At 42.5% G+C, this 72,089-nt stretch overlaps 2 protein-coding genes and 2 pseudogenes across 3 annotated transcripts in view; all 4 read right to left on the reverse strand.

The window, feature by feature from the left end:
* NANOG (Nanog homeobox) overlaps window positions 1-3,547 on the reverse strand; it is a 4,875-nt gene extending 1,328 nt beyond the window's left edge. Inside the window, exons 1-2 of one of the 2 annotated variants that reach the window (XM_027093196.1) lie at window positions 3,285-3,547; window positions 654-922 (exon numbers count right to left, since the gene is read on the reverse strand). In XM_027093196.1, the coding sequence (XP_026948997.1) occupies window positions 654-922; window positions 3,285-3,435 (420 nt within the window). In that variant the 5' untranslated portion in view covers window positions 3,436-3,547. The remainder of the gene's footprint in view (window positions 1-653; window positions 923-3,284) is intronic. The other variant, XM_027093197.1, reaches the window with a different exon arrangement.
* Window positions 3,548-34,098: 30,551 nt separating this feature from the next.
* LOC113612911 (negative elongation factor C/D pseudogene) lies at window positions 34,099-36,809 on the reverse strand (annotated as a pseudogene).
* Window positions 36,810-41,855: 5,046 nt separating this feature from the next.
* Window positions 41,856-42,467, reverse strand: LOC113612908 (serine/arginine-rich splicing factor 10 pseudogene; annotated as a pseudogene).
* A 29,510-nt stretch (window positions 42,468-71,977) lies between these two features.
* The window catches only part of DPPA3 (developmental pluripotency associated 3), a 3,838-nt gene continuing 3,726 nt past the window's right edge, over window positions 71,978-72,089 (reverse strand). Inside the window, exon 4 of the mRNA XM_027093187.1 lies at window positions 71,978-72,089. This exon is cut by the window's right edge and continues 26 nt beyond it. Within this exon, the coding sequence (XP_026948988.1) occupies window positions 71,978-72,089 (112 nt within the window).

Consider the following 72,089-nt stretch of genomic DNA (forward strand, 5'->3'; position numbering starts at 1 on the left):
TCTAACTCGGAAGATAGGGGGGTATATTCTTCCTTTTTTTAAGGAAAATTGGAAACATTTTCACAATTCTGGTTTGTGCAACAAGGGAAGTGGTTAAATAAATTATAACACATTGGGGGAGGGGGTGGGGGAGGGATGCACTGGGAGTTTGGGATTAGCAGATGTAAACTGTTCCATGTAGGATGGATAAGCAAGGTCCTACTGTATAGCACAGGGAACTATACTCAATATCCTGTGATAAACTGTAATGGAAAAGAATATAAAGAAAAGAATGCCAAAAAAAATTGACACATTGCCACAAAACACATTACAAAAAGTTCCATTTTCATATTAAAAGTTAACTTGTGGGGTTCCCTGGTGGCGCAGTGGTTGAGAGTCTGCTTGCCAATGCAGGGGACACGGGTTCGTGCCCGGGTCTGGGAAGATCCCACATGCTGCGGAGCGGCTGGGCCCGTGAGCCATGGCCGCTGAGCCTGCACGTCCGGAGCCTGTGCTCCGCAGTGGGAGAGGCCACAGCAGTGAGAGGCCCGTGTACCGCAAAAAAAAAAAAAAAAAAAAAAAGTTAGCTTGTTTGTAGGGGTGCATAAACAGAGTACATAGAAATTAACCTTGTTTCTTATTTCTTGTTGTATCAAACAAGAAAACAACCATACCTGTTTGTAGCTAAGGTTCAGGATGTTGGAAAGTTCTTGCATTTGCTGGAGGCTGAGGTATTTCTGCCTCTGAAATCTGTCATTGAGCACACACAACTGCGTCTGAGAGAACACGGTTCTGGTCTTCTGCTTCTTGACCAGGACCTTCTCTTCCTTCTTCTCTGTGCTCTTGTCTGCAGCCGTGGCCAGTAGTTTTACTCTGGGGCTTGTGGAAGAATCAGGACTGTCCTGAATAAGCACATCCATGGAGAAGGAAGGAAGAGGAGAGACTGTTGGGAACAAAATGACACTTTTCTCTAAAACTTCAAATATTGAAAGTTTATTGTTTTCAAAGCACTGTTAAAGTCCTCAGAGCTAGATAATAAGTAATAACTTTATTTTTAAGCAATCCTGAACACTTTGCTAACCTTTGCACAAATGCCATTTTGCATGTCAGGGACATGGCTAATATGTATTGCTGGGAAGCGGAGGGGGACTCAAACCTCTTCTTTCTGCCAGTCAAAGCTCAGGAGCCCACACCCTGGCTGTTCTCAAAGGTCAGAATCATCATTTGACTCCCACCTTTGTGTCCTTCCGCAACTTCCTTTATGTACCTTAATCATCACCTCCTTAATTTTTTTGTTTTGGTGGAGCCGAGTGGCTTGGGGGAAATCTCAGTTCCCTGACCAGGGATTGAACATGGGCCACGGCAGTGAAAGCGATGAATCCTAACCACTAGACCACCAGGGAACTCCCACGTACTTAATTTTGAAGCAGATGATCCGGGTTCTGGGGACCCTATAAAATCAAGTTTGCTGCCCGGTCTTAATACCAGGACTATCGGGAAATGTGAATTCTGATAAAGCTCCTGTTTCAACCCAGACTCTGTGATTTCATCTCCAAAATTATTCCTCCCTCATGGTTTTTTTGTTTGTTTTCGCAGTTGGACTAAGCTAATCATAGGTTGTTTTGGTGGTTTTTTGACTGAAGTATAGTTGCTGTACATTATATAAATACAGGTGTACGATATAGTGACTTACAATTTTTTAAGGTTATACTTCATTTATAGTTATTATAAAATACTGGTCATATTCCCCGTGTTGTACAGTATATCTCATGGAGTTTCTTTCACTGATTAAAATGAGGTAACAGAAATAAAAAATTTAAAAACAAAATGAGGTAACATAAAAAATTGTCTAGCACAGGGCCTGGCATATATTATTGACTTTGTAACTAAAAATTTATTTCCTGTATTACTTAGATTTATTTGCACAGACATATACCCAGTGCTTAACTCCAATTCTACCCTAGTCGTGGAATAAATGGACAGGCTTTAAAAGGCAAAAGACTTCACAATTTCACAAGTAGATCTAAGAAGGAAAGTCCTCAGCTAATGACTAGAAATGGAGCATGTCTTAAAAATTATCTATACAGGGCTTCCCTGGTGGCGCAGTGGTTGAGAGTCCTCCTGCCGATGTAGGGGACTCGGGTTCGTGCCCCGGTCCGGGAAGATCCCACATGCCGCGGAGCGGCTGGGCCCGTGAGCCATGGCCGCTGAGCCTGCGCGTCCGGAGCCTGTGCTCCGCAACGGGAGAGGCCACGACAGTGAGAGGCCCGCGTACCGCAAAAAAAAGAAAAAAATTTTCTATACAGACTTGCACTTGGCTTGCTAGGAGGACATGTCCATTGTTCATTCCCGAGCTATTTGTCTCACAATCCAGCGCTGTAGCTGTATTTTCAACATTTGAAATTATAAAAGGACATTAACACAAAATTTGGAAAAACAGGGTAACGTTAAAATCCAGCACTCAAATATAAGTTATTTTGTTTACTTATTCCTTTCTCCACAACTTACTTCTATGGTAGTCATCATAAATGTAAACAGATTTTAAGCTATTTTATGCCATAAATGTTAAAAATAGCATGCCTGGGTAAAGGTTGGTCTAATGAAAACTGTTACAGTTTTCATTTGTAACAACTACTGCCAAACTGATTTCCAAAAAAGTTTGTGCCGGCTTTACAATATCCCGAGCACCTCTCACACCCAAAATTACCAATTAGAAGCCTAAATATTAAGAGTATAGAATTCAAAGCCACACTGGATTTCAAATCTGAGCTCTCGCCACTTTGTCGGTATATTAAACCTTTTGGAATCATCCACCGTAAAATGGGGTGAACACTTCCTCGGGATTTAGCAGACTTGAGCATAGCAGGTGCCTACAAACTCAGCTGCCCAATAACGTCCTCGCATCCAGAGGTTAGGGGAAGAGCCAACCGCTACTGTAGTAGAGGTAAAACATTTCCAAAAGGTGCGTTCCATATACGTTAAGATTTACACATCAGTTTATCACATCACGTTTGCGTTTCCACAGTGCCTACACACGTAAGCTCTCAAATACACCGCGTACAGTTGAATGGCTGAGTCCCGTATCCCGCGTCTCTCCGTCCACAGCTCTTATCGCCCGGAACATTGGGGAAAGGGCATGACCCCATCAAGTTACCGTTGAAAAAGAGGTGTCGAGAGGATGAATAGATAATGACACCTGCTTATATTGATGGGCTCAAGAGGGAAACAGATAACCCTTAGCCTCTTTCCTTCTTTCCCTTTCCCTGAAGGAACTTAGCCTCTCAAGGATTTCAGTATTTTCTTACCAGTCTCCATGTCGTGGGTCTCAGCAGATGACATTTGCAAGGACACATAATTTTCTTCAGGCCCATAAATCTCAGGCACTGGTGAAGATTCCCTAGAATTGGATGCTTCGGGGCCACGCAGGCTTTGGGGGCAAGCTGGGTCCACACTCATGTTGTTGAATTGAAGGAGAGGGAGAAAACCAAAGAGCTAGATAGATGGTAGGAAAAGTCCAGGCTTAAGAATCTAGGTAGAAGAGCTTAGAGAAAGGTGAAGATGTCCAGGTGTAAAAGTATTAAAAACATGGGATGAAGGGAAGTCACCTGTGTGATAACAGAAGCCTACCAGCCCAGTGTAGGAAAATGACAAAAAAATTTGTGGAGGCCCTAGACTTATAAGTAAGGCTCAGCCATACTTCGACCCGCCCCTCCTGGCAGCCCCACGCCCACACACACCCTTGCGAATTCCGAGTTAATCCTGTCTGCCAGCCTCACCAAGGCCATTGTAATGCAAAAGAGAGCTGCTGAGTAGCCTAGACTGGGTGGGGAACTGGAAAACTGGGACCTCGGAACCTGGAAACAAAATAAACCCAGCAGTGAAGTACTTCTCGGTTCACCCAGTTTCCACCTTTTAAAATCAAAGATGCACTTCCAGTTCCTGAGGCCCAGCTAAGGTGGTTGAAACTCCCACTAGGACAATTAATGCCCTTGACTTGAGACCCTTTAGGGTCTCAAAATCAGGCTAGTTATGCAGAAACTTCAACAAGCGCCCTTTTCCTCTTTGGTTCACTCTAAGGTCACAATAAAATACATACTGAATGTTAAGGCATCGGTTGATGTTAAAAAATAGTACTTGTTTTCAACTCCCACCTAAGTTCTTTCTTGTTTTTTTTAGCTTTCAGAAAAGCAAGCCTTTTCAGCAAGACAAAAGCCAGAGGAAAGAACCTGCGGACCTAGGACCCTGGGTGCCAGGTTAGTCATTATACATAAACCATTACTATGGAGGATTTTAAATTTGTTTTTATACACATATTACTGGATAGAATCTTGGCTCAGCCACTTTAATAAGTCTCAGTTTCCTCATCTATAAATAGGGGCAAAAGTACCTTCTCTGTGTTCTAAGAATCAAGGAAAGTAAAGTGCTAAATACTCACTTGACACATCAGGGATCTACAAACGTGGCTGTTAATAGAAATTCTTTCAGGATCCTATATCCATGACCTCTAAATTTGAAATTACCTTTTTGTTGTGATTTTTATTTTAATCTAGAGAACGTGAAATCTAACATTGTGTGATAGAATGAAAGCACCACCTTCTTATTTTACCTGGGACATTACTGGACTCCTAGATATAAAATAATAAAATTTATTGACCTGTAAACGAACCCAATTGAAAAGAGGGAGAAAAAAGAACGTTCTCTAGGCAGGTGATATTCCTGTAACGGACTTGCCAGAGCAAATGAGATAGGTTCATTTTAGAACCAGTGTTCGCCCTCCTGTCTATTCCTCCTTCCCAAGCAGTCATCTTCTTGTCTTTTTTCCCCTCTGGCTCTTTCTTTCTTTCTTTTTTTTTTTTTTACAGCTTTATTGGAGTATAATTGCTTTACAATGGTGTGTTAGTTTCTGCTTTATAACAAAGTGAATCAGTTATACATATACATATGTTCCCACATCTCTTCCCTCTTGCGTCTCCCTCCCACCCTCCCTATCCCACCCCTCCAGGCGGTCACAAAGCACCGAGCTGATCTCCCTGTGCTATGCGGCTGCCTCCCACTAGCTATCTACCTTACATTTGGTAGTGTATATATGTGGGCGCTTTTTTTAATTAGCTTTTCCTTCTCTGGCCTGGCAATCCTGTCAGGCCCTTCAACTCCACTCCATCCTCATTCTCGTCGTCGTCTTCTTTTATTTTTTTTGGTTTGTTTTCCAAAGGAACAGTTTTTAATATTGGGTTCCAGCGCTAACATATTTATGGGCAGAAGTATAACAATCTATGGTTCTCAATTTTCCTCCCCATTCCCAAATTCAACATTCAGGAATTCTAAGATTTTTTTTTCTTCTTTCCCAATCTCCTATCTCCAAAAGTAAACCCTTAGCAAATTCCAATTATATATTTTCCTAAGATACAGTTCTTGGCTAATCCTCCCATGCACTCTGCTGCTCTGGTCTCCACCTGCGGGCTTTGCTCCCACGTAAGCTGATTTTTGCTCATAATTCAAAGATGCCACCTTGCAAGCTCAGGAGTATTGCCAGGTCCACACAAGGGGATGAAATTCTATGTAATCTTTTCTTTGTCTTCTCAGACCATCATTCTGGAGGGGTGGAATACCTTGTGCCTCAGGCGGATAGCCTCTGTCTCATTAGAAATAGAATATGATTTTTTTAAAAAAGGGAATGTGAGGGACTTCCCTGGAGGTCCAGTGGTTAAGACTCCGCGCTTCCACTGCAGGGGGCATGGGCTCCATCCCTGGTTCAGGAACAAAGATCCCTCACGCCGCACTGCGTGGCCAAAAAAGAAAAAAAAAAAAGGAATGTGAGAATGTGAGGTGATGGATGTTAACTAAACTGATTGTGGTGATGATTTTGCTATGTGTATATATATATATATATATATATATATATATATATATATATATAAAATTATTACTTTGTACACCTTGAACTAATACAACATTGTATGTCAATTACATCTCAATAAAATGGGGAAAATAAATTTAAAAGGGGAAAACTAGATTTCCTGGCTCTCAGTCAGCACTGTTTGGTAAATGGGGACAGTCAAGGACACCAAATACTTTGGTTTGCCTGCAGCTCTCTAAACTGCAGGTATGGGAAGTTTTGTTCTTTGCTGATGGGAGTCTTTGCATGAAAGCCTGAGACGAATTTACCCCATCCCCCCACCTGGGCCCCATTGTATCTAAGGTAAGAGCCTCCGGAGAGAAAGACCAAAGGGCAGGGGGCTGTTGGCTGGAAGGCAGGCTTACTACATTCTTTGTCCAGGAAAGCAATTTGCATAAGGCTGAGAATGCCTCGGAAGCTGTCAGAGACCCCGGGTTTGTCGGGGTGCTCTGGGTGGGTGGAGGAGGGGTGTGTTATAGGGGACTCGGGTCCAGAGCCTCAAGTGCAAAAAGTGATTCAGTGAAGTCCGGATTGTAAATTTTATTGTTCTAAGAGCAGCATCTGAGAAGAAGGAAAAAAAAACTGAATATGAGAAAGGAGAAACATTTTACAGATATGATTTACTCTTTATTTATGGATAAGAAATGCACTTTGGGCCACACAGTCTTTTAAGAGAGCGGGCGCTGCTAACTTTGCATTTGTCAAGGATAAGGGGGCGGTAGCAATCATCACAAGTATCAACACAGACTTTCACCGCCCCCCAGTTCTCAGGCATGGGGTATACAGCAAACATGTGGAATTATAAAATTTATTCTTGATTTATTACTGGTGGAATTATTGAATTTATTATTGATGGATCATTGCTTTTACTCTTCACCCCATCAGGTAAACTTGAGTTTCTTGTCGATATACATATACACATGTGTGTATATATTTTAGTGATATAACAAACATTGATGGGCCAGGAAATATTTATTTGTCACTGGGTCAACTAATAGTAAAAGAGTGCCTAGCACGTGCCTGAGAGGAAAAAAACAAATAAATGTCGTCTCTACTTCTGAGGAGCTAACAGTTTCGTAGAGTAGTCAAAATAGACCAAAAAGACAATTACAATGTTGTGCAATAAGTATTGAAAACCAACCAACCAACCAACCAAACAAGTGCCAGGAGGTATTCAAGAGATGCTAAGGGAGAATAAACAAGGAAGATGGGAGTAGGGGAAGGGAGCCAGGGAAGACTTCCTGGAGGATCTTAAGGAAGGGAATTCCAGAAAATGAACAATTTGGGCAAAGGCATTAGAGAAAATGATGGGTTTCAATACTGTCACTTAACATGGCTCGAAGGCAGGGTGCAGTGGAAGGGATTGTGAGAGAAAATGACAGAACTCATCTATAGTGAGCTCTTGCTGTATATAAGGCACTGTTGTGTCAGTGTTGTAGCCACATTAATTAGCATCTAGCCCAGGGTCTGATATGTAGTATGTTTGAGCTTTGTGCTTTTAATAAATAAATAAATACAGATGGAGATGTTTAATAAGTCCTTGGAAATTAGAGTTGAGAGACCTAAGAGGTAAACAGTGACCACAGGAATAGTAAAAAAACAAAAACAAAAAACTAAGCTTTGAATGAAATCTCTTCCTCTCATTAGTTTACACTTTCCTGGTGTTCCTTTTACTAACCTGGTGGTTCTCTGTCTCCTTTCTGGTTCTTCCTCACCCCTATATCTAAAAATTAGAGTGTACCCAAGTTTAGTTCTCAAACCTCTACCTATACTCACTACCTTGGTGATCTCAGCCTATCTTAGGACTTTATTTTATTTGGCCACGAAGCTTGCAGGATCTTAGTTCCCTGACCAGGGATTGAACCCTTGCCCTCGGCAGTGAAAGCGCAGAGTCCTAACCACTGGACCACCAGGGAATTCTATCTTATGCCTTTAAATACCATCTATCAATATAGGCTTTCGTCTTTCACATGTATGTCTTTACCCCAGACCTGTTTCCCAAACTCGAGTCTCTATCTATCCAACTGCCTACTTAACATCTCCACTTGAATTTCTAGTAGGCATCACAAAATTAATATTTCCCAAACCAAACTCTTAGTGTTTCTCTTTACACAGGCTCCTCCTCTAGTCTTTTCCATCTCAGTGTATGACAATTCCATCCTTCTAGTCACTCAGGGCAAAATCCTAAAGGCATCTTTGTTGACTAATGCCATCAAAATATAGAAGAATCTAATTGCTTCTTTCTTTTAATTTTTTTTTCTCCCCATGTTTCCTTTTTCCACTGTTTGAGAGAGGTTTTTTTTTTCTTTTTTTTCCCCCCCGTACGCGGGCCTCTCACTGTTGTGGCCTCTCCCGTTGCGGAGCACAGGCTCCCGACGCGCAGGCTCAGCGGCCATGGCTCACGGGCCCAGCCGCTCCGCAGCATGTGGGATCTTCCTGGACCAGGGCACGGACCCGTGTCCCCTGCATCGGCAGGCGGACTCTCAACCACTGCGCCACCAGGGAAGCCCATTGAGAGAGTTTTTGATCATCACATGCACTAGGGCATAGAAAATCAGCAGAGTAGCGAGAAGTGGTTATTTCTTATAAAGAACATGCATTTATTTTGTTACTGCCTGCGTCACAGGAGAGCTGGGGGCTTGAATTACCTGCGTTCTCTGGCAAAAGAGTAAGCTCACATTGGCATGTGTGCTAGCCCCAGCTGCACTTGACCTTTTCTAAGTATCTCCAAGGCTACAGCCCTCCCCAAACCACCATGTATCGCTTGGATTACTCCAGTAGCCTCCCAACTAGTCTTCCTGTTTGCACCCTAGCCTTCAGGCTATAATCTAGTCACCACGTATTGACCAGAATGATGTTTTTTTTAAAAGACATGTCACACATTGCCCACAGTCCTTCTTCAGTTTTCTCACATTCAGAGTAACAAGTCAATATACTGAATTACAGAAGCCCTCTTCTGACCTTGTACTTGACCTCCGTCTCATGTCCTTGTGTTCTTCCTCATCCCCACAAAACTGGCCTCCCTCTCCTGATACTGGAACAAACCAGGAAACCTCCAGAATCAGGACTTTTGCCCCTGATCAGTTCCTCCCCCAGAATTATAACCAGCTTGATCTCTCCCTTCCTTTAAATCTTTAATTTTCCATTCTCAATTATGTCTCCCCCACCCTATACTCCACTTGACTTATCTTCATAGTACTTATCATCATCTTGCATAATGTATATTCTATCTATCTGTCTATCTTCTATCTATCTGTCATCATCTATTTCCCACCACCACTGAAATATAAATTCTGTGAGGGCAGCTATTTCCAGCCCTAGAAGAGTGTGGTCCATAGGCCAGCATCATCAGCATCTCTTGGGAGTTGTTAGGGACGTAAACGGATGGGCTTTACGTCAGAATTGCTGAATAGGAATCTCTGGTAGGGGTGACTGGGAATCTTTGTTTAAAAAGTTCTCCAGGCTTCCCTGGTGGCGCAGTGGTTGAGAGTCCGCCTGCCGATGCAGGGGACACGGGTTCGTGCCCCGGTCCGGGAAGATCCCACATGCCGCGGAGCGGCTGGGCCCGTGAGCCATGGAGCCATGGCCGCTGAGCCTGCGCGTCCGGAGCCTGTGCTCCGTGGCGGGAGGGGCCGTGGCAGTGAGAAGCCCGCGTACCGCAAAAAAAAAAAAAAAAGTTCTCCAGGTGAATCTTTGGCAAGCTGTTGTTTGAGAAGGACTGTTAATAGAACAGTAATAGGCAATAGTAGATGCTCTCGATCATTGTTTGTTAATGAAGGAATGGGTTTAAAAAGATCTAGGACTTTGTAAGTAAATAGAGGGTAGGAGCCATTTCCTAACTTTTAAATATTAAATTGCACTTCAATGTGATATTCAAAATAACCCTTAAAAAACAACAATGCTCTTTGCCTCAGGTTCCCTAAACTGAATTCAATGACCTTGGAACTCTTGGAAAAGAGCTGACTTTTAATTTGCAACAAATAATCCTTCTGGCTCCTCTGGGAGATTACTCTTAAATTACTTGTGTTGTAAAAATGAACCATACAACCACCAAAACTGCTGGTTTAGAGATTACAAATGGAATTACACAGTATATTCTCCACTTACTTCGCGTGTTATAAGAGCACAAACACACCTTTTTTTTCCCCCCAAAAGAAGCTTTTTACCTAGTAGACAATGTGATAAACCCTCAAAATGTATCTATCATCCCGCTTAAGTAAATTACTCATGCCCAATTTTGTTTTAGAGACCTTGCCATGAGTACAAGTTTGGAAGTCCAATAAAAGATTCACTTAACAGGAAAATATGTGAGACATCATCATAAAAGATTCAACTAACAGGAAAATATGTGACACATCATTGACTCCTTTTTCCAGCGTCTGAAACTTCATGTAGTTAAGAATAGCTCTGTCATGATCAATTCATTTCCTAACACTTCACCAGTCTGTCCCCTGGATGTTCTGTACCACGCGCTTTACCCTCATTCAGGCATCATCTGTTGCCCAGACCTCGGCAGACCTCCAGTTCACCTTCCACAGGTTAACTCCGGAGCACCCACTGTGCTCCAGAATGATTTACCTTCAGTTCAACCATATTATCCCTCTGCTTAAGTCTTCTCTGAATAAGCTCACAGCCTGCTCTCTGCCTGCCTCTCAAGCCAATTTCAAGCTTTGGCAAGTTGCTCGACCCAAGCAAACCCTCTGTCCTGAATGCTTCTCTCCCCTCTCTTTGGTTGGTTCATTTTTAGTCTTTCAAGACTCAGATCAGGTGTCACCTGCTGTAGTCTCCCTTCTCCAGTGACTTAGGTGCTTCTCTCTGTACCTAACTCCTCCCACGGCAGCTGTCACTTTGCACTTTAGGGATAGTTTTTTTTAATTTGGATTCTGGCTGGAATAATAACTCCTTGAGAGCCTGGTTTGTTACTATAACCCTAGTGCAATGCTAGTCAAAGAATGGTTCCGCTTTCTGACCACATCAGTGTCGTCTGGGAGCTTGTCAGAAATGCAAATTCTTGGGCTGGGTGCTACCCCAGATTTACTGAATCAGAGTCTGGGAGTGGAGCCCAGGAAACTGTCTTTTAAGAATCTCTGATTCTTGTGTGCCCTAAAATTTGAGGAACACTGGTTTAGAATACAATGCTTGGCAGTAGGGAAAAAAATCTCATGCATATTTATTAAGTTAATAAATCAGCTCCAGTGGCTAAAACACTGATATTCAGAAAATTGGAAAATTACAAGAACTCTCAAAAAACAAAAAAACCCCAAATTTCTTCCTTGTGGTTCTGATTTGGATTCGTCAGATCTTACTCTAACTAAAGGCTTTTGATATGCAAGGACTAAATTATTCTGTATCCCAAATTCTAACGTCTCCTAGTGGCGAGTTCGGAAGGGGAAACCATCATCAAATTACATTGTCAGAATCCTGACCCTGTGCAACGCTATTGACACCACAGCATCACTCCCTTCCCCACCCTACCCTCAGGGGATCCTTGACCCCAAGGAAAAATGGATTTTTTTTTCACCCCCATAAGGTCTAGCCCCCAGGGAAGGGAGGACCCTCTAGGAATGTCTACCAAAGTTTAGCAAATGTATACAGTTGCTCTGGAACCAGGTGATACTATTGGCCCAGAAGAGAATAAGCTTCCCAGTTTCTCAGTAGGTATTAGAGAATGAGGAAGGAGAAGTTTAAAAAGTAGGCGATTGTGAAGGAGTTTGAGGAGGGTGATGGTCATGCTGGTGATGCTGGTGGGGGTGGAATAAGGGAAAACAATCCAGCATCTTAGTTGTTCCTCTAGTTGACTGGTGTTGGGATGAAATAAAGCTGTTAAACCCTAACAATACTGCATCTAAATATTGTACTTAGAATACTTCAGGACACCAGAGTATTCCAATATTATAAAGAAGTGACAGGAAGAGGGAACAGGAGGTTCCTGCCCCCCGGGAGTAAATAAGTTCACCTCAAGAGAGAAGTCAGAGCTAGGGCAAATTAGCAGGGTGTTGAAAAAGAAATTCAAATTTAAGGAAGGATTCTTTTTTTAAGCATTTTTTATTGACATATAGTTAATTTACTATGTTGTGTTAGTTTCAGGTGTACAACAAAATGATTCAGTTACACATATTTGTATATATATTCTTTTTCAGGTTCTTTTCCATTATAGGTTATTACAAGATATTGAGTATAGTTCCCTATGCTATACAGTAGGTCCTTGTTGTTTATCTATTTTATATATAGTAGTGTATATATGTTAATCCCAAACTCTTAATTTATCTTCCCATGCCCCTGCTGTCCTGTTTGGTAACCATAAGTTTGTTTTCTGTCTGTGGGTCTGTTTCTGTTTGGTAAATGAGTTCATTTGTGTCATTTTTTAGATTCCACATATAAGTGATATCATATGGTAACATTCTTTTTTAAATTCCGATTGAGAAATAATGTACAGTGAAGTGACCAAATCTCAAGTTGCACAGCATAATGAATTTTTACTGACGCATAGAACTCAAGTAACAACCACCCAGATGAAGAGAGAAGGCATTTCCTGCACCCCAGCGGGCCAGCATGCATTTTTGTTAGAGGCCCAGGAATCTCCAAATCCAAGTTCCTTAGACCTTTGTCAGATTCTTTTGTGTTTCAGACACAGCCTGAATTTGAATCCCCTTTCCACCCACTGGTTATGTAACCAGTAGTTTCACATTTCTATGCCTCAGTTTCTTTCATGTACATAAAAAATAAATGACATAATACATACCAACTCATCAGAAAGGTATGTTGGGGCCCAGGGTGGGCTGCCCCCAAATGCGCCTCAACGGCATATTGATTATTTTGAATTAAACTTACTTAAGACACCGTCAATGCAAGAAGGACACTCTGACCCTCCCCTCTGTCTCCCTGAAAGCAAGAAATAAATCTCTCACGTGAAAGGTGCACTCCCCACAAATGCAGGTAGAAGTCCACTGCCATCCTCAGAAATACAGGATTCTGACCAAGAAGCCGGTGTAAGCAAACCTTGTTACTTTTGTTTTTAATTTTTAAATTAAATTTACTTATTTATACAGCAGGTTCTTATTAGTTATCCATTTTATACATATTAGTGTATATATGTCAATCCCAATCTCCCAATTCATCCCACCACCACCACCCCCGAACCTTGTTACTTCTTTAATTTACTACCCCAAGCCCAAACTATGTTTAGATTTTTCTCTTATTTAGCTCCCAAAGTCTGAGTTTCTTGGTCCTGTCAATTCTTCACAAATCTATTGTTTCTTTGTTTAAAAAGTATAAAAGCTGCTTGCTTTGGCCTTCTTAGGTCCTATTTCTAGGAGACCTCCATGCTCACTATTAAGATTTCTTTCTTTTTCTAAAATAAGAATTTTTAGTCCAGCCATGAGAACTCAAGAGGGTTAGGGGGGAAATTTCCCAACAGGTACATGGCATGTTGTAAGTGCTCAGTAAGTGTTAGCTATTATTATTTTCTCTATGTGTGCTACATTTTGGGAAATCCATGAATTCATTCACTCAACAAATACTTATGAAGCATCTCTGAAGTGTCAGATGCTGGAAGAAAGAAATAGATTTTGCATGCTTCCCAGTACCAAAGTTTTTACAGTGTAATATGAAGAAGCCATGCAGACAAATGAGTGTATTAAAGTGTTACTGGATTAAGCTGGATTAAAGTGTTACTGCATTAAAGTGTTACTGGAACTGTGGTATAAATATGTGTGAGACAGGCAGGAGTACAAAGGAGGGACGTCTCTTGGAGGGACAAGATTTCAGAATATCATAAAAGTGGTACTTGAGTTCAAGCTTGGTAGGTGAGCAGGGAGTAAGAGAAAAGGCAGCAAGCATGAAAAAGCCTGACATCTACTGGGGACTAAGCAGAGTTTGGTGCAAGTATGGACAGAGGTGATGCTGCAATTAGTGTACAGATAAGAGTGAGATTATACAAGCCTATGTCATGTTAAAGAGTTTGGATCTTATTCTTTATATATATATATTTATATTTATATTTATTTATTTTTGGCTGCGTTGTGTCTTCATTGCTGCACGTGGGTTTGCCCTAGCTGCGGCGAGCGGGGGGCTACTCTGTTGCGGTTGCGCAGGCTTCTTATTGCCGTGGTTTCTCTTGTTGTGGAGCACGGCCTCTAGGTGCACGGGCTTCAGTAGTTGCAGCACGCAGGCTCAGTAGTTGTGGCTCGCGGGCTTTAGAGCGCAGACTCAGTAGTTGTGGCACACAGGCTTAGTTGTTCTGCGGCATGTGGGATCTTCCCAGACCAGGGATCGAACCTGTGTCCCCTGCATTGGCAGGTGTATTCTTAACCACTGTGCCACCAGGGAAGTCCCCAGTCATTCAATTTTGAATTACAAGCAGAGAAGTAATTAAATTTTAGATATGTTTATTCTTTTAAGGAATATATTACACAAATTTATTTATAATGAATTTTTATTGGAGTATAGTTGATTTACAATATTGTGTTAGTTTCAGGTGTACAGCAAAGTGAATCAGTTATACATATACATATGTCCACTCTTTTTTAGATTCTTTTCCCATAGAGGCCATTACAGAGTACTGAGCAGAGTTCCCTGTGCTATACAGTAGGTCCTTATTAGTTATCTATTTTATATATAGTAGTGTGTATGTGTCAATCCCAATCTCCCAATTTATCCCTCTCCCCACGCCCTGTAACCATAAGTTTGCTTTCTACATCTGTGACTCTATTTCTGTTTTGTAAATAAGTTCATTTGTTCTTTTTTTTTTTTTAGATTCCACATATAAGTGATATCATATGGTATTTGTCTTTCTCTGTCTGACTTACTTCACTCAGTATGACAACCTCTAAGTCCATCCGTGTTGCTGCAAATGGCATTATTTTGTTCTCCAGGTATATTTAGACCGATGTACCTGAAATACATCTAGATGTTGTTAGGATAAGGGATGAAACTCTTGAGAGAGGTCTCATCTCATAGAGATTAGTGTGTTCATAGTGTTCCACTGGTAGTTGAAGCTGTGAAATCAACCAGAGTGAACAGGTAGAGCAGGGCTGTAAACTCAGACATCTTAGGGACCAAGCAGACAGGGTGTAAGAAAAAATTTGATAGCGAAAACTTGACAGAGATTTGAGTGTTAAAAGTAACTCACTTTCCCCTTAATTTTTATATAATGGCAAAATAAACATTTCAATAGCAAAGATATTTGGCAAATTTCTCTTGGATTGGAGGGGAGAAAGGGAGTCCAGGAGACAACAGGGTGTAGTGGGGACTAGAATGATGTCAGGGACGGAGGTTGTGGATGGGATTAGCAACATGGGCTTCCATCCACCAAGACTGACTTGGCTGTAGCCACTGCTCTGCGCCCCATCTGCCAGCAGCAAAGGCCAATACTTTGTCCCCAGTATGGCACCGCTCCCCGGGGTGGGTGGTCAGCCATCTACCTGGTGGCAGGTTGAGTACCTTGGACCACTTCTGTTTTGGAAGAGACAGCACTTTGTTCTTATTGGAATAGACACTGAACTCTGGATGTGGATCTACCTTCCTTGTATGCAATGGTTCTTCCAAAACTATCATCTGTGGACTTATAGAATGCATTATGCACCATCATGGTATCTACACGGCATTGCTTCTGTCTGAGGAGCTCACTTCATTGCAGATGAAGTGCTGCAGTGAGCCCAGGCTTATGGAATTAACTGAACTCACAATGCTTCCCATCGTCCTAAAGTAGTTGGCTTGATATTACTACTGTAGGGGGAACAGCCTCGGGACTTCCCTGGTGGTCCAGTGGTCAAGACTTTGCTCTTGTACTGCAGGGGGCACGGGTTCGATCCCTGGTCGGGGAACTAAGATCCCACATGCCACGTGGTGTGGCCAGAAAAAAAAGGGGGGGGGGTTTAGAAGACTTAGTTATAGTGCCAGCTAGGTGGCAGTACCTTTCAGGTCTGGGGCAATGTCGTCCTCCAGGAGGGCTGTATGTGCTCTAAAAGGCATCCAATACATGGTAATGTTTCTCCCATAGCCAGGATTTACAAGTCCAGGAATCCAGGGGTTAGAAATGGGAGTGGCATCACCTACTCTTATCGTATTGATACACTAGCAAAATTTTTGCTTCCAGTCACCAAGACCTTATGCTCTGCTGATCTAGAAGTCATGCCCTGCGGTTAAAGTCAATAGAAAACTACAACAGCCCAAGCTAAACAGGACTACTACTGGCCCAGACTCTTCTTCAGGAATGAAGGTTTGAGTCATTCCATTAGGCAGAGAATCACTAGAGCTGAAGTGCTTGCTGAGGGCAAAGGGAATATGTTCTAGTCTTTTAGCAAGCTTGATGATTAAAATACAATATTGTTGTCTATAATCACTATAGTATGCATTAGATCTCTGTATACTACTTTTTTTTTTTTAATTTATTTTTAGCTGCGTTGGGTCTTCATTGCTGCAAGCGGGCTTTCTCTAGTTGTGGCGAGCGGGGGCTACTTTTCGTAGCGGTGCACGGGCTTCTCATTGCAGTGGCTTCTCTTGTTGTGGAGCACGGGCTCTAGGCGCATGGGCTCCAGTAGTTGTGGCACGCGGGCTCTAGAGCGCAGGCTCAGTAGTTGTGGCACATGGGCTTAGTTGCTCTGCGGCATGTGAGATCTTCCTGGACCAGGGCTCGAACCCCTGTCCCCTGCATTGGCAGGCGGATTCTTAACCACTGAGCCACCAGGGAAGCCCCCTGTATACTACTATTGGCATGCAAAGGAAATATGGAATGCGTAGTGGAAGAAAGTAGTATTTATTCCTACTTCTTATGACCATGTGACCAGTTGCAGAAACAGACTGTAATTGTCATGAGTATTTCTTCCCTTTTTGGTTACTGTATTAATCTGCTCAGGCTGTCATAACAGAATACCACAGATTTGGTCACTTAGACCACAAAGATTCATTTTCTCACAGCTCTGGAGGCTGGAAGTCCAAGATCTTGATCTCTTCGGGCGTGTAGATAGCTGCCTTCTTGGTGTGCCCTCACATGGCCTTTCCTCTGTGTGTGTGCACTCATGGTATCTCTTCCTCTTACAAGGACATTAGTCCTATTAGATTCGCACCCTACCTTATGATCTCATTTAACCTTATTTACTTCCTTAAAGGACCTATCTGGGGACTTTCCTGGTGGTCCAGTGTTTAAGATTCTGAGCTTCTACTACAATGGGTATGGGTTCCATCACTGGTCGGGGAACTAAGATCCTGCATGCTGCACGGTGCAGCAAAAAAAAGAAAAATAAAAAACCTATCTGCACACATAGTCACATTGTGAGTTAGGGCTACAATGCAAGAGGTTGAGGAGAACATAATTCATTCCATAACAGTTACAAATGTGTATGTGTGTAGCAAATATTTTTGTTTGCATCCTTCTCTGATCCCTGTATCATCTAACATAGATGTATTGATAATAATTAACTTTATTTTATTTTATTTTTTAGCCACATCGCAAAGCATGCGGAACTTCCCCAGACCCGGGATTGAACCCATGCCCCTGCAGTGGTAGCACGGAGTCTTAACCACTGGACAGCCAGGCAAGTCCGATAATAATTAACTGTACATCATAGTGTTTAAGATACAGTGTATCAAGAAGAGTAAACATCACCCACACTTTGCATTTTCTTACTGGGAAAGGGCACGTTTTTGGTTGTACACAGGATAGTTGTGTTACGTTAGGTAGAAATATGACTTTGCTATTTTCTTTACTTGGAGATTAAATATGGTTTAAGGAGATGTGTGTGGGTGTCGTGTTGACAAGGGATGAGCTATGACGCTTAATTTTATGTGTCAACTTGGCTAGTCAAAATAGTACCCAGTTATTCAATTAAACATTACTCTGGGTGTTGCTGTGAAAGTATTTTGTAGATGCAGTTAACATCTACCATTAGCTGACTTTATGTAAAAGAACATTATCCTTATTAATGTGGGTGGGCTTCATCCAATCAGTTGAAAAGGCTTAAGCAAAACAGAGGTTTTCCTGAAGAAGAAATTCCACCTGTGGACTGAAGCTTCAGCTCCTACCTGAGAGCTTCTAGCCAGCTGGACTACCCTCTGGATTTTGGGTTTATTGGATCCACAGAGCCACATAACCAATTCCTTGAAATAGATATCTATATATTAGGTTGGCCAAAAAGTTCGTTCGGACTTTTCCGTAAGATAGTGCAGAGACCCGAACAAACTTTTTGGCCACCCCAATACATGTATATGTATAACCTACCGGTAGAATCCTGACTGATTCAGCTGTTTTGTATGTTACCTATGAATAAACTCGAAGTTAACACCTAGGTGTTGAAAGTGGCAGTTGACATATTTGGTTTGTTGAATTTGGCGTTCATTACTAACAAAGTTCTTTTCATTTGGCGTATATAAATATTTCTTGATCTTTAAAAAACTACATTAAAAACTCACTCGCCTTTGACATAATTTGAACGATATTAGCAAACATATATTGAGTAAAAAAATAATATTCTAGGTATATTTTATTCATTTGGGGGTAATTTTAAAAATAAGCTATTTTAGAATAAGATTTACAGAAAAATTAAGAAGACAGTACATGAAGTTCTCATATACTCCATACCTAATTCCCCCTATTATTAAATCTTAGATTAGTATGGTACAATGGTCACTACTAGTGAACCAATACTGATACACCGTCATTAACAAAAGCCCATACTTTCTTCATATTTCTAAGTTTTTATCTTTTTTTTGGGCGGCGCTGTGCGGCATAAAGGATCTTAGTTCCCCCACCAGGGATGGAACCCGGGCCCTTGGCAGTGAGAGCGTGGAGTCCTAACCACTGGACCACCAGGCAATTCCCTTATCTTTCTTTTTTATTTTAAAACACTTTATTGTAAAAGTAATGCAAATTTTAAAAAAACCCTGAACTATTGAAGAAAGACAAAGTCACTCATTTACTGCCCTGCCATAGTTAGTAATTTATTTTATCTTTTTATTATATGCTTGGTGTGTTATTTACAGCCATGATTATACCCATTCACACATTCCTGTATCTTGCTTTTTAAACTTAATATCGCATTTTCTTATGTCTTTCATTAGAGTTATTACTAAGTTTTAATGAGTACATAATGTACCATTCATTGGCTACATATTTCTGCTTTGGGACTATTTCCTTAGACCAGGGTTGGCACACTACTTTATGCCACTGTTACTCTTCACGAGGTCCTGGTAAACAAAGAATGCTATACACTTCGGTGGCATCTCCTATATCTAATACCATCAGTTTTAGGTACTTAGAGTGGGTACCCATCGGGGAAACGACGAGCGGACGCCACCGAGCTGAAAACACCGACTCCAGAGCCCCGGAGCCGGGGTGGGGCGGGCTCCCAATCTCTGGGGCGTAGCTGGTGCTGCACCTGCGCGCCGGCCGGAAACAGGGGCGCCCGTGTCTAGGTTCCGCTTTCCGGCTGCCGGCTGCCTAGGGGCAGGAGGGCTCAACTCTATTTTCCTTTTCTCTTCCAGTCCCGTCCAGGATACCACATTACATTTAGTCATTATGCCTTACAAGACTTCTCTTGGCTGTGACAGTTGGTCTATTTTGTTTTAAGGACTCCCATTTCACCCATGTCCTCATCTATTCTAGATTCTATTTCCCTTTTTCCTACACTTTTTCTCTACTTGTATTTATTGCCTACTCCCTGAACACATAATTTGTTTCATACTCACTTTTAAAAGCATTATAATTTTCCCCCAAGATCTTTATCTTAAGGATGGCGGGTGTTCTCTGAAATGTCAAAGGTTAAAGCTAAAAAAGATGGAGATTCTTCCTCCAGCACCCAGTTTGGGTCCTCCCATCAGTGCCCATTTGTAAATAAAGTGTCATCAGAACACAGCTATGCCCATTTGTTTACATACTTACTGTGGTTATTTCTGTGCAACAACAGCAGAATTAAGCTGTGAGGGCTTCCCTGGTGGTGCAGCGGTTAAGAATCTGCCTGCCAATGCAGTGGACACGGGTTCGAGCCCTGGTCCAGGAGGATCCCACATGCCGCGGAGTAACTAAGCCCGTGAGACACAACTACTGAGCCTGCGCTCTAGAGCCCGCGAGCCATAACTACTGAGGCCGCACACCTAGAGCCAGTGCTCTGAAACAAGAGAAGCCACCGCAATGAGAATCCCGTGCACCGCAAGGAAGAGTAGCCCCCACTCCGCAACTAGAGAAAGCCCGCGTGCAGCAACGAAGACCCAGTGCAGCCATAAATAAATATACAAATTTAAAAAAAAAATTTCTAAAAAAAAAAAAGAATCCGCCTGCCAGTGCAGGGGACATGGGTTCGAGACCTGGTCTAGGAGGATCCCACATGCTGTGGCGCAACAAAGCCCGTGCACCACAACTACTGAGCCCGTGAGCCACAACTACTGAAGCCTGCGGGCCTAGAGTTGTGCTCTGCAACAAGAGAAGCCACCACAATGAGAAGCCCGTGCCCCACAATGAAGAGCAGACCCCACTCTCTGCAACTAGAGAAAGCCCACGTGCAGCAATGAAGACCCAACACAGCCATAAATAAATAAATTTATTTAAAAATAAAAGTTGTGACAGAGACTATATAGCCTGCAAAGGCTAAAATATTTACTTTCTGGCCGCTTACAGAAAAATTTTGCTGAAACCTGCCCTAAACTTTTAAGTGGCTTGTAATTCAGGATCTTCCAACCAATGCCACTTGGAACATCTTTGTGCATGTAATTTTTTTATACTTTAGACAACTTACTTAATTGCGAGGAATTGACAAAAGTTGCATCACTGGATCTACTTAATAAAGCTGTTTTCAAGGCTTATACTGTCCTTCATTATCTCTCATAATATCCTACCTACAATATAATAAGGGTGGTGGCAATAAGCATGGAAAGGAAGGCCCAGTGCTCTGGTAGGTAGAACTTCTTTGGTCCCTATTAATCTAGACTTGTAAGTTTACACTCTGGAAGAGCATATTTTTAGTTTTGACTTAAAGTCAACTGAAGAGGGATGTAACAGTAATTGGAATGAAAATCAATTGAAAGAAAAGCTTTACTTTCTCCTGGAGATGAAAAAGCAGCTGAAGTAAACCCTCCAGGTGTCAAAGTGTGTATGTAATGCCATTCCAGGCTAGCTGAAGGGCCAAAAGGCACTGGGAGGGTTAAGTAAGGGAAACAGGTAGCAGTCTCAACAATGACGTAGCAGTGGCAGCAATGAACAAAGAGAAAGCTATGAGTGTGGGTTGATAGAAGAAACATGTGTCTTCCACCCCTCCGAACATATCCTAGGCATAAATTTGTATACAACTGTAATTAAACTGTCTCCAGATGAGAACATTCTAGAGCAACTACCCTATATTTTTGACCAAAAAAAAAAAAAAAAGAAAGAAAAAAAACCCCACTTCTATCTGGAAAAGTTTTATTTTTCAGCAAGAAAACTTGGGGAATGGGAGCAGCTAAGTCAACCCTGACTATCTTCCAGGTAAAAGATGAAGCAAAGCAGTCTGATGGGTCTCAAATTCCACCTTTTATGAATAAATTAAGCATCGTAAGTACAGATGCCATCTTCTAAGAGAAAGAATCTGTAATGGTTGAGCGTAGCACCGATGGGTGTAGGCACCACAGTCTGTAACCTCCTGTCTCGGTACCGACAAGTCAGATTGAACTGCCGGTCGGGTAATTAAACACCGTTTACTTTGTGCCAGTGTTTACTCTCCATGGGGTCCTAGTAAACAAAGAATGCTATACACTTGGACGGCATCGCCTACATCTAATTCCATCATTTTTAAGTATTTAGGGTGCGTGCCCATCCAGGTGTCCTCGGGAGCCCACGAGTGATCGCCATCGAGGCGAAAACGCCTCCTCAAGCCGCGGCAGCCAGCCTGGGGGGACGCCTACCAATCGCAGGCTCTCCCGAGCCCCGCAGAGCCTTGCGCCGCTGGTGCTGCACCGGCGCGCCGGCCGGAAGCAGGGGCTCCCGTGTCTAGGTTCCGCTTTCCGGCTGCCGGCTGCCTAGGGGCAGGAGGGCTCAACTCTATTTTCCTTTTCTCTTCCAGAATCCCGTCCAGGATACCACATTACATTTAGTCATTATGCCTCCCAAGGCTCCTCTTGGCCGTGACAGTTGGTCTATTTTGTTTTAAGGACTCCCATTTCACCCATGTCCTCATCTATTCTAGGTTCTATTTCTCTTTTTTCTACACTTTTCCTCTACTTGCATTTTTTCTCTACTTGTATTTATTGCCTACTCCTTGAACACATAATTTGTTTCATACTCACTGCTTTTAAAGGCATTATTATTTTTCCTTAAGATCTTTATGTTAAGGATGACGGGTGTTCTCCAAAACGTCAAAGGTTATAACTAAAAAAGATGAAGATTCTATGGTCACGGTAGATAGCTAGTGTTTTTAGGATTCTGTTTTCCTCTTACAAAATTCAGATTGATCGCATTCTTCCATACTCACTTCTACAAATTATAGGTAGTGCGGTATGGTTTTGGGGAAGTTGGAAAGGCAGATTTTAGTTTTGAGGTTAGTCAGACCCGGGTTTGAATTCCAGAGCTACCATAATTCCAGCTATTTGGATCTTGGGCAAGTTCATTTAACCTGATTTCTAGTTCCATTAACTATAAAATAGCTATAGGGAAGGGAAAACTTTACATCTACCCTATGGTCTCTGACTGGGTCCCAGAATTAAGTCGACATAAAACAGATTAACAAGAGAAAAGCATTTCATCTTACTTAATATTTTTACATATGTGATTCTTCACAGGAAAATGAAGACTCAAAAAGCAGTTAGTATATCATTTTTATGGCTTAATTTTCTGTGATGACCACTTATCTTCTAACATGGGTTGCTAATATAATTGTGGCATCTGATTATGACCAAAATGTAAAGATAAATAATAATTGCCTAGGATAAGTTGAAAATTAAGAAACTGGACAGGAAATCCCTGGTGGTCCAGTGATTTCATTGCTGAGAGCCAAGCCACAGGGCATGGCCAAAAAGGAAAAAAAAAAAAAAAAACTGTACAAATGATTAACATTAAGTACTCCCCATAAACCCTTTAAAAAAAAATTATTTAGGCTGCTCGGGTCTTAGTTGCGGCACGCGGGATCTTTTAGTTGCTGCATGCAGACTCTTAGTTGTGGCATGCGGGATCTAGTTCCCCGACCAGGGATCAAGCAAGGGCACCCTGCATTGGGAGCGGGGACTCTTACCCACCAGACCACCAGGGAAGTCCCCCTATAGACTCTTCAATCATGAGAAAGCCATGATAATAAGATTTTTGTCTACTTTGCTCATCTAGCACCTAGCATCATGCCACTTATATAGGAAGATGCTCAGTAAATATTTTAATAAATGCTAAATGAATAAAAATATTTTAATACAGATTTTGATGAAGGGGGCCATGAACTACATAATATTGCAAATTGAAAGAATTTAAAAATTACACTACATAAAAGCAAGCCCTACTATGAAGAAAATATTTTTCTGCTATAAAATGCTGTCATCTCATCATCCAAAAGAAATTGGATATTAGATTCCACTGAATATCAGATTTTAATCTTTCACCATAATGTCTCACATGAAGTAGAAGTTCGGTGTTTGCATTCCTTTTTATGGTTGTTTGAGGCCTGCACATTCATATTCGATGTGTATTGAGTGTCTACATTTTACTGTGTAGGTACTGTGCTGGGCTTGTTCACATGAACTTTTTTTTTTTTTTTTTTTTTGCTGAACCTCGTGGCATGTGGTATCTTAGTTTCCTGACCAGGGATCAAACCCATGCCCTCTGCAGTGGAGCACAGAGTCCTAACCACTGGACTACCAGGGAATTCCCCACATGTACTTTTTTTAAAGAGGCACTGAGCATAGTGGTTAAGATAATTTTTCTCAAAATATTGCACTTTGGACACTTACATAGAATTAACTAGGATGCCTGTAAAAAATGTAAATTCCAAAAAAAGTAGTGATGTAATATATTCCTCATCATTGAATTGTACACTTTAAATTGGTAAATTGTATGTCCATGGATCATATCTCAATAAAGCTGTTTTAAATATTCGATTTGAGATGCCATAACCCAATTCCAAACTCTGTAAGTTAGAATATTGGAAAAAAAGGAGGTGGTGACTAGAATTTTGTACATATAACAAGCATCTCAGGTTTTTTTTTTTTTTTTCAGGTTACTTTTTTACCCACATTTTGAGTTCAATCGGGAGTTTCTGACTAGAGGACTGTTCAAATCCTACTAGTTGATGTAGGGCCTCAGTTTCTGTATCTGTATCATTTATTGAGGAAGCACTCAATGAATGTTAGCTGTTATTTACTATTGTGGAAAAGGGGAAATGATGTTCCCTCTACCTTTCTGATTTCTTAGCTGAGACTCTTGTAATAAAAGACAGATTAACAAGAGAAAAGCAAACAAATTTATGAACGTGTATACCCCATGGATACCTGGGGAGATGCCTAGGAAAAGTGAGGAACTTAAAGAGGTGGCTTTAAAATCCAGGATTAAATACCATTTTAATAGGTAATGGAGGGACTTCCCTGGTGGCCCGGTGGTTAAGACTCCGAGCTCCCAATGCAGGGGGCCCAGGTTTGACCCCTGGTCAAGGAACTAGATCCCACGTGCCGCAACTAAGAGTTCGCATGCCGCAGCGAAGATCCTGCACACAGCAGTGAAGATCAGCACACGGCAATGAACATCCGGAGTGCCACAACCAAGACCCGGTGCAGACAAATAAATTAATTTTAAAAATACAGGTAAAGGAGAAGGGGAATGTAGACTTCTTATGGGAAGAGATTTTTAGGAAAGGTGAACGGGCCCTTAGAAGAACAGATGGGAGCTATGACAGTTTGTGACAAAGTTTGTCAGGGTGTGGTGTCAACTTCTAGTCTGTCTCCTGTGATGAGTCCATCTTGGGACTTCCCTGGCAGTCCAGTGGTTGAGACTCCGCACCTCCACCGCAGGGGGTTCGGGTTCCATCCCTGGTCAGGGATCCTGCATGCCTCGCTGCACCAAAAAAAAACAAAAAACAAAAAACTTCCCTTGTTGTTGAAATTCCTGGCGAGGGGATTTATGATAATTGGGTTCCTTTTGGAGGATCTGTCTTTAGGGAGAAAAGGGAAGTTCAGAGAAAGTCTCTGCCTGCATTTGTTGCTTTTTAAGTGGCTTCAGCTTAAAACCAATATGGCAAAGCAGCATATTTTGGGGTGACATGTCCTAAACTCCCCAAGCCTTATTTTGGAGTGGCATATTCTTCTACCCTTCACTTCTCATTATTATTATTATCATCCTCCTGCTACTGACTTCTGTTTTTTTAGGGAGGCCCTAATCATATTGTTACTGGACTCCTTAAGAGCCTTCTAGTTTATCTCTGTCTTCCACTTTTATCTCAAATTCATCCTCTATATGGATATTAGAGTAATAGATCTAAAATGTCTATCTAAGCCTATCACTGTCCTACTTAAACTTTTTAATGTCTGCCACCCATTACTTACAGATTAAATTTAAACCCTTTAACAGGCCATAAAAGAACCTTCGAGATCTGTCCCTAGCCCATCTCACTCACCACACTAACATTTTTTTCCAGATCTTTTCACCTACCTTACAACTTCCTTTTTACTTTTGGGACTCAAATTTTATCTTTTGAAATATCTCCCACATCTCGTGCCCGAAGTCTCCATTTGTTTCTCCAATGTCCTCAGCGCCCTAAATAGGCAAATTTACACCCTTTTCAGGCTGCAGGTTACATCAGAAAAAAAGATTAAATTTTATGTTGTAGGAAGTAGAGTAATAATGAAATATGTATATTCAGGGAGAGAGATTTATCAACCATTTTTCTTTTACATGGGATTTGAGGTATCTGCAAGGTGCATATTATATAGAAAAATATAACAATGCAGAAAACCATTAAGTGAAGGTCAAATTGTAGAAGTAATCAAATCAGTATGGTATTGGCATAAAAACGGATTAGTGGAACTGAGTAGAGAGCCCAGAAATATACCCATGCATATATTAATTAATTTATGCCAATTAATTTTTGACAAAGGAGTCAAGAATATACAATGGGGAAGGGACAGTCTCTTCAATAAATGGTGTTAGGAAAACTGGATAGCTACATGCAGAAGAATGAAACTGGACCGCCATCTTATACAATACACAAAAATCAACCCAAAATGGATTAAGGACTTGACTCTTAAGATCTGAAACAATAAAACTCCTAGAAGAAAACATGGGCAGTAATCTCCCTGACATCGGTCATGGAGATGACTTTTTGGATTTGACACCAAAAGGCAAAGGCAACAAAAACAAAAGTAAACAAATGGAACTATATCAAACTAAAAAGCTTCATTCAGCACAGCAAAGAAAATCATCAACAAGATGAAAAGGCAACCTACTAAACAGGAGAAAATATTTGCAAATCATGTAACTGATAAGGGGTTATTATCCAAAAAAATATAAAGAACTCATACATCTCAATAGCAAAAAACCAAACAATCTAATTTAAAAATGGCAGAGGTTCTGAATAGAAATTTTTTCCAAAGAAGAACAAATGATCAACATGTACATGAAAAGATGCTCAACATCACTAATCATCAGGGAAATGTATGGTGATGGACGTTAACTAGACTTATTATGGTGATTATTTTGCAATATATAGAAATATTGAATCATTATGTTGTACACTTGAAACTAATATAATGTTGTATGTTACTTATACCTCAATTTTAAAAAACCGTAGGGAAAAATAGAATGCACACCATAAATGCCAAGATCTTATTTTTGTAATATATTTGTTTACTTCTTTTATCTTGGCCGTACCAAGCAGGAGGTGGGATCTTAGTTCCCGAACCAGGGATTGAACCTGTGCCCCCTGCAGTGGAAGCATGGAGTCTTGACTGCTGGACCTCCAGGGAAGTTCCTATTAATGTGTTTTAATTTTGATTTATCTACTTCCTACTAGACAATCCAAAGTGGAAAAATGATTTATTTCCAAAATGATACTAACATACTTGGAAAATCATCTGAAAAAAAAAAAATCTCAGTGAGACACTAAATTCTGGATGGGTTTATATTCAACATACAATCTATAGAATAATAAAAGTATTTTAAAAAAAACATTTGAAACAGGTAGAAGTAACTTTTTCCTTCAAAACAGAAACTCAGAATTCATAATGGAAAAGATTGAAAGATATGACTACAGAAGAATTCAGAATTTTTGTATGGCAAAGGTCAGAAGATAAATAATAGACTGGAAAAAGGATTTGCAACGTGTATGACAGAGGTTGAAGATCCTTAAATAAGAAGTGCTCATAACTTAATAAGAACAATATTTCTTCCTTTCTGAATTCTTATACCTTGTATTTATTTTTCTTGTATTATTGTACTTGCTAAGCTCTCCAGTACAGTGTTAACTAGAAGTGGGAATAATGGGGAGCTATGAATTATTCTTGGTCTAAAAGTGAACGCTTTTAATGTTTTACCAAACTAGTTTTTTGTATATAGGGAATAATAAATTGAATAATAATTTTATCCTTTTTACTTACTGAATTTTTTTTTATTATACTTACTGAATTTAAAAATATTTTGTAGTAGTTTTTCTAGTGATTCTTTTGGTCTTCCAGTAAACAATCATCTGAAAATAAGGATAGTTTTATTCCCTCCTTTTCATGTGTAGTATTTAGAGCCAAAATCATAGGTGTGAGTGCATGGTAAGAAGAGAGCCAGGGACTTCCCTGGCGGTCCAGTGTTTAAGACTCCACACTTCCTTGGGCTTCCTGGTGGCGCAGTGGTTGAGAGTCCGCCTGCCAATGCAGGGGGCATGGGTTCGTGCCCCGGTCCGGGAAGATCCCACATGCCGCGGAGCGGCTGGATCCGTGAGCCATGGCTACTGAGTCTGCGCCTCCGGAGCCTGTGCTCCGCAACGGGAGAGGCCACAACAGTGAGAGCCCTGCGTACTGCAAATAGAAAACGAAAACAAACAAACAAAAAAAGACTCCACACTTCCACTGCAGGAGGCGCAGGTCGGGGAACTAAGATCTTGCATGCCATGCCACACGGCCAAAAAAAGAAAGAGAGAGAGAGAGCGAGCCAGGGAGGAGCCTGAGTTGTGCCAGCCAGAGACTTGGAGAAAGAAGGAGAAGGATTAAGGAGGTCCAAGGTGTGGGCAATGAAGTAAGAAACAAATTAGGAGAGAGTGGTCCCTAGAAGTAAGTGAAAAAAATATGTCAAGAAAGAAGCAATGATCAATTTTTCCAATGATACTGAGAAATCAAGTCATGTGAGGTCTGTGAAGCCAAGAAATGTGCAGTAGCTGGAAGGGAGGGGGGTTGCTTTAAGCAGGCAGGATATTCAGGTACACACGTGGGTAGGTTGGTATAATTGGTGCTGGGAGAGTGAAGAGTTTTTCCTCTCTTTGCTTCTATTCTATAAAGGATTTTAAAAGGGTCATTAGCCACTAGTGAAGAAAGGGAAGAGATGCTGGTGGTTGGAGGATAGAAAAAAGGGGTGACAGTGTCTAGGAGAATGGAACAATGAATGGATTGGGGAAATATAGTAGGTTTGTAGTGTAGTAGTGAGAGTTCACTTGAGCATTATGATCATAAATTTGAAATGAGACCAACCAGTGTGGCTGTGCTTTTCAGCTGCTCAGGTGCAATATGAAATGAGTGGAGGATCTAGAGAGTGGTGGCTTTGCAAGGTGAGTATGAAAAGGAGCTCTAAGGAAGGAAATGATTGTCCTGTTAGGAGAGCATGGAATATAAACTTGTGTCATGGGGAATGGAAGGTGAGAGGAGGATTGAAGAATTGTTGGAGTGGGAATACTAGAGGTAGTGAGCTGCAAAGTTAAGGACGGAGGAGTCCATTGGATTTGACAATGTGAAAGTCAATGAGTGTCTGTGCCACTGCAATTTCAGAACAGAAGTGCAGTCAACATCGGTCTTCAGTGGATTGGAGTAAATGGGATAAGAGAAATGAGGGATTGTAAATGTCACCTGGTGCTCCCCAACCTTGTTGCACGTCATACTCAGTTGGGGTGATTTTTTGGGGGCCACGGCCACGGCTTGCAGGGATCTTAGTTCCCGGGCCCTCAGCAGTGAAAACGCAGAATCCTAACCACTGGACCACCAGGGAATTCCCTCTCAGGTGATTTTTTTTTTTTTTTTTTTTTTTGGCTGTGCTGGGTCTTCGTTTCTCTGCGAGGGCTTTCTCTAGTTGCGGCAAGCGGGGGCCACTCTTCATCGCGGTCCGCGGGCCTCTCACTATCGCGGCCTCTCCCGTTGCGGAGCACAGGCTCCAGACGCGCAGACTCAGCCGCCATGGCTCACGGGCCCAGCCGCTCCGTGGCATGTGGGATCCTCCCAGACCAGGGCTCGAACCCGTGTCCCCTGCATTGGCAGGCAGATTCTCAACCACTGCGCCACCAGATAAGCCCCCTGGCAGGAGTTCTTTTAGACCCAACCAAGTTGTCAATTACTTGCCGCGCAGTCTTAATTTGGATGTTTGGTGGTCGTCTGCGTGGATCTTTTCAAGTCCAGAGAGAGAGCAATAGGAGAATGAGAAAGACTGAGAGGGAAAAGCCTTGGCCTCAGTGCGCTTCTTCACGGCCAGAGAACTGGTCTCTGGCAGATCCTGCAGGCGACGTCAGCTGCCCCTTAACGGGCTGCTTGAATCTACATGGCTCAGGGTAAGGCCCAGCCGCCCTTCAGAGGGGAGCCATAGCCCAGTAGGCAGATCGAGATTATGGCCTTTGAGGCCCCGCATTGGGTGCCAGAAAAGATGCTGCAGCAAAGAGAGTGGGGTGCGAGAGGATGGTCACATCCCAAGTCATGTCTGCGTCCCTGGGATGGCCGCCCAGTGTGGGTTCTTGGCTTTGCGCAGGCAAGAATTCAAGAGCAAGACGTAGTAAAGTGAAAGAAGGTTTATTCAGGGAGATACACACTCCATAGACAGAGTGTGGGCCATCTTGGAAGGAAAGAGGCCCCTCTCAGGTGATTTTGATGCAACCAGACAAGTACCTATCGCCTAATTGTTGGAAACATTTGGTGGAAGATCTTTTAAGAAGTTTGGCTGTTATTGTCAATGATTATTAAAATTATAACAGAGTAAACAAAAGACTGATTTCATCTATTACTAGTTAGAGGACAAATTTTTAAACCCTTTCTATAATGCTACATGCAAAATAATTTTAAACAATTTATTCTTGAACTCAGTAATTCCCATCAAGAGATTTAAACAAAGGTTAAAAATATGCATTTATAGGTGATATATTATGCAGCCGTAAAAATGTCTTAAGCACTATATGATTTGAAAATGTCCCACATTTGTAGTTTATTTGAAAGAAAAGAAGCAAATTATACGTAGACTCTGTATATAAGTTGTTTGAAATATTCACCAAAAGTAGCCTAGAAGGAAATGCAACCAAACTTTAATGGGATTATAGCTGGATGACATGCACACAGGTGAGTTTTCTCTACCTTCGTGTTTTTCCCCCCACAAGGAGTGTCTTACTTATATATTTAAAGAACGAAAAGGTGAAAAGGAAAAGAAGGTCATATGAGAATACAAGGAGTTAGGGTAGCAGGCAAGGCAAGACAAGGAGATTTTGTTCTTAGGACCAGAGAGACTTGAATATGTTTGTAGACGGAGAGGAAAGAATGAGTAGAAATGCCTTGGTGAAGCCTGAATTGAAGGCATAAGTTGATAAAAGGATGTAAGATGGGATAAAAACCAAGGGATGGAAGAATAATGTATTCATAACCTTGATCGAGCCTTTCATATAAACTGCAAAAGTACTCTTCTAAATTACCAATTTATATGTACAATAGAAACCCTGACCTCATTTGACCCTCTCCCATTCCTGAGGCATCAATACAGACAACCAGAAAGCCCTATTTTCTCTGTATTGTCTGTGATTTTTAAAAAAAATTTAAAATTTAATTAATGTATGGCTGCCTTGGGTTTTCATTCCTGTGTGCAGGTTTTCTCTAGTTGTGGCGGGCGGGGGCTACTCTTTGTTGCGGTGCATTGGCTTCTCATTGCGGTGGCTTCTCTTGCTGTGGAGCACAGGTCTAGGGCGTGGGCTTCAGTAGTTGTGGCGCACTGTCTGTGATTTTTTTTTTTTTTTTTTTTTTTTGCTGTACGCGGGCCTCTCACTGCTGTGGAACTCTCCCGTTGCGGGACACAGGCTCCGGACGCACAGGCTCAGCGGCCATGGCTCACGGGCCCAGCCGCTCCGCGGCATGTGGGATCTTCCTGGACCCGGGCACGAACCCGTGTCCCCTGCATCGGCAGACGGACTCTCAACCACTGCGCCACCAGGGAAGCCCTGTCTGTGCTTTTTTAAGCTGATTTTTACCAACAGACATTCAACTGCCTTGTGACAGGGGCATTTTGAGACTCCTGAAAGACTGAGACTTTGTCAGGTGTGTGGAAGGCAAAAGGGCAAGACAACTGTGGCAAGATGGTAATTCAGGTTATTAACCACATGATCCAGGCATTAAGGAGCTGAATGAGGCCGGCAGGATGCTGCTAGATAGAAGAAAGTTGAGGCATCAAATCACAAGTTCTCTATAAGGTGCATTGAAGCTGTGGAAGGACAGTATGAAACTGCTGAATGAAGAGAAAAAAGTTAAGGAAAGGGTTTTGGAGTTTGAGATTTCTGGTGTGAAATACACCAGATAACAAGGTCTGATCTTAGCCATAGTGGGTGAAGGTCAGCACATTTCAGAAAGTTCAAAAACTATAGGTATGGGCTTCCCTGGTGGCGCAGTGGTTGAGAGTCTGCCTGCCGATGCAGGGGACGTGGGTTCATGCCCCGGTCTGGGAAGATCCCACATGCCGCAGAGCGGCTAGGCCCGTGAGCCATGGCCGCTGAGCCTGCACGTCCGGAGCCTGTGCTCTGCAATGGGAGAGGCCACAGCAATGAGAGGCCCACGTACCGCAAAAAAAAAAAACTATAGGTATAAGATGGTTCATGCATATGAATTGTGAAAATCACACCGATGTTAAAGTTGTATGGAAAGGTATGTTTATTGTAACATTACAGTTAATGTTACTTTTTTTAACCTATTGTTCATCACTGGAAGATTGCCTAAGTATTTTATACCTACTTTAAGAATTCTATACAAATTTCAAGTTTTCAAAATTATAATCTTGTGTATGTAAAAATTATGTACTTAAATGATTGTACAGGTATGGAAGGAGAGTTTGAATGACACTCATACAGTGTGACTGTGGTTACAAAAGGGGAATGAAATAAAATGTCTGATGAAGGGGGAGTGTGACTTTTGCATTTTATGCTGTATATTTCCATGTTCTTTGACCCTCATGCAATAGCAGTGCATGTTTAAATACATTAGTGAAAAGTATCATATTAATAATTCCATGGAATACCTGCAGACTGAGAAGCATCTGAGTTGTTTAGGAAGCCTTTTTCATGTCTCTTTGTGCCCTGAAGATGTAGCAGATGGTCCATATATTGTGCATCTTGGGCTAAAATTTGTAGTATTGAATTCATGATTTCTTCCAAGCTCAGGTCTTTGATGCCATCCTCCGAAGATTGATTTGCATTGTAGTTCAGGAGAATCCAGTTATTCGGTGAACTAGATGTGCCTGTGTGGCCTAAAAATTAAGAGTGAATTAGTAACGAGTTTCTGTGATTTGGTTATAGGTGTAAGAATAGTGTCTAAGATAAGAGGCAATGAATTTGCTTATTATTTGATTTCTACTTAATTCACCCTGACTCCAACTTTCTGACTTTGTGACGTTGTCACCAGCTTCCAGCCCTTGTTGACATAGGTCCATGGTTGTGTCTTCTCTCCCAGATGCTCTGCTTGAATTTCAGAGATAAACTTCTCAGCACCAGACAGTTTCACCTAAGAAAAGTCCTGAAAATATAGTTTATTGTTATAGAAACACATTCAAAAGCTCTTATAAATAAATGACTGAATTTTCTATTTTCTAGAAAGTCTCTGATTGGAAAAAAAGGACATTAAAGTTATTGAAGTTCCAAGTATAATAAGTATTATTTATAATAAAAATGTTACCAAGTAACATGCTTACAGCAAAATAAATAAATAAATAATATAAAGTACCAAGAATGTGTTTATTACTAAAATTTCGATGACCACTGTCCAGCACTGGATTGGTTACAATGACTCTAATTTCAGTGTATCATTGTTGCCCATCATCTAGATCTCTCCAAGTATCAATTAGAGTAATTGTCGCCTGATAATTCACAATAGAGACAGTAAATATTTCCTTGAAAGTCTTTGTTCACCTGCCCTTGTTACCGACTGGCGTTCTTGGTTTCCTTAATCAATAGAAATTGATAATAAGCCTGAACGAGAAATTCAGGCAAGGCTTTATGGGGACCCCTGCTGCAGCAGGAGGGAGTGAGAACAAGTTTCCCCTGCTCACTGGCTTGCTCCCCAAGGGGGCGAGATGGTTCCTTCTATGGGGCGAAGGTAGAGGTGTGTCCAGGGGTCAGGCCCGAGGGCTGCTTTAGGGGTATGCCCGCCCCTTTGGTGGTGGTGAGTGCAGGGGGCATGCACAGTACCCCGCTTTTGCTCCGGACACCCTGTTTTTGCTCCCAGCTCTTCAGAAGTGGCAGTTGGGGTTTCGGTCTTTTTGTATCTTGTTGTCCATAATTTGCCCCAACGATGCACGCATGCAGTGATTTTTAGCCCCTTATAGTTTCTTTGTATTTTGTTGCTGGAGGAGAGGTGTGTCCAGGTGCGAGCCCTGCAGCAAAGGGTCCCAGGTCCCGGCCTGTCTCACACTTAGACTTGCCTGTGTGGGTTCAGTGGTGTGTGCTCAGTTACGCACGTAGGAAAATCCCTCACGCTGGTGACGGACTTACGCTTAATCCTGCCTCTTGACTCTGGGGTGACGGCAGCTATTTCATATGCCTTGAAAACTTTTAGTTATTTATTTTTTTATTTTGAGGACGAGTGTCCAATTTACGAGAACAACATAACACTGGGATCTACATGTTTCACCCACAGAAAGGCTTTTATCTGTTCTTGGAGAATGAAAGCATTCACAGCAATACGAACTGACTGTTCAGGTCTTGTGAGAAAACTTAAGTCAACTTTGAAAATAGTTCATCTAAGTGCCCCATTTTCTGAATTTCCACCACCCTGGGGCTGCCCGTTGGCTACATCACGAAGGCTAATGGGAACCTAGTTCCAATATTGGGGGAAATGAATACCGAAAACAGGATTTTAGGGGTAGCCCTGGATTTACAAGGAAAGGGTTCTCCACTTGCATTGCTAACATTTTCCTTTTTACAAAAGTTCTCCACCTCCTCCCTCCAGAGCCCATTGCCAGGATGCTGACTGGGCCTCTTCATCAATAGCTTCTGGAAAGGGTTTTTCCGCAGTGGGTCTCCCGGAATGTCCTGCTCCAGCTCTGCAGGATGCCTGTATCAGTCCACCAGCATGAAGTGAGACCGGCAGTGAGCTATAAACTCCGTCACAGGGTGCTGTTCACCTTCCGTTTTAATGGTGCCAGTGATGCTGTCGTTTTCCAGGATGGGGAGGAAAAGCTGCACAAAGTCAGAGGTGTAGGGAGGTACGATCACATCCAGCACCTCGGTCACAAAGTAGCGAATGAGGGAAACGTCGGTGTCCCCCTTCTCCAGACACCTGCGGATGTAAGTGACCACAGGGAGTACGTAGCCTTGGCTCAGCAGGTGCACCAGCCTGTCCAGGAGAGTCTTCTTCAGCTTGAGCTGCTCCATCGCGTCCAGCTGGGAATGCTGCGTCTCCAAGAGCTTCACCAGCAGCTGCAGGACCTGGGGGTGCAGGAGCTGGTGGCAGGTGCTGATGTGGTCCAGCAGCGCCAGGTGCACGGGGGTGCAGTGGGTCTGCAGCTGGAGGTACTTCGGCTCTGATACGCTCCAATGCACCCACTTGAGCACACCCATGGCCACCACTGGAAACCTGATACACTTATAGAGGGTGCTCAGCTCGGCCACGAGTTCAGAAGCCCCTTTGTTCTCAGCGCAACACAAACTGTGAACAGTTTCGACAGCTTTGGCCGTTGACTTCAGCTCGCCTTGACTGACGCTCACACGCCTGTCCTTCTTCCAGGTCTCCACCACGCTCACTGCATATGCCAAGATATGGATGTACTTGTGCTTGTGGTCCGGGTTGATCCTGGCCCCTGGTTTAAAGAGTGAGTCCATGAAGAGGTCCAGGAAGGCCGGCGCCCGGATGAGTTCAACTGGAGGCGGGTCCACGCTGGTAAACAGGTTGAAAAGGACAGTGACGTCGGCCGGATTCAGGGCCCCCTTGGACAACATCGCCCCAAGGGCCTGACACAGCCGGGGGTAGGAGGCAGCTGTGCCCAGTGCGAGAGAGATCCGACTGGCATCACGGCCTCTCTCCTGGGCAAAGCGCTGCACCTCCTGTGCAATCCTGCGCACGGCCCAGCCCCCCTGCCCTTCCTGGGCCAGCACGGACATCAGGACCTGGGCCACCACGTACGTGTGCTCCCCGTGGCACACCATCTTAGCAAACTGAGGGAGATTTTCTGCAAGGTTATCTTCTCCTCCGTCCAAAAGTGTAGCCAGAGAGGTACAGAGAACTCTAGAAAACACTTCCAACTGCTGGCAGGCTGCCGCCACGCCGGTGATCTCCCCGTGGTATCCTGCATCGGAAATCAGCTTGACCATGAAGTTCAGCATCAAACAGTCTGGGTGCGCTTCAGTCAGTTGGTAAACAAGATCTCTCCACGTGGAATGTGCAATCATTTGTTCAAGCCAAACGGGGGTCTCTCCTTCTTCAGTAAAGATAGAATCTGCTTTGCGGGGGTCGAACTGTTTCATCAATAAAGTCTTCAAGTGGTTTTCCACGGTTTGCTGAACCTGCACTGGTTCAACCCCTGTCTGAATGAGCCACTGGGCCAGCAAGTTGACTGTCTGGGCCACAGCTGTGTAGTTGTCTGATAAGAGCCGGATCACCTCCTCCGGAGACCCTCCTGCCTGAAAATACCTCATCAGAGTGTTAAAGATGGAGGGTTCCATGATATAATCCCTGGTAGAAAATTTCTGCAGGCATTCTTGCTGGACCTGGGTGTCCTCTTCTCCCTGTGCATCGCCCCCCTCCTGCTGGCCGCCCAACTCTGCCGCGCTCCCGAAGTCGACCTGGTCCAGGTCCATGCTGACGCCCGTCAGGGCCCTCGCCGTCCTCTACCCTGGCTGCCTGTTTAGGAAGAGAAACAGGATTATGATCTGTTCCCCCTTCTTTTCAAAGCTTTAGTACTTAAAACTGATCTTTCTTGATAGGAATATGCATTTTCCTGCATAGATAATAGGAGGACAGTTCTACTGTCTACTTTTGTTGTAATTTGAGTCCTATGTCCCAGAGGTGATTTCATTGGCCAATTGAGATGCTTCTCTATAATGATCACATGCTGCATGTATACTCAGATAAAATTATTACTCTTTTTAAAAATTAAGAAAAACTATACTTTCTCCAGACAACTAATATATTCTGTCAAAATCTAATCACATGTCCCTTTAAACTTTGGCACTCAAGAGATCAAAAGCAATAATTCTGAAACAAATTTTGACTCAAAATTAGTGACTAAGATCAAATGCCTTGTATTTTTATATGCTATTGCTACGCCTCTTCATTCATTGAATCTTCCATTCAAGTTAGAATTTTCTCTTTCTTGATTTTATTAATTTTTTTCCTGCTACATATTTATTCATTTAACTATAATCTCAGCACTTATACGTGGGCCAAGCAATTGTCTCTAGGTACAGTGAAAGGTTTTGGTTTTTGAGCTAAGAGCAAAGGTGAGTTTTTCTAATAGTTTAAGCAGAGAATTAACATAAAATGATTTTCTTTGAAAGAGATTGTGGCTGCCGAGGGAGAATGGCTGAGAAGGGAGCCACTGGGGACAAGGGGGCAGTAGGAAGACAGGTATTAGGCTGATAGTGGATGTGGGCTGTAGGGGGAGGGAGGGGGAGGGGTGGAGGAGTGAGCATCATCATCGAGAGATACTGAGGGTCCATTGAAGGTTGGGGGCTGGTGGGGAGGGAGGGGGCCACTGACCACTGACCACCAGGTTTCTGGCTCCGTCCAGGGAGACAGAGCAGTGTCCCCTGCAGACAGTGGAGAAGATCCCAAGTCTACTCTGGACGGGATGAATGTACTGCCCTTTGAAGACCACTGAAGCCAGGAAATTAATGAGATCACTAAGTGAGAGGCTGAAAATTGGCCATTGTGGGCAGAAGGCAGCAAACACATAGTTTGTTTATATTGTAAAATGTTCTTTTTCAAGCAAAATCTTGAATTACAGCCAACATTTAAAAATCAAGAGGCTTGGGCTTCCCTGGTGGCGCAGTGGTTGAGAGTCCGCCTGCCGATGCAGGGGACACGGGTTCATGCCTCGGTCCGTGAAGATCCCACATGCCGCGGAGCGGCTGGGCCTGTGAGCCACAACTACTGAGCCTGCGCGTCCGGAGCCTGTGCTCCGCAACGGGAGAGGCCACAACAGTGAGAGGCCCGCGTACCGCAAAAAAAAAAAAAAAAATCAAGAGGCTCAATGTTAAAATTCAAATTTTGACGTGAAAAATAAAATCTGTTATGAGTGATCCTAAACCCCCAGGTGAACAGCCATTGTCTGGACCTGAGGAGGACTTGCCCCCTTTAGATGGAATCTGGTTTCCCGAATCAGCTACAGTCTACACAGCCTGCTTAACTTCACCTACCAAGCGCTGGCAGACAGAAAAAAATATATAACACACACATACACGCTCATTCCCCATTTGTGACTCAGAAGATTACATATTCTCCATATAATAAAGCCTCTCTTCCTGTTCAGCTGTTCAGTTCTGCTGCAGCTGAACCTACTCTGTTATCACTGAAATCCCTAAGTATTAGCAGAGAAAATTTACTGTTCACTGAGGATGCCTGTGGTAACTGACTGCAATAGGGTCAGGCAACTCCAGTCCCGGGCATTTGTGTTTTGTTTGTTTCATTTGCTTCTCCTCAACAAAATTCCAAAGGTCAAGGTTTACATAACATGAGACAGAGTGAAGAAAACCAAGGAAACACAGAAGGCTTGAGAACTTACAAGGGGATGTGGCCCTTGGAGAACAGGAGGGGCACAGAGAGAACCCAAGCTCCTCAGTCCTGGGTTTATCCAGTCTATCCCAGTCCCTGAAAAACAAGAAAAAGAGCAGCCCACGCTCGCACTGCTGGGAAGATTTGTCGTTAGGATCTACACTAAAAAGCCTCGTGTATTATGCCATGGAATACAAGGCAGCAATGAAAACACTAGGAAGTAGGTCAATAAGTACTGATGTGAAATGACATCCCAGATATATTTGAGATAAATCAAATGAACACTTACAGCAGAATAAATTTCTTAGATTGAACAGCGTATCTGATAAGTGTTCACATAAGCAGAGGACTTCGCTGGGAAATTCTACTAAGATGAAAATAATAATTAAACCCTTCCCAAATACAGAAGAGAAAGGAACATTTCCAGCTCACTCTAAGAGATCAGTATTAATTACCCTGTGTTATCAATCAGGGATCAACTAGAGAAACTGAGCCAGTAGGAGATGTGTAGTAGAGATTTACAGCAAGGAATTGGCTTACAGGATTGTGGGAACTGTCTAGGCAAGTCTGAAGTTCTTGGGGCAGCCGTCAGAAAAGGCAGGCTGGCACTCTTTGGCACCGATGAAGCTGCTCTCCACAGACAGAATTTGTTCTCTTCAGAGAAGCCTCATCTCTACTCTTAAAGCCTTAGTTAATTAGATCAGGGTTATTGGATTATCTAGGCTAATCTTATTACTTCAAGTCAATTGATATGGATTTTAATTACATCAAAAAATACCTTAAGGGACTTCCCTGGTAGTGCAGTGGTTAAGAATCTACCTGCCAATGCAGGGGACACGGGTTTGGTCCCTGGTCCAGGAAGATCCCACATGCCGCGGAGCAACTAAGCCCATGCGCCACAGCTGCCAGACCCCACGTGCCACAACTACTGAAGCCTGCTCGCCTAGAGCCCGTGCTCCACAACAAGAGAAGCCACTGCAATGAGAAGCCTGCGCACCACAACGAAGAGTAGCCCCCGCACACCACAGCTAGAGAAAGCCCGCGGGCAGCAATGAAGACCCAACACAGCCAAAAATAAATAAATTAACTAATTAAAAAAATTTAAATCCAAGGTTACTAATTCTATTTTAAAATTTGCAACTTCAAGTGTGTGAGGTTCAAATCATTAGTACATCCTTCCCCCCCCTTCCTCTGTCATTTCCATCCACAATATAAACATACTGTAATTATTACCAGGTTAGGAAAGAAAAAAGTCCCTTGAATCCCACAAGGCTCTATTGCTATCACCCCATTTTTGTTTTCTTTTACAGGAAAACCCTTTTAAAGCATTCTCTCTCTTTGCTGTTTGCATGTTGGTGATTTATTTCACTCATTGTCTCTTGAACTTACTCCAGTCAGGCTTTTACATCCCATGGACACCCCTCTTGTCAAAGTCACCAGTTAATGATCTTAACATTACAAAACTCTAGCGATCATTTCCCAGCCCTCTCTTACTTGAAGTATCCGGAGATCTCTCCACTTTAAAGGCTTTCTTCTCGTGGCTCCCGGGACCCAATCCTTTCCCGAGATTCCTTCTATGTCAATGGCTGCTCCTTGGGAGTTTTCTTTGCTTCTTCCTTCTCCTTCTCTCTACCTCTCCCTGACTTTAGACCTACTATGTCTCTCAAAGCTAAAGCCCGAGAGCTCTGAGCTCCTATATATACTGTCCAAGCACGGAAATCTAATCACAAGGATTTTGCTACCACCCACACAGTGATTAGGTCTGGATTTTAATCTCCAGGTTTATATATATCCAAACTCCCAATTCAGTATCCCTACTTGGACGTCTAATAGGTCATAAGTCAAACTTAAAACTCCCAACCTCAACCATGATGCCCTGCACTGACCCCTGCCCCACTCTCAGTCCTCACCATTCAAGTAAAGCCAATTCCATTAGTCCAGTTGATTGAGTCAAGAACCTCAGCATCGTGACTCTGCTTCTTTAGTCTTGGTCCAAACTCAACCTGTCAAAAAAATCCGGCTTGATCCCTTGCTACGTTTCTGACTCCTATTAACACTTGCCTTCACTCATTTTGTTCCGTCCCCTCTGGTTGCCTTGCTTTTCAGTTAACAAGCCAAGCATGGTCCCCACTGAGCCCTTTGCACTTGCTGTTTGCTCTGCCTAGAAAGTTATTTCTCCAGATAAAAGTAAGACTTGTTCTCTTACCTTCTTCTGGTTTCTTTTCCAGTACATTTATTGACAAGGCAGTGACCAAAAATGAGGCTGCAGTCAGTGTTAGAGAAGACAGTTAGGGATTTGGGATTAGAGTATGAGAGTTAATGGAACCTCCTGGGGGGGTTTATTCTGGGTTTTGATTAGGTAAATTTTTTTTTTTTTTTTTGCGGTACGCGGGCCTCTCACTGTTGTGGCCTCTCCCGTTGCGGAGCACAGGCTCCGGACGCGCAGGCTCAGCGGCCATGGCTCACGGGCCCAGGTGCTCCGCGGCATGTGGGATCCTCCCGGACCGGGGCACGAACCCGCGTCCCCTGCATCGGCAGGCGGACTCTCAACCACTGCGCCACCAGGGAAGACCCAAAGAAACAAAATCTTTAATAATGAGATGTACATATACAAAAAAATTATTTGCATTATGATGCAATTTTATTAAAAAATATATTAATTCCATAAATATTTATTTACCACTTAGGTAATCAGCAAACTGTGTTGGGAAGTCTAGATTATATACCAAAATATTAAAATAGGGTTTTTTTCTGGCAGATAGATATGGAAGTGATTATTTTTGTTGTGTGTGTGATACTGTAAAATTTATTTATTCACTATACACAGAACATGTCCCCTATAAAATGTACATAAAAAACACTAAAAAGTATAATTCGGTGAACATTTTCTTGATTACAGAACATACTAAATCAGTTGGGATAACAGCTCTCTGTCTGCCTCAAAATAATCTAATTATAGTACCCAGAGTATCTTTTATATCTGATGCAAAATTAAATACTTTATTTATTTTTGACTGTGTTGGGTCTTCATTGCTGTGCATGGGCTTTCTCTAGTTGTGGCGAGCAGGGACTACTCTTCGTTGCGGTACATGGGCTTCTCACTGTGGTGGCTTCTCTTGTTGCGGAGCACAGGCTCTAGGCGTGCGGGCTTCAGTAGTGGCACGTGGGCTCAGTAGTTTTGGCTTGCGGGCTCTAGAGCGCAGGCTCAGTAGTTGTGGCCCATGGGCTTAGTTGCTCCGCGTCATGTGGGATCCTCCCGGACCAGGGCTCGAACCCATGTCCCCTGCACTGACAGGCGGATTCTTAACCACGGCACCACCAAGGAAGTCCCGAAATACTTTTTTTTAAAAAACAATGAATACTGAATTAATGGGAGTATTGCTGAGTGAATCAATAAATGAGAGTGATGACTCAGGGACTTTTTTTTTTCCTTTGGCTGTGCTACGCAGCACACAGGATCCTAGTTCCCCGACATGGGATTCAACCGTGCCCCTTGCATTGGGAACACGGAGTCTTAACCACTAGACCACCAGGGAAGTCCCAGACGTCCTAGTTTCCAATAATTTAACATGGACCTGCTACCCATGAATCAATATAAACCGAATCAGATTTAGGATTAGTTTCCACAAGTACAAAGTTGAATTACCTTTTTTTAAAATTTGAATTTTATTTATTTATTTTTTTATACAGCAGGTTCTTATTTGTTATCTATTTTATACATATTAGTGTATATATGTCAATCCCAATCTCCCAATTCATCCCACCACCACCACCCCAAATTACCTTTTATTTGTCCTAAAATGCTTACTTTCAATGATTCCATGTAGTTTCGATAACATTCTTTTATCTTTCCAGACCGGAGTTCAAATATTCGCACAGTATTCATACTGAACACTTTCCACCCACCCTTTGGTCGCCTGAACTGCTCTTTTTTGGTTCTGTCTCTGCCTTCTCAGATCTTTCTTGAAGCATAGTAAGCAGAACTGTACTGGATACTCCAGCTGCAGTGTGGCCTATCATTGTTGGAGTGGATTCTGCTACACCGTGGTCTTCCAGTCGGTCCATTTCTAGGACTGTAAGATCTTCTGTGGTTGTAATCAAAGGACTGACTTCTTGACCGCCTTCTTTTCTAACTTTGGCTTCTAGAACGTCTATATCTGTCATAATTATCATAGAGCGATGAACTATACACATTTCCTCCCTTCCCGGGCTTTCATCCGATTTGGAGTCTTCCCATCCCCCTGTGCAAACTGTATTTCAGTTTGGTGTCCACAAATCCATTTTCTGTCCAAATTATGTAAAGCATCTTCGGCATCACGAACATCCTCAAATTGAACACATGCAAATCCTCTTGGGGGCGAGTGTAGAAATCAAGTGGAACGTACACAGCAACTACAGGACCATAATGACCGAATTCATGTTGTAAATCTTCAGACCTGGTATCATCGGCCATGTTCCTTACAAAGAGAGACTTGTTGCGGGGGAGAGGGAGAGGGAGAGGGGCCCAGGTACCGGGACGCGACTGCAGCATGAGTCTCAGCAGGGACACTCTCCCCCGGGCAAACTGGCTGCAGCTCCGGCGGCAGCAGATCCTCAGACACACACAGCCAGAAGTCTCTGCTGGAAGTGATTTTTTTTTTTTTTTTTTTTTGCGGTACGCGGGCCCCTCACTGTTGTGGCCTCTCCCGTTGCAGAGCACAGGCTCCGGACGCGCAGGCTCAGCGGCCGTGGCTCACGGGCCCAGCCGCTTCGCGGCATGTGGGATCTTCCCGGACCAGGGCACGATCCCGTGTACTCTGCATCGGCAGGCAGACTGTCAACCACTGTGCCACCAGGGAAGTCCTGGAGGTGATTCTTTTAATTTTTATTGTTTTGCTTATAATGTACAGGACCACTGGTGTAATACAAATAAATAGGAAAAAATAGGCTATGCATATAGTGCATCTAGCATACCCAGTTACCCAATTCTGGGAGAATTTTAAAGGAAGAAATGAGGGTAATATTAAGGGTTAGATTTTTTCCTCAGCTAAGTAGAAAATTTCCCAGCAAACAAAGGATATAAATCGTTTTTGTAATGTGGTATGAAAATACTCTTTCTGATTTGATCTCCGTCTCAGATGATTATGAGAGTGTATTGATTGGACATGCAGCTACTGTAAGATTATCTAGTGTGCATTGTGCAAAGGATCTAATGACTCCCTAGGTAACGTGAGCAGCTGACACTCCCTCATATCCTCCCCACCCCCAGACACCCACATCTACAGCAACAGAGCATCCTTACACCAGTGGTTCTCAACCATTGATGCACATTAGAATCGCCTGTGGGCACCCGGGCTACATCTTAGAGCAATTTAATCAGAGGCTGGGGTGGCGGGGAGGGTTAGAATGTTTGTTTCAGGTGAACAGTAAAGTGATTCACAATATATATACAGATTCTTTTCCATTATGCATTATTACAAGATATTGAATATAGTTCCCTGTGCTATACAGTAGGACCTTGTTGTAGTGTTCATCTGTTAATCTCATACTCCCAATTTATCCCTCCCTTCCATTTCTCTTTGGTAACCATATGTTTGTTTTCTACGTCTGACTCTATTTGTTTTGTAAATAATTTCATTTGTATCATTTTTTTTAGATTTCAAATATAAGTAATATCATATGATATTTCTCTTTCTCTGTTTGGCTTACTTCACTCAGTATGATAATCTCTAGGTACATCCATGTTGCTGCAAATGGCATTTTTCATTATTATGGCTGAGTAATATTCCATTGTGTGTGTGTGTGTGTGTGTGTGTGTGTGTGTGTGTGTATACATCACATCTTCTTTATCCATTCCTCTGTCAATGGACATATGGACATTTAGGTTGCTGCCATGTCTTAGCTATTGTAAGTGCTGCTGCAATGAACATTGGGGTGCATGTCTCTTTTCGAATTATGGTTTTCTTTGGATATATGCCCAGGAGTGGATTGTAGGATCATATGGTAGCCCTATTTTTAGTTTTCTGAGGAACCTCCGTACTGTTTTCCATAGTGGCTGTACCAATTTACATTTCTACCAACAGTGTAGGAGGGTTCCTTTTTCGCCATGCCCTCTCCAGCATTTATTGTTTGTAGACTTTTTTTTTAAATTAATTTATTTATTTGGTTGCACAGGGTCTTAGTTGCAGCAGGCGGGCTCCTTAGTTGTGGCATGTGAACTCTTAGTTGTGACATGCATGTGGGATCTAGTTCCCCGGGTCAGAGATGGAACCTGGGTCCCTTCAGTGGGAGTGCAGTCTTAACCACTGTGCCACCAGGGAAGTCCCTGTAGACTTTTTGATGATGGCCATTCTGACTGGTGTGAGGTGATACTGCATTGTAGTTTTGATTTGCGTTTCTCTAATAATTAGCCATGTTGATCATCTTTTCATGTGCATTTTGGCCATCTGTATGTCTTCTTTGGAGAAACGTCTATTTAAATCTTCTGCCCATTTTTTGATTAGATTTTTTGTTCACTTGTTTTTCGGAGGAAGAATCTTACTTAATTTTTATTAGTTCTTTCAAACAACCCTCTAACAATTTAAAACTCTACCATTTATATAATGGCCCGGAACCCAGTCAAGAGGTAAGGCCATGGATTCAAATATTATTGACTTACTTTTGTGAACTTGGATAAGTTTATGCCATCTGTTTGTCTTCTTATGTATAAATTGTATAGTAATACCTGAACTGTGTGTGTCGGGGGGTTAGACCTATCAAACCCCCCTTTATTTTTTAAAAAATTAAAAACATTTACACAATTTTGAAAGGTTACTTTCCATTTATAGTTATGACAAAGTATCTGCTATATTCCCCGTGTTGTACAATACATCCTTGAGCCTATCTGACACCCAGTATTTGTACCTCTCATTCCCCCAACCCTATATTGCCCCTCCCCCATCCCCCCACTGGTGACCACTAGTTTGTCCTCTATATTTGTAAGTCTGTTTCTTTTTTGTTGTATTCACTAGTTTGTTGTATTTTTTAGATTCCACATATAAGTGACATCATACAGTGTTTGTCTTTCTCTGTCTGACTTTTAGTTCACTTAGCATAATGCCCTCATGAATCATCTCAGGAACTTTTCACACATCTTCAAAACTTGTTCTTCTCTTTCTTTCTTTATGTCACTTCCTAGGAGTTACAAGGACAGGCTAAAGGGTGAGGGGCATCAGTTGTGCCACCATGGACAGCCCCACTGCTAACTGACCATGGAAGTTACCAAATTACCATGGAAGTCCTTCATCTCTGCCAGTGATTAGTGGCTTGAGGAATTCCTAAAATTGGATCTACAGTGGGGTATTCAAAGGTGACAAGGCATTTCACACGTCCAGTGAATTACAAACTTCACTGGCTTTAGTTAGATTAGAAGAGGTAACTGTCCAGCAATCCTAGATGAAGAGCTAAAAGAGGTGAAGTCACCAGCCAAAAAGTGTAGCTTTCAAGGAATCTCGATCCCCCAAGCTAGATATTATGCAGGCTGCCAAGCTGAGCTAACTTAAGAAGATGGATATAGTTTATTCACTGTGAACCCCCTGGACCTAGCCTGACCCTAACACATAGTAGGAGTATCACTGTGGCAAGTGGTAGAAAGTCTGCCTCATTTAATCCAAATCATTAAAAGTATATTGGTGCCCTAGTAACAATCAATGGGCTTTGTTATTAGTATTATCATTATGAACTCAAGAATTTTATGTATTTGAAACAAATCTATACCAGGTGCTTTCTAAGATAATTAGAGATGGCCTTACACTCAACAAATGCCTTATTTTAAAAACTTTTTAAAAAATTTGTGGTAAAATATACAGTAAACTTACCATTTCAACCAAAAAGAAAAAAAGAATTATATATATTTGATATTTTTCAATCCATTGCAGTCATTAATGCTTTTTCAATTTAAAATACTATCGTATATTTTGTAATTATGTCTGTTCTACGTTGTTCTAATAAGCATTTTAATTGAAATTTTAAAAAAAATCGGGCTTCCCTGGTGGCGCAGTGGTTGAGAGTCCGCCTGCCGATGCAGGGGACACAGGTTCGTGCCCCGGTCCGGGAAGATCCCACATGCTGTGGAGCGGCTGGGCCCGTGAGCCATGGCCGCTGAGCCTGCGTGTCCGGAGCCTGTGCTCCGCAACGGGAGAGGCCACAGCAGTGAGAGGCCCGCTTACCACCAAAAAAAAAAAAAAAAACTTCTTAGTCTAACTCAGTTCTTTGGCTTCAACTTGGAGACATTTCCTTCAGCTGTGAATTTACTGGACAGATTCCAGCAATTCAAGGTACCTTTCTGATAGTTTGGGGGAAGATTTTCTGCTCAGAGTACCTTTGGGAACAGGTTGGGGATGTCTCTCTGACAGGTAGGGGTCACTCTCCTAAGAAACCGCAGGATAGTGGGGAGGGATAAATTGGGAGATTGGGATTGACATACACACACTACTATATATAAAATAGATAACTAATAAGGACCTACTGTACAGCACAAGGAACTCTACTCAATACTCTGTAATGACCTGTATGGAAAAAGAATCTAAAAAAGAGATTTAAAAATCTAAAATTTTTAAAAAAATTTTAAAAAAGAAAAAGAAATGACAGGATAGGAGACGGACACAGGAAACAGTGAGGCAGGGAAATGAACACGTGTGTGGAAGGACCATCGGGCCTGTGAGCAACACACGTGCAGGACTTTGCTTGGAAGCAAAGCTTGGAAGCTTTGCGTTTTTCGATGCAGTATAATTGTTCATAAGAGAGAGGGGAGTAGTCCAAGCTCATTTCAGCCTTGGGGAGCCAGGGATCAAAAAGAGAAGTAAAAGGAAAAAGAGAGCTTTTATGTACATGATATTGACACTAAAAAATGAAGGAAACTTCCAGGGAAAACCTATTGGTCGATACTGTCACTATTTCAAATTCCTAAATCTGGCAAGAGGACAGGACTGCATTAGAAGTCATTATTGATTAATTCATTCAAGTCCTTGCTAAAGGCCCATTATGTGCTTGGCAATCTTCTAGGTCTTTGGGATACATTAGTGAACAAGGAAGACAGGGATCAGAACTGGTAGAGCTTACACTGTAGTGAGAAAAGAGAGATACTTGCAAGACTGGTGAACTTTCTCCAGAAAACAAGAAGCATAGGAATCACAGTTAACCTTTAGAATGGGTGAGAATTTTCTAAATACTTTTTAAATTCATAGGCAGGATTTTTTTTCTGGAAACTGGTACCATTTTTTTTTTTTTTTTTTTTTGCGGTACGTGGGCCTCTCACTGTTGTGGCCTCTCGTGTTGCGGAGCACAGGCTCCAGACGCGCAGGCTCAGCAGCCATGGCTCACGGGCCCAGCCGCTCCGCAGCACATGGGATCTTCCCGGACCAGGGCACGAACCCGTGTCACCTGCATCAGCAGGCGGACTCTCAACCACTGTGCCACCAGGGAAGCCCAAGGTCATGTTTTTATTAACTGACATGAATTAAATTTAAGATACAAAGCTTTGGAGCTATCTTCCCAGAAATACCATTAACAGAAATAATGAGTGTATCTGAGAAGCAAACTGTAAGCAAATAGATCTGTGGCTATTGATCAGTTCTAAGCAGCCCCCTGCCTGGGTTCTTGTTTTAGCAGAGAGGCACCAACGGCGTCAGGAGAGTTCTGTACACAGAGGTGCAGGATCATCTTTTTTCTCAAGCAATTATCTATGAATCTCAGCATTCAGTACAAAATGCAGAACCACCATTTGCTCATTTCTCAGTTGGAGAATCAAAAATTTTCTTTCTCCAGTCCAACTGTTAAAAAAACTCTCTGATATACCTATTTATCCGACCAATTGATAGATTGATCTATTGATAAAACATTTTTAAAAAGCCGGTACAGTTCTGCATCATAAAACGGTCCTTGCATGACATGTCCACACTCCTTTGGAAGGCCAGAACCTCCTGTTTTGCACTTAATCTCATCCTCCCTAACTGCTCAAGGTCATAACTCTGGGAATTCTCATTGCCCTCGGTTGCATCATCACTATTTCCCTCAGAACTTGATCTTTCCCGTCAGCATACAAACAAGCTATTAACACAGAATTCTTGAGCCCTCTGGGGATATCTGATAGTAGGCATTAAAATTCCTTACGCTGTTAATTTTTTCCCCAGTTGCTCTAGAAAATGAGAGAATTGAAATTCTTGATGTAATTGTGTTCATATGAGACAATCTCAAAATTGGGTCCCACCCCATGCCTAGTGAATCAGCGTCTGCATTTTAACAAGATCCCTGGGTGATTCATAAAAGTTTGAAAAGCACTAGACTAGATCAGTGGTTCTCAACACCAGAATCACTTGAGTAACTTTAAGGAATCCTGATGTCCAGAGACCAATTAAATCAGAATTTGGGGGGGGGTGTAGATCCCAGGGGTCTGTGTTTTTTAAAGCTCCTTCTGATGACACCAATGTGTAGCCAAATTTAAGAACCACTGGACTAGACAGACCTTCTTTTCCTGTGTCACTGACTGACTATTGGTGCAATCTCTCTAGAGAAAGAAGATTGAAGTCATGTTGACCCCAGGAAAAGATAGAGACACTTGCTGGTATCTTACATGGTATCAGCCTTGGCTAGACAAGGTCTGTCCTGACTTCCGGGACTTCCCTGGTGGTCCAGTGGTTAAGACTTCATGCTCCCAATGCAGGGGGCCTGCGTTCGATTCCTGGTCAGGGAACTAGATCCTGCATGCCGCAACTAAAGATCCTGCACGTGGCAATGAAGATCCCGCGTGCCACAACTAAGAACCAGTGCAGCAAAATTAATAAATAATATTTAAAAAACAAAAAAGATCTGTCCTGACTTTCAAGACATATTTCTTAAGATTGGCCCAGAGGAGGGCCAATGAGACTTCATTTCAAGAATGAGAAGCTGAAAAACCAAACCACACTAACTGCTATATGCAGTCATAACACCTAAGTATACAGCAACAATAAGGAAGAAATATTCAGGGATACAAATGACCAGATGAGGAAGAAAAAAAAAAGACCTTGGGGTAGATGGTGGCTAGGGGGTTGGCAGAGGGAAATGAGTACCTACCTATCTCCTAGGGTCATTTTTAATGGTTAGTAGTTGACAATTCTGCCCATGTCTGTTTCAGTTGACCAAGAAATGAAGTGCTTCATGGGAGCTGCAGGAGTCCAGTGGTTTTTCAACAATCATTCTAGTTACTGCTTCTATCTCATCTGAAATATTTGGTTTCAGTGAGTCAGGAAACAATGGAAATCAGACCACTTCTCAATCTTGACGAAGGTTGTTATCTCCATCCATTTCTTGGAGCTTGATCATGCTCAGAGTCCCTGGTCCAGCAGCTCCACCATCCAATCCAGTATCCCATCTAAACCCAGGCATTACATTTGTCTGTAACATCCTTTAAGTCTCTTGTCATCTAGGACAGTGTGTTTGCATGACACTGACATGCTGAAGAGACTGGATACTCTTTAATGTCTCATAGTTTGGATTTTTTCTGGTCATTTCCTCCTGATATCATATAGCTTATTCTTATATTCCCTATGTTTTCTATAAACTGGAAGTTAAATAAGCTTGGTAATAATATAACCTTATTGACAACAATATAAAATCACGAATGCCTGTGTTATATAGCTTCATATCAGGACAAGTGGAATTTCTAGTCATCCCGCAATAAATATGGTTAAGGTTGACCCCTGGGTTGGTGGGATTACAGACTGATCTGGAGGGATGGATTTTTAAAAATATTTATTTATTTATTTATTTGACTGTGCCAGGTCCTAGTTGTGGCAGGATCTTTGTGGCCACATGTGGGATCTAGTTCCCTGACCAGGGATCAAACCCAGGCCCCCTGCATTGGGAACATGGAGTCTTAACCAGTCTTAACCAGAGAAGTCCCAGGGATGGATTTTTATGTAGTAGAAATGACTGAAAGAGGAAGGCCAGGATGCTAAACTATCTGCAAGAGTGGTTGTAATTATAGGCCATGGTTAAGGAGGGGAATGCAGCAAGATGGCCCTAAAGGAGAGAGAGAATGTTGAGGGATTAGAGGATTAGAGGTTGTGCAAAGGTATGGAAAATTGTTGCTAACACAAGGGTCTTGCCCTTTTTAAAGCAGCCTGGATAATGGCGATAAGACACCTGTTGCTAATTTCACCAATATTTGTGTTTTCTTCTTTGGGGGTACATCGCTGCAGTACATTTCCTAGCCTTCCCTGAAGTTAAAGATGATCATGTGATTGATTCTGGCCAATGAAATGTGAATGGAAGTGATGGACACCACTTCCATTTTGGGCTCTAAAAACCTTCCCATGCATGATCCTTTCTCTCTTTCTGCATCAATCCATTGAATGGAGAAGACTCTTACAACCTAGAAAATAGCAGCACACATGCTAGAAGAAGCCTAGGTCTTGGTCATGTGGAAAGCCACCTCTCCAAGGGTGCTCATGTTGGACTGTGATAGCGGCAAGGACTACTGAAGTCTTTGAGGAATTTACTGTGAAGAGGAGCAAGGACACAGGGCAGTAGCTGATGGTGAAAGAGTTTTAAGAGAAGGCCTATTTAGAATGGAAGACATGAGAACAAAATTGATGTTCATAGATTATAATCCACAGAGAGGAAAAAACTGATAAAGAAGGAAATAGGGGAGGATTGTTAGAGGAACGTACTTGACTAAGCAGGAGGCGATGGGATCCAATGCACAAATGCTGAATTTAGCATTAGGAGCACAGAGAGGTTGTCTGTTTTAACAGGAGAAAAGTCAGAGTACAAGTACAGTACAGGTGCTGATAAGTTAGGTTGTAAGAGTCTTCTCCATTCAATAGATAGATGTGAGGGACTTCCCTGGAAGTCCAGTGGTTAAGACTTCGTGCTCCCAATGCAGGGGAATTAAGATCTCACATGCCACATGGCACAGCCAAAAATAAATAAATAAATAAATAAAAAAAGAGAGAAGTAAATCAGCTTGATTTACTTCTTAAAAGCATTTATATATAACTTTTAAAAAATAGAAATACAAATGTTATGGGTACGCTGCCCAATTCGTTCTGGAAAGTCTAACTCATTTCTACAAGTTCAGAAGGTAACTCCACAATATAAAAATACTTTACCTTGTTAAAACATTCACTTTATAATACTCCTATTACAAAGTACACTGAAACGAAAATACTTGAAATGAGTCCTTTTTGCACATGTTTAAGATAGTTTTATGGAAGGAGCATAATTTCCTCAAATGACAGGCATGTTTTACATTTTGATAGGTATAGCTGTCCTCCAAAATAGTTCTGTTTGAAGAGTAACTAACACTCGCTGTGTGAACCACAGTTGCCCAGGTATTTGGCTTTGATGGGATTGGGTTGGGGTTATGTTAGGTGTCAAGGTTAGGTGTCTGAAAGGGTTTATTCCTCTGTAACTAGTCAATCCTAAATACCACCAGCAAAGCTTTCGGCTCAAGCCTAGTAGTTATTTACTTCATCATCAAATTCATCATCAAGGAAGATCAATAGGGGTATTTCCAACATATCCAAAAATTCTCATACTTTTCCTGAGTAAAATATTACTGCCTCTCAGTTAATGATCTTCAAGGCTCAACCATACACACTTTTCCCCTTTTCCACTTCTGGGAAATATTCATAATCTATCAAGACAGAGCTAGTCTCAACATAATGCTAAAAGCTTTTGCATGATAATGAAAGATTGTTGAGGACAAATATCTCAGAATACTTATTATCCCACATAGAAACAGTGGTTCTGGGTAATAAACACATACTTAATAATTTGAGTATAACACTCCTGGACCATGTTTCAAGCCTCTCCCATGTTGTTGTCTATTTCCCCGCCCATCAATAGCTTTCCCCGAGGGGTTCAAATCATAATCCTGTTCAACTACCTCCATTCTTGACATGTCTCTGTAAGGATGGGAATCAAAATTCGAAATGCCCTATACAAGGGAAAAATCTGTGTATTCTCCGAGTAAATGCAATCTAGTCAGTACACTGGCAGAAGTAATAACTGTTTTGTTCATGGAATGATTCATTGATATTACCTGTATGTGTCTTTTTCTCTTTATTCATATGCAGGTTTTTATAGTCTCTGCCCAGGAGCAACAGGTGGTGGTTGGGGAGGGGTGGGAGGGCCACAGAAATCTGTCAAAGGAACATCAAGAGCTCCAAATCCGGGCCTTCCCTGGCGCTCCAGTGGTTAGGACTCCGCATTTCCACTGCAGGGGGCATGGGTTCGATCCCTGGTCGGGGAACTAAGATGCCACATGCTGTGCGTGGCACAGCCAAAAAAAAGAAAAAAATGTGTTTATCTTTTTTTCTTTTTTTAAATTTTATTTATTTTTGGCTGTGTTGGGTCTTCGTTTCTGTGCGAGGGCTTTCTCTAGTTGCGGCGAGCGGGGGCCACTCTTCATCGCGGTGCACGGGCCTCTCACTATCGCGGCCTCTCTTGTTGTGGAGCACAGGCTCCAGACGCGCAGGCTCAGTAGTTGTGGCTCACGGGCCCAGTTGCTCCATGGCATGTGGGATCCTCCCAGACCAGGGCTCGAACCCGTGTCCCCTGCATTGGCAGGCAGATTCTCAACCACTGTGCCACCAGGGAAGCCCCCCCAAAATTGTATATCTTAAAAAAAATAATGTGGGTTGTGCATAGGGACTTACTTCCAAGGGTGCAGTAAAAATGAGGAAAAGAGTAACTTTATGGTGGAGAAACCTGACCATCACTTCCTCAGCCAGGTGATGAAGGTCACCATTAACAGCAATGAGCAAGTGGATAATATGTACCCTTCATGTGTTGCGATGAAAATGTCATGTTACCTCTGGTTTTCCTTTCCAAAATCTACAGCCCAATTTATCATGAGAAAAACATCAAACAAATTCCAACAGAGGGACATTCTATGGAATACATGCCCAATGTTTCTCCGTCAGGGTCATCAGAAACAAGGAAAGTCTGATCAACTGTCATCATCTGGAGAAGTCTAAGGGGACTAGACGTAACCTGCTTAAATCCTGGAACAGAAAAAGAACGTTAGGCAAAACTGAAGAAATTTGAATACAATTTGGCCTTAGTTAATAAAAATGTATCCCTATTGGTTCATTCATTGTGGCAAATGTAACACACTAATATATGATCTTAATAACAAGGGAAACTGCATGTATAATATATACAGGGGATCCTCTGTGCTACCTTCTCAATTTTTCTGTAAATCTAAAACCATTCTAAAAAATTAAGTTTCTTTTTAAAAATTGCAGAAATGAGGTGCTAGACGGTCTTACCTTTTTCCAGAGAAAGACTTACTTTTGCTTCTGTCAGTCCTTAGGAAGTAAGAGTCTATTTTCAGTTCTCTTTTATTCCTAGGGTGCTGTTTGTTGGGTCCTAAACTCCAGTTTTTCCCTCTTGCCCTGTGAGACTTCTGAAGACTCTGTTCAGTTTATCAGTCTCTTGGTTGCCACTTTCTTTGCAGATATCCAGACTCTCAGGCATTGTTTAAGAATCAGCAAATGCCATGTTCAGACTTCCCTTGTCTCTGAGGTCTGGGTCCCTTACATTCCTTGCTCCAATGAAAGCTCTCTGATGCTTTCAAATAGTTGTTTTTATGTTTTATCCAGCTTTCCTAGTTGTTCTCAGCAGATGATTGGCCTGACATAGCGACTCATCTTCATCTTAGCCTGAAGCTTCTGCTTCTCATTTTTGAATTTGCCTTCCATTCCTCATTGATTTCAAAATTCTGAAATACTCATGCTTTCCACGAGTCCCAGGGCTTCTCCTTAGGGCCAGATGCTAAAAATGATAAAGATAGATGCTATAAATGATAAAGAACTAGTTAGGGAGCAGTTAGAGAGCCAAATGGGAAAAAGACAAATGACATGACCAAAATCACATTACGGGAAAGGAAAAAGCACTGGTATCTAGTCTACTTATTCTGATAGAGTAAATTCCTTTCGGCATATCCCATAATGATCCTAACTGTATGAGCAGGAAAACAAAGTACTAAAATGAGAACTAAGACAGATGTGTTTACTTTCTCTAATTCCATCAGTCATAGCTTTTAGTGTTTCCCTCTTCATTGCTTTCAGGATTATTCATCTTATATTGGCAACATACGTTTTCACATTTTACTCCTTTATTTATTGATCCATTCTGGAAAAGAGACATGTGGATTAATTTGTTTATTACATTTCAATTTGGTTATGACAATTTTGGAACCAACTGCCATTGGGTGGGTTTCCTTTAGACAGGAAATATATGGCAAGGGAAAAAAAGGAGGAAAATAAGACCACTTTTTTTTTTTTTTGGCCGCACTGCGCGGCAAATGGGATCTTCGTTCCCTGACCAGGGATCGAACCTGTGACCCCTGCAGTGGCAGCGTGGAGTCTTAACCACTTGACCGCCAGGGAAGTCCAATATAAGACAACTTTAAAGCAATATTTTAAACAAAGTAATTTAGTTTGTGAGTAATAATATTAAAAATAGTTCTGTATTTCACGTTTTAGTAACTCAGAAATTGGATGGATATGTCTTACAGTCTAAGCATCATAGTTTATTTTCATCTTTATTTTTAGTGGTCCATTAAATGATAATTAATAACATATAAGATATGATTAAATTATATAGTATTAGCTAACATTTATTGTTTATTACGGGTCTGGCACTATTCTCAGAACTTTTTTGTGTAATCTTCTCTCATTTTTTTTTTTTTTTTTTTTTGGCGTTACGCGGGCCTCTCACTTTTGTGGCCTCTCCCGTTGCGGAGCACAGGCTCCGGACGCGCAGGCTCAGCGGCCATGGCTCACGGGCCCAGCCGCTCCGCGGCATGTGGGATCTTCCCGGACCGGGGCACGAACCTGTGTCCCCTGCATCGGCAGGCGGACTCTCAACCACTGCGCCACCAGGGAAGCCCTTCTCTCATTTTTATACTAAATTAAGAAGGGACAGATTGGTGTTTTATAATCAAAATAGCGGTAAAATAGATATCAGAGAAAAGGTTCTCTGAACATATTGTCTATCCCTTTCACTTAGTCAAACTGGTCCAAAAGAAGTCAATTACTTTTTCTTTGTTAACCCCATGTGTTCAAACAAGATTAGTAGTATCTGCTCCCTCTAACATGCGGAGCAATTAGGAAGATATTGGGTTCAAATACTTGGAAAAGTGTAAAGAAAAACATTCTTTCTGCAGAGTTCTTCTCTGGGGTCAACTAGTTATAAAAATCCTGGAAATATGTTCCTTCTTTCTTCTTTTCCCATTTTAGAGACATACAAAGAAATGTAAAACAAAAACATCAAAATAGGCTTCCCTGGTGGCTCAGTGGTTAAGAATCCGCCTGCCATTTCAGGGGACAACGGGTTTGAGCCCTGGTCCAGGAAGATCCCACATGCCATGGAGCAACTAAGCCCGTGCACCACAACTACTGAGCCTGTGCTCCACAACAAGAGAAGCCAGCACAATGAGAAGCCCACTCGCCACAACTAGAGAAAGCCCACTTGCAGCAACAAAGACCCCACACAGTCAAAAATAAAATAAATAAATTTATTAGAAAAAAACCATCGAAATATATTTCTTCCATATTATATGAATTGTATTACTTCTTTCCTATGGAAACCATATTCCTTGTGCTTGCTCATCACTTAAAAGGAGGAAAATATTTACTAAAAATTCTCCTATAATAATAGCCTGTGTTTATGATATGGGCTGTGTGTGTGTGTTATGATTTACACACACACACACACACACACACACACAGAACATGCATACACTCTGGGGAGGGGAGAGGGGCTGGAGGATGAATTACTCACCAATGGCCAAGGATTTAATCATGTCTGCTATGAAGCCCCGCCAAAAGTCCCAGAGAAAGGGGTTCTGAGAGCTTCTAGGTTGGTAAATAAGTGGAAGTACAGGGAGCATTGCCACATGAAGAGGGTGCAGAAGCTTGGAGCCTCTTCCCACAGACCTTGCCCTGTGCCTCTCTTACATCTGGTTGGTCCTGAGGTATATCCTTTGTAATAAAGCAGCAATCTAGTAAGTAAAATGTCTCTCTGAGCTCTGTGAGCTGCTCTAGCAAATTAATCAAACCGAAGGAAGGGAGTTGTGGGAACCTCCAATCTACAGCAGGTCCATCAGAAGCCCAGGTAGCAACTGGCTTCTAAAATTGGAGAGTCGGGGGCATGGGAGCGATCTTGTAGGACTGAGCTCTTAAACCGTGGAATTGGGGTGGATAGCGTCAGCACTGAGGTGACTTGTCAGACACCCAGTGGATGTCCCGAGACTTGCTTGTTGTGGGTGTGAGGAAATGCATCCCGCCCACCCCGACATTGGAATCGGGTCCAGGAACACCAAAAGACATCATTAATTAATCCTCTCTAAGGTATAAAATAATAGATGCTGTAATTATATCCACCGGCATATGTATATTAGACTAATGATGCTTTATTATAAAATTTCATTTTCATTAAGACAAAAACTATATGTGCATAGTTTTGGGTGGCAGAGATCTGTAAGTCTTGGTGCTCTTTGTGAAACACAGCATACAGGTTTACTTAAGGCAACCACATAAGTGAAGAAAAACTTTACTAGCTGAAAAATATTACTGTATTTGAACGTGGCTGTTCATACAAATATGGAAACATTTTTATTGATGTGAGACCTTAGTTTTGCTCTTGGCTTCCTTGAAGCTTGGTTTTCCTCCTACTTCTCTCAACATCTATTGTTTGTCTCCTTTGTAGCCTTATCCTCTGCAATGTAGCTCAGAAAGTTTTGTCTCCTCTGATCCTCCTACAACAATATATTTAAGGTCGGAATTTTAAAAATTAAACATTGACCTTTTTTGGGAATTCCCTGATGGTCCAGTGGTTAGGACCTTTCACTGCCAGGGCCCAGGCTCAATCGCTGGTCAGGGAACTAAGAGCCCGCAAGCTGCATGGCATCCCAAAACCAAAAAACAACATAAAAGCATTGAACTTTTTCTTCTTCTCACTGTACACTCTAGTGTCCACTGTATATATCATTTACCCAATTTTGTGTTCTCTGTTATAAAAGGCAACCCCTGCCATCTGGTCATGCATTCAGAAACCTGGAAGTTGTCCTAGAAACCTCACTTTCCCCAATCTTCCATTTCCAGTCTATCACCAGGTCATGTGGACTTAACCTCGTAAACATCTCTTGAATTTGTCCACATTGCTCCATGTCCACCCTGCCCCTGGTACAGTCTACCATTACTTCCTGCAAGGAATGCTCTAAAATCCTCCTAACTGATCTACTCACAACACCTCCCACCCCTCTTCAACACGTGCTCTCCATTTAACCCAATGCTCAACATTTTTACTGATCCTGCCTTTATTTAAAATCTTGATATTTTGTCCATCGTGGAATTTTTTGCATTAATTTAGATTTTTAAAAATAATGCTTGTGGGACTTCCCTGGTGGTCCAGTGGTTAAGAATCTGCCATCCAATGCAGTGGACATGGGTTCGATCCCTGGTCAGGGAACTAAGATCCCGCATGCTGCGGAGCAACTAAGCCTGTGCATTCTAGAGCCTGCTCACCACAACTAGAGAGAAGCTCGTGTGCTGCAACTAAGACCCGGTGCAGCCAAATAAAATAATAATAATAATAATGCTTGTGTTAATCAACTATGCTCCAATATAAAATAAAGATTAAGGACTTCCCTGGTGGTCCAGTGGTTAAGACTTCGCACTCCCAATGCAGGGGGCATGGGTTTGATGGCTGGTCAGGCAACTAAGATCCGTGCAGCCAAATAAAATAAAATTTAAATAAAATAAAATGGAAGCTTGTGATGGAATCACTCTGAATCTTGACTGTGATTGAATCTGAATCTACACACATGGAAAAATTGCATATAACTAAACACACATGCAAAGACATAAACACAAGTTGAATACATGTAACACTGGTGAAATCTGAATAAAGCTAGTGGATTATATCAATGTGGAATAAAAATAACGTTTGAAAACATTTATCTTGAATACTGAGGTTTTAAAGTTCTTCCTTGGGACTTCTCTGGTGGCGCAGTGGTTGAGAATCCGCCTGCCAATGCAGGGGACAGGGGTTCGAGCCCTGGTCCGGGAAGACCCCACATGCTGCAGAGCAACGAAGCCCATGAGCCACAACTACTGAGCCTGCGCTCTAGAGCCCGTGAGCCACAACTACTGGAGCCCATGCTCTGCAACCTACAACAAAGAATAGCCCCCACTCGCCACAACTAGAGAAAGCCCGCATGCAGCAACAAAGACCCAATGCAGCCTAAATAAATAAATAAATTTATCCAAAAAAATCTTTTTTGAAAGTTAAATTTCTTCCTCCATTTGCCCTGGTCTTACTTGCCCCATGCTAGCCCATGTCCTTCCTCTACCCTCTAGATAACCAGTAGCAGCAACCCCTCCCCCAATAACTACCAAAAATGTCCCCAGACATTGCTGAATATGCCCTGGGGGAAAATTGCCCCTAGTTGAGAACCACTGCTCTAATGGTATTAAATGTTGCTTTCTTGGTTCACACCACAACTGAATCTCTGTCTGGAATTCTGATTCCCTCAACCATCCCCTCTACTCCCTTTCATCCAGATCAACCAGGTTTTTAGCATCATAAATTGCTTCTCTATTTGGTCCCAGGAGTAGAAAAAGTGAGTGTATTTCTCAGCTGGTGGAGGTTGAATAATGGACAAAGCCTTTTAATTTCTGAGAAAGAGGATTGTTGGCAGAGCCTCCTAATTGCAGGAACGGATGAGATGAGAGCTCTGGTGGTGTCAGCAGGTCCCCACGCTAGATAAGAGAGTGCCTGCCTGCACACCCCATCTCCTGACTTCCAAACGTACTTTAGGAGTTGGCCCAGAGAATGGCCCAGAGAATGAGTCTATACAGCATAATTTTTCACAGTCAGATCTGGTTTCGGTTTCTGCAGTCTCTCATGTGACTTAGTCAAACCTGTAGTTTTTCTAAGACTTCATTTCTACCTCTGTGTAACAAGTAACATAATATTTACTGCACAAAATGTTACATGTGAAAAAGCCATTTAATTTTTTTTAAAACCTTTTCTAGACTCCACTCCACTAGAATGTGTTCATTATCAAATGACTCTTATACTTTAAAAAAATAAATAAGCTATGGATGTTTTGTTTCCTGACAGTTAGTACCAGAGAATCATGATTACCCGCCATGGCCATCACTTTGTACTTTGCTTTGTCAGTAGTGTGTGTGTGTTGGGTAAGGGTGTTCCTATAATCAGATCACATATTTTGTTAATAATGAGTGAAGTGACAAGATGGTTCATAAAAAGGGAAACAACAACATAAAACGAAACCTGAATGACACCTTTAGTTACCCATGTCTCGCATTCTTACCCAATTCAAACACAGGTATTTTGATCAGAGGATGATTTTCCTTCTCTTAAAGCAGATATTTTCATTCTCTTCTGCACAGATTAGCCCTCATCCCAAGGATGGTTTACAGCACTGGTGGAAGTAGTGGTGGAAACATTTCTCCTTAATTAAAAATCATATTTAAAAAAATATTTATTTATTTTTGGCTGCATAGGGTCTTCGCTTCTGTGTATGGGCTTTCTCTAGTTGCGGCGAGCGGGGGCTACTCTTTGTTGAGGTGCACAGCCTTCTCGTTGCAGTGGCTTCTCGTTGCAGAGCACGGGCTCTAGGCACGCAGGCTTCAGTAGTTGTGGCACACGGCCTCAGTAGTTGTGGCTCGTGGGCTCTAGAGCGCAGGCTCAGTAGTTGTGGCACACGGGCTTAGTTGCTCTGTGGCATGTGGGATCTTCCCGGACCAGGGATCGAACCCATGTCACCTGCATTGGCAGGCAGATTCTTAACCACTGCGCCACCAGGAAGTCCTAAAAATCATATTTTCACTAGGTTGTTTGAACCTCTTGGCTAACTCATTTCCTGCCTGTGGACAGGCTCCCTGGTAAACATCTTTGTGTTTCTCTTGGATAGGAGTAAAAGATGATCTCTAGTCACAGATGTCTCAGGCATGAAGAAGGCTTCACTTTTAAGTTCTTTTGGGGTGCAAATCCTGAAACCTAAATAAAATCCCTGCTTCTCCACAGTACGCACAACTGAGCCAAGCTTTCGTGTGCCTGGGATCTGGACATACCAGGATTTACAATTCCTACCAGGTTTGATGCCTTAGAGTCAGGATTGCCAGCTTCGATCAGGAAGGACCCCTTGCCTTCCTCTTTTAAATCGATCATAGAAGAATCTCTGAGATGCATTTAGCGTTTTACCTCTAGCAAGTTGTACATGTCCCAATGGCTCCATCTGCTGCCAGGAAGAGGAACAGCACTTCTTCCTTCACATTTTAGACAGAGGGGCGGGGCAAAGTCAGTGATGATTAAGAGCTACCTGTCTCCTCCTGCTGCTGTTTAATCAGAATCCTCCTGGATTGAGGACTGAGTGAGTAGCATTTGTGGCTCAGTGTTTGTTTGTTTATACTTTGAGTCTGCAGCTGCTGTTATATCAATGGTACTCCAACCTATTTTCTTTTTCCCTCATGACAAGGTTTTACTTAGAGTCAATTAGAAATACATATGTAGGAATTCCCTGGTGGTCCAGTGGTTAGGAATCTGCACTTCCACTGCAGGGGGCACGGCTTCCATCCCTGGTCGGGGAACTAAGATTCCGCATGCCGCGGGGTGTGCCCCCCCCCCCCGCCAGACACAGAAAAATACCATATGTAGGCTAATGGGCCAGGATGGCAGCAGCCCGCAGCAGTGTTTGCACGGTTGACTGTTCCTAAGTGTGTCTGCCACCAGTGTCTATGTCCCCAGGTTGAGCCGAAGTCAGCCACCACCACCCTCCCCCCCAGGAGACTCTCTGAGACCAGCAGCTATGGAGGCTGAGAAATTCAAGATCAAGATGCCAGCAGATTCAGTGTCTCATGAGAGTCTGCTTCCTGGTTCATAGACAGCTATCCTCTCACTGCATCCTCACATAGCAGAAGGGGCAAGGGAGCTCGCTGGGGTCTCTTTTATAAGTGCACTAATCTCATTGATGAGGCTCCATCCTCATGACCTAATCACCTCCCAAAGGCCCCACCTCCAAATACCATCACATGGGGAATTAGATTTCAACCTATGAACTTGGGGAGAACTCACTCAGTCTATGGCAATCAGTGATGGTGTTTTGTTCATTTGTGGGTCCCCATTACAATGCACAGTGCCTGACATATAATAGATCCTCGGTTCATATTCACTGAATTTATTGAATGAATGCATTAATGAATGAATTTGTTATTAAAGGAATAAATTGTTCTGAAAATATACATATATAACTCTTCAGATATTTTGCTTCAGACACTATTGGTATGTTGTGATTTCCTAGGAATTTTTTCATTTTTATATGGGCTTTCAATTCTTTTTTTCCCAGCTTTTTTTGAGGTATAATTGACGTGTAACATTGTGTAAGTTTAAAGTGTGATGAGTCAATACATGTACATATTGCAAAATGTTTACCACAATAAGATTAGTTACAGCTTTCACCTCACATAATTACCGGTTTTTTGTTTTTTTTTCAGAGAACTTATTTATTTATTTTTAACTTTTTGGCCTCGCCACATGGCTTGTGAGATCTTAGTTTCCCTGGGCCCTTGGCAGTGAGACCGCAGAGTCCCAGCCACTGAACCACCAGGGATTCCCTTGTTGTTGTGGTGAGAACATTAAGCTCTATCCTGTAGCAGCCTTCAGGTATACGATAGAGTATTGTTAATTATAGTCACCATGCTGCGCATTAGATCCCCAGGACTTAACTTATAACTTATAGTTTGCACCCTTGACCAACATCTCCTCATATTCCCCACCCCCTCAGCCCCTGGCAGCACTGTTCTACTCCGTTTCTTTTTCTTCCCCCCTAATTTATTTGTTTATTTTTGGCTGCGTTGGGTCTTCATTGCTGCATGCTGGCTTTCTCTAGTTGCCACGAGCAGGGGCTACTCTTCATTGTGATTCACGGGCTTTTCATTGCAGTGGCCTCTCTTATTGTGGAGCACAGGCTCTAGGCACGTGGGCTTCAGTAGTTGTGGTAGGCGGGCTCAGTAGTTGTGGCGCATGGGCTTAGTTGCTCTGCGGCATGAGGGACCTTCCCGGACCAGGGCTCGAACCTGTGTCCCCTGCATTGGCAGGCGGATTCTTAACCACTGTGCCACCAGGGAAGCCCTGCATTCCCTTTTAAGTAAATGTATTTTATTTCCTTGTAGAAAGTTTGAAAAATATAAAAAGAATGAAGAAAATAGATAAATAAATAAATAAGCAAACAAACAAATATCCAACCACACGAAATGAGTTACCATGAAGGTTTTCTTTCCCTCCAGCCTTTTAAAATGTTCTCTCCTACGCTGGAGACCATAGGTGATAGGAAATCAGGGTTTGTTTGGGGAAAGGAGAACTGAGAAATGGATGCCACATCCAAGGAAGGAGCCAGTGGGCAAATTACCCACTCCTCGTAGAAGGGAGGTAGTGACAAAAAATAACAATACAGGACTCTTTTAGAGACCTTGTAATTGAAATGAGCCCATGTTAAATCCTTTAACGAGAATCCTTTGGAGGGCAAATCTGGTGACTGCAGCCGAGGTAATTCCAGCTCCAACAGCATATATTAAAGTTGCTGCGGTTGGATTTTGGGAGTGGCGGGGTGGGGAGTAGGACAGTGAGGCAGAGGGGCCACCTGTCCCACCCCTTGCCTCTCCATCCTGCCTCCATACTCTTAGCTGAATGTCCCAAAGCATTTACTTTGGAGAAAATAAAAAAGACTGTTCAAAGCAGGCCTGAGCCACCTGGGTACAACCTCTGGGAATAATGCAATAGGACCAGGGATCTATTTTGTTGGTTTTGGGAACTGAGGCCATGATTAAGTGGCATCCCTCTAAATGTCCCTAGGGGGGCATCTGTCTTGCATCTCCAGAGGTGAAATTCTTGGACTGGAACAAGCAAAAAAAAAATTTCTTATAAAAAAGAAAACAATGCCTTCCCTGGTGGCACAGTGGTTAAGAATCCACCTGCCAATGTAAGGGACATGGGTTCAAGCCCTGGTCTGGGAAGATCCCACATGCCACAGAGCAACTAAGCCCATGCACCACAACTACTGAGCCTGCGCTCTAGAGTCTGCAAGCCACAACTACTGAAGCCCATGTGCCTAGAGCCCATGCTGTGCAACAAGAGAAGCCACCGCAATGAGAAGCCCGCGCACCGCAACGAAGAGTAGCCCCTGCTTGCAACAACTACAGAAAGCCCACACGTAGCAACGAAGATCCAACGCAGCCATAAATAAACAAACAAACAAATAAATGTATTAAAAAAAGGAAAAAAAAAACCCATTTCCTCTCAATATATGTAAACGATGCTTGCGTGACCACATGCCCTTTAGAGACATTGTGGGAACTTCAGAGAAATTGCAGAGACTCTGCCAGGTGCATCCAAAGCATCTGCTTTGTACCAGCAGTTCCCAAACTTCAGGGGGCATCAGAGTCACCTGGAAGGCTTGTTAAAATACAGATTGCTGGACTCCACCCTCGCAGAGTTCTGATTTAGTAGGAGAATCTGCACATCTGACAAGTTCCCAAGTTGAGCGATGCTGCTGGTCTAGGGGCCACTGCTGACCCATAGAGCTGCACCATCCACCTCTAACCGAAAAGGGTGCGTTCCAGAGTCAAGTAAGATTATGCAGTTGTACTCAGGGTTTTGTACATAGTTTGTCCTCAGCCTGGTAACCCAGTGCCTTTCCGTTACGAAAGCAGGACACTTTCTCAGGAAACTAGATGAAGAGCTTTTTGTAGTGAATGAAGTTTTTAAAAGAATTTCTCCTTTTCTCGTTCAGACCTGAGATTGAAGCTATTACAAAGTTTTCCTTTTCCATTGGAAATAGCTCACTGTCATCAAAGAGCTCATGGCGTCATCTCTCTATAAAGTGATCTCAGGGAGGATTATGTTGTAGTACTTCCTCAAACAGAAGCTAACAGCATCGGTAATATTGAGTTGGCCCCAAAGCTTGTTTGTGTTTTGCCGTAAGATCTCACTAGGCACTTTTCACCACCCTGTGAAAATACATCACCTGGTATTTCTGCTTGTTACTGGGAGAAGGAGGCAGCTTGAGGGTGGGGATGGGGGCCAGGAAGGATTGGAACCAAACAACTTTTACCAGAATTTAAGGAGCTTACCAGGATGTTTCAGAGGTCCCTAACGTGCAGACCTTTAAAATCTTTCATTAGATTTGTCTAATTGTAGCAAAGTGCTGTGTCTTTTTTAGAACGTTCATATGCAGAAAAACCTCTGTGTTCCCTAGAGGTTATAATTCTATGGTTTTCAAGCCACAGACAAGCTCTCCATGGCGCCTTATTGGGAGCTGAAGTCAGCTTGCCTAAGTAGAACCTTCTGAATAAAGCATGACTCACTCTCCCTAAACAATCAGCCTATCCGTTTATATAACTCCTATCAGGCATGTAAAGTGGTCTGGAAGAGCATGTGCATTACCAGAGGGCATGTTATTAGGCTCTTCCCATATTACACTGTCTTCTCTAATAAAAGAAAGACAAAGGAAGGAAAACATACTCAAAAACCTCTATGTCTGCTCACTCACCTGACACACTTACTAGATAGGTATTGAGCAGATTAGTTCCCTGAACCAATGTGTTTCAGAGAAAATTCAGAAAATCGGGTATTAGCATTTTGGCAAGATTTTCCTTTGATGCTAAAGAGGTCCAGAGACACCCCTTCTTTGTATTTTTCATCAGTGCTTAAAAAGATTTGCATTCCGTTCTTTCCATTCCATCTGCCTAGCAAACCTCGCACCCTGGACGAATGACTGACTGCTAGAATCCAAAGTATACCCCCCCCCCCCCCCCCGCCGTTAGCACAAGTTTGTGTGCCCAACACCCAGTGAGACCAAACAAGCCAAAACATTGGAGTTTGACGCAGAGAAAGGTTTATTGCAGGGCCGTGCAAGGAGACAGGTGGCTTACGCTCTAAAAACCCCCCAAGCTCTCTGAAGGGTTTCGGCAAAGCGTTTTTTTTTTCACCATTTTCTTTTTTTTTTTTTTTTATTGGGATATAGTTGTTTTACAATGTTGTGTTAGTCTCTACTGTACAGCAAAGTGGAGTTCCCTGTGCTATACAGCAGGTTCTTATTAGTTATCTATTTTATATATATTAGTGTATACATGTCAATCCCGATCTCCCAATTCATCCCACCCCACCCCAAGCCCCTGCTTTTCCCCCTTGGTGTCCATACGTTTGTCCTCTATATCCATGTCTCTATTTCTGCATTGCAAATAGGTGCAAAAACAAATATCGTATATTAACGCATATATGTGGAATCTAGGAAAATTGGTACAGATGAATCGGCAAGCATTTTTAAAAGCCAGGTGAGGGAGTGCCCTGGCGGTCCAGTGGTTAGGACTTTCACTGCTGAGGGCCTGGGTTCAATCTCTGGTCAGGGAACTAAGATCCTGCAAGCCTCGAGGCGAGGCCAAAAAAAAAAAAAAAAAAAAAGCCAGGTGAGGGAGGGGGGTTGCAGGGTATGTGATGAGCTCATGTACAGTTCTCTGATTGGCTGATGGTGAGGTAATAGGGCGGTGTCACAGGGGTTCACATGATCAGTCCTTAGGCTCCAGGAACCCTGGGGGGAGGTGCTCAGATCATCCAGTAGTTAACATCTTCCATTTGGTGGGGGATTTTCACATCTATAAAACAACTCAGAAAATGTGCATCAAATACTGTTATCTAGGTACTTCAGAGAGGAGCTAAAGCAGAGGATATGGGGGGAAGACCTGTCCCCAGGAAGACCCCATTGGGTCCTGCTCAGTTATACTACTCTTGTTTAGTTAGAACTGATAGAGGGACTTCCCTGGTGGTCCAGTGGTTAATGAAGACTGCGATTCCGGGCTTCCCTGGTGGCGCAGTGGTTGAGAGTCCGCCTATCGATGCAGGGGACACGGGTTCGTGCCCTGGTCCGGGAAGATCCCACATGCCGCGGGGTGGCTGTGCCCGTGAGCCATGGCCGCTGAGCCTGTGCGTGCGGAGCCTGTGCTCCGCAACGGGAGAGGCCACAACAGTGAGAGGCCCGCGTACCGCAAAAAAAAAAAAAAAAGAAATTCAAAACAGGAAAAAATTTCAATATCATAATTTGCTTTGAAACTGAAAGATACCATTGTTCAATATTAACAGCATAATACTTGGTAAAGTTCTTAAGACAATAGGATCCCCAGTAGCAGACACTGAGAACAATGGAACGAAGCATCAGAAGTTAGCACAAGTACCCAGGAGGCAATTTGGCAGGAGTTAGATATAGTAATACCACCTATAATTATTTGATTTACATTTTACATTCCTGAAGGAAGTGACATTTTCAAAGCACTTTACCAGGATCCTGTTTTCCAGATCCCTCCCTCCTGTCTTTCCTTGGGTGATTTAAGCCATTTCACTATTCTTCGGCACCTGAGTCAGCTAAGGACAGTTTGGGACAGGAAATAAAATGTTGGCTAAAAACTTAAATAGAACTTCGAGGCTAGTTAGAATTTTGCATACCTTGAAATTTGAACATTTCCACCATCCTAGAGTTTTATTGATGATAAGGGAAGTTTCAGCAGACCGAGGATTTGCCTCAACACCAACGTAGGGGATAGAGATTGCTCTTCCCAGAGATGTTCTAGGAGTAATGGAGTCTTCGCCCCAGAAGGTGGCGCATCCTCACCTCGGTTTCTTTCCCTTTGTCCCTCAGCGTGTTCCCACTGGAAGACCCTACACTCTAGTGCAGACTGGTCTCAGAGGTAATCTTTTAATGAGTCCTCCAGATTTTTTTTTTTTTTTGAATTATTGTCAAAACAGTGACTCAGCAGGATTCCCTTCTTTCCAGCCCTAACATTTTTTCTCTAGGTCAGCCCAAATGTGGTCCACTGACCAGCAGCATTTAGCATCATGTGGAAGCAGACCCACTGTCAAACCTATTGAATTGGAATCGACATTTTAACAATATCCCCAGGTGATTTGTGTGCAGGTTAAAATTTGAGGAGCACTGGGGTAGAGCTTTCAAGGTGGGCATTAGGCTTTACTAAATCTTGCTGTGAATGTTTTCAAATCGGAACCCAGAGAAACTCCCAAATCAAAGTCGGATCAGAACTCTGCTATGGCTCCAGGGAGGTCTCTCCAAACGCATTGAACAGGAAGATAAAGCTAGATTTTCCCGAAGTGTCAGATAGTGTTCCGGATTTACAGAAGCCAGATGCAGAACTCTTTTTTTTTTTTTTTTTTTGCGGTACGCGGGCCTCTCACTGTTGTGGCCTCGCCCGCTGCGGAGCACAGGCTCCGGACGCGCAGGCTCAGCGGCCATGGCTCACGGGCCCAGCCGCTCCGCCGCATGTGGGATCTTCCCGGACCGGGGCACGAACCCGTGTCCCCTGCATCGGCAGGCGAACTCTCAACCACTGCGCCATCAGGGAAGCCCCAGAACTCTTGATATTGAAACTGAGCAGGACCCTGTGGGGCTCCTGGGCACAAAAGCCATTCTGTGTCCCCCACTTCTTGTGTGTAAGCAATAGGCTTCATTCAGCCTCCATGACCTTCCCTGAGTTCCAAAGGGCAGGTTCAAACAGTTGCTAATTAGGGAAAGGAGGGGATGCAGAGACAAGGGAGGAAGAGTCAGGGAACAATGGTGCAGCCTTGGGGCAGGGTCCTGATTTCTCCTCAAGGGTTATACATAATAATATCTTTGAGCTCTTCTGCAGAACTAAAACTCCCACCAAACGGGAGATGTTAACTGCTTGATGAGCACACTCTTCATTCCAGAGAGAAGGTCACAGTTTGCCCATCACCACCTGATGCCAGATGATCTCTGGATTGAAAGAATGCAGGCCTTGCACACACACTGATCCGTATCAGCACCCCGCCCCTGGACTATAAGACTCTTCACAGGCTCCCCCTGCTTGGGACACTCAGTTTTGAGGGCATCAGCCCTCTGTGGCCCTCCTTGCCTGGCAAAGCAATAAAACTTATTTTTTTCCACTTCCCCCAGAACTCTTGTCTCCAAGATTAAATTTGGTGCTGGGCCTGATTTGGCATCAGTGTGACAGAGAGTGGCTGGCAGAGTCCTGGTATATTTGTTGTCACCTGTCACAGGGTAGTTTCAGATCATCCTATCAGATGACCCAGCTACAGTACTCAAAAACCGTATTATGGAAATGCGCCATTGATTGAAAATGAAAGCAGTCAAATCACCTCATCTTCCCTCTGTGACTTGGGAGGGAGTGTCCACTTCTTGCCATGCCACTTCCAGTGCTCGAATTCTGGATTCCATTCTCTTGGGCTTTTTGTTTGTTTGTTTGCTTTAAGGATTCTGAAATTATGTCTGTTTTCCCCAAATCAGTGAATAAACCAGGATATAAATATGTGATAATTCCTATTCCTCTGCTCTCGAGGAGATTTTAATTTCTCTGCTACCATAAACTCATGACAAATACCTGAAAGCAATTCTGGAGCGTATATGAGCTTAACAGTGTGTCAATATCCCTGAGTCTCTCCAACCCTTTCCTAATAAAAACATGCTTTCTTTTTTTCCTTATCTCTCCTAAATCTACTCCTACTTCACATTCTAATCATAGTATTAAATGTGTAAAAATAGAGTACTGGGAGAGTTAGACTTCGTTTCTCCAGGGAACATGAAGGAGTAAAATATTCTGGACTTGGGACTTCCCTGGCAGTCCAGTGGTTACGTTACTCCTTGCTGCCACTGCAGGGGACGCGGGTTCAATTCCTGGTCGGGGTACTAAGATCCCACATGCCACATGGTGCGGCCAAAAAAAAAAAAAAGATACTGTATATTATGTGGGGCTGTCAGACCCACAGGGGAAAAGACATTGGCAATAGGCTGACCAGACACCATACAGCGGAAGTGCCATGTGAGTATAGAATTAGACTAAGGAACCCTGGGTCCTGGATCCTGCAGGATGTTCCAGTTACCAGCTATTAAACCCAAAACACCCCACAGCGCTTAAAAAAATTTTTTTGACGCCAGAGTCTGTGCTTTTAAGCACATTTATATCTCAAAACAAAACAAGGAATCACATCAATTAAGACCATAATCAACCAATAAAACAATATTTTTCATAAAACAAAAATGCTAAATTCTGATGGTCTTATAACTATTACTTATGTGGTTACTTAAAAACCTTAAATCATTTTCATATGCATTACCACCTTTGACTTACATATAACTGTAAACTATACGGGGAAATTGACCCCCATTTTTGTTTTTTTAGGTGCACTGCACGGGATCTAGTTCCCCGACCAGCACCCCTTGCATTGGAAACACAGTCTTAACCACTGGACCTCCAGGGAAGTCCCTTTTTTTTTTCTTTTTTTTTTAGATAGGAAAACTGAGAACCAGGGAGATTAAATTACTTGCCCGAAACAACAGGGAGTAAGCAGCAGATCCACAGGTTTTGTTTGTTTTTAAATTTTTGGGCTGTGCCACAGCATGTGGGATATTACGTCCCTGACCAGGGATCGAACCAGCACCCCCTGCATTCGGTGAAGTGGGGACGGGATAATTTGGGTCCATGTGACTTTGACTTTTACACTGTCCAGCCCTAACCCCTTGACAGCCTCTAACCCTTCCCAAAACACCGGAAAAACTCCCTCATCATTTTTCTCCCACACAGATTTTGGCACTCAGGTGAACCCAGTAATGTGGGTGTGTTTCACTAGGTTTTCGTCCTGCACCAGGAAACTGGGGCTGGAACGATACTTTTTGTCGTGTTCCTCACAAATCAATTTGCAAGGTGATGAAGATCTACTTCTGAATGGAAGTCTCCACAGAAATGAGTTTGCATTGGCAGCCACCATTATGGAGAGAGCTAACTTGCTCTTTGCATTATGGGTAAATCTTGCATAAAAGATGCCAGCAGAATGTTCTCAGGAGGCTGTCACCTATTCCACTGATGATAGAATCAGTTCACACACTCATTCATTTTTTCATTCATAAAATGGAAGTTTATTTCCATGTGCCAGGAACTGTCCTGGAGAGGTCCTTCTGCAGACAGATGGAAGGGTCATAGGCCTCCAATGCTTAATTTCTATGAAGGAGTTAGGTACTTGTTATGGGTGGACTTGTGTCCCCCAAAACTCATATGTTGAAGCCCTGACCCCCAGTACCTCACAATGTAACTGTATTGGGAATAGGGCCTTTAAAGAGGTGACTAAATTAAAATGAGGCCTTCAGGGCTTCCCTGGTGGTGCAGTGGTTAAGAATCTCCCTGCCAATGCAGGGGACACGGGTTCGAGCCCTGGTCCAGGAAGATCCCACATGCCGCAGAGCAACTAAGCCCGTGCACCACAACTACTGAGCCTGCACTCTAGAGCCCGTGAGCCACAACTACTGAGCCCTCACGCCACAATTACTGAGTCCTCTCGCCACAATTACTGAGCCCTCTCGCCTAGAGCCCGTGCTCCACAACAAGAAGCCATTGCAACGAGAAGCCCACGCACCACAATGAAGAGTAGCCCCTGCTCACAACTAGAGAAGGCCCGCGTGCAGCAATGAAGACACAACACAGCGAAAAAATAATTTTTAAAAAGTTAAAAAAAAAAGTGAAGGTATTAAAAGTAACATGCCTCATTTGTTTGAGGATTAGGGTTAATACATATAAAACAAACTTAGAACATTGCATAGGATTTAAAGTATGAAAACTTTAAAAGGACACTAAAGTAGAATGTATTTTGTTCACCCATGTTTTCGCATTATTAGATCTCACAAGCGTATAAACCTAACACGATTGCAACAAATAAGTTTTTTCACGAGTCAATGATTTTCAAATGCATACAGTACTCAAGAGGGCCTTGCCTCTAGGAACATCTTGCAAGTTTAACAAAACCTCAAGACCACCCACATTCACCCATGCTGTAGACCATGATGATTTGAGTAGTTCTAAGTAGGACAACCTCTGAAGACCTACTTTGGTGGATATTAATATTTAATATTCCTTTTTAACATCATCGTTGAACTTCTTTGCCATTTGTTTGCACAGTCCTCCAGGTTTGGGCTTTTTCTGCTTCTACATCATTCTGAATACCACCAGGTCTCTAGTTGCTTTGCAATTGGATTGTCTTTTTTTGGCCACACCACGCAGCTTGTGGGATCTTAGTTCCCCAATCAGAGATCGAACCCAGGCCCTGGGCAGTGAAAGCGCAGGAGTCCTAACCGCTGGACCGCCAGGGAAGTCCCATGTACCCAATTCTTTAATATCCTTCTAAAGTGAACAAAAGATAGCTGGAGGGCAGAAGATGAGTTTTATGTATCTCTTTTATCCCACAAATAAATCCAGGTCTGTGTACACTTAGGTTATGAAAGAAAATAACTGAACTAAAACACCATTGGGGCTGCATCTTCCCTTAGTATTATATACCACTATCATTCTTTCAATTCCCTCCAACCAAGACCAACTGATAACTTCTTCCAGGAGGTTAATATGTGCAAATATCTGTGCCTTTGTTTTCTAACCTTACCCAAATGTATAAACTTCCTTCCCAACAGGACAATATCACAAAATATTAGAATGCCAGATATTTACACCCTGGGAATGTGATGGGGAAAAAGTATTACTCATTTAATACATAGCCAGCAAAAACAAGTCTAAAATAAGAATTTTTTAAAAGGTACTCAAATAAGTCTCAAATTTTAATAAGATCCTCTATAAACACATTTATTTGCTACTGAAAATTGAAACAGCACATCAAAAATTTTTATTGCAATTCAACGTGCTGTTCTAACAATGCTGTGGCCAAGCCACCCAACGTTATATTCTTCACTTTCCTTCCACACAAGTTAATTTGTTTCACAAAGTGGAACTAAAATATATTCAAGTCATTCAAATGCAAGCTACGTAGATTCCTTATAAGTTACTGTATTAAGGTAGAAAAGAGATGCAAGAAAAAAAGACAACACAGAACTTATAGATTATCAAAATATTGGTACACAATCTTTCCCAAGCTTCATAATGATCCTAAAATTACCAGGACGAAAAAATAGTACAAGAATAAGGTTTATGGTTCCTTCGACTCCGTGTCATAATTACTGTAATACTTATTGTTGTAATGATTCTCGTAATTATCCTCAGAAGGATCTCTATGAAACCGGCAAAAACGACAGCTACAT

This window comes from Aethalodelphis obliquidens, unplaced genomic scaffold (assembly GCF_003676395.1).
Source record: "Aethalodelphis obliquidens isolate GAN/ISIS:26980383/991018 unplaced genomic scaffold, ASM367639v1 scaffold83, whole genome shotgun sequence".
Classification (NCBI taxonomy): domain Eukaryota; kingdom Metazoa; phylum Chordata; class Mammalia; order Artiodactyla; family Delphinidae; genus Aethalodelphis; species Aethalodelphis obliquidens.